Genomic DNA, 72,089 nt, shown 5'->3' with positions numbered 1-72,089 from the left:
TTTATTTCTCTAATGATTAGTGATGTTGAACATCCTTTCATTTGTTTGTTGGCAATCTGTGTATCTTCTTTGGAGAAATGTCTATGTAGGTCTTCTGCCCATTTTTGGATTGGGTTGCTTGTTTTTCTGATATTGAGCTGCATGAGCTGCATGTTAATTTGGAGATTAATCCTTTGTCACTTGCTTCATTAGCAAATATTTTCTCCCATTCTGAGGGAGAAAATATTTTCTCCCATTCTGTGCAAAAGCTTTAAAGTTTCATTAGGTACCATCTGTTAATTTTCGTTTTTATTTCCATTTTTCTAGGAGGTGGGTCAAAAAGGGTTTTGCTGTGATTTATGTCATGGAGTGTTCTGCCTGTGTTTTCCTCGAAGAGTTTTATAGTGTCTGGCCTTACATTTAGGTCTGTAATCCATTCTGAGTTTATTTTTGTTTATGGTATTAGGGAGTGTTCTAATTTCATTCTTTTACATGTAGCTGTCCTGTTTTCCCAACACCAGTTATTGAAGAGGCTGTCTTTTCTCCATTGTATATTCTTGCCTCCTTTATCAAAAATAAGGTGAACATATGTGCATGGGTGTATCTCTGGGCTTTCTATCCTGTTCCATTGATCTATATTTCTGTTTTTGTGCCAGTACGATACTGTATTGATTACTGTAGCTTTGTAGTATAGTCTGAAGTCAGGGAGCCTGATTCCTCCAGCTCTGTTTTTCTTTCTCAAGATTGCTTTGACTATTCAGGGTCTTTTGTGTTTCCATACAAATTGTGAAACTTTTTGTTCTAGTTCTGTGAAAAATGCCATGGGTAGTTTGATAGGGATTGCATTGAATCTGTAGGTTGCTTTGGGTAGTAGAGTCATTTTCACAATGTTGATTCTTCCAATCCAAGAACATGGTATATCTCTCCATCTGTTTGTATCAACTTTAATTTGTTTCATCAGTGTCTTATAGTTTTCTGCATACAGGTCTTTTGTCTACTTAGGTAGGTTTATTCCTACATATTTTTTTCTTTTTGTTGCAGTGGTAAATGGGAGTGTTTCCTTAATTTCTCTTTCAGATTTTTCATCATTAGTGTCTAGGAATGCAAGAGATTTCTGAGCACTAATTTTCTATTCTGCAACCTTACCAAATTCATCGATTAGTTCTAGTAGTTTTCTGGTAGCATCTTTAGGATTCTCTATGTATAGTATATGTCATCTGCAAACAGTGACAGTTTTACTTCTTTTCCACTTTGGATTCCTTTTTCTTCTCTGATTGCTGTGGCTAAAACTTCCAAAACTATGTTGAATAATAGTAGTGAGAGTGGGCAACCTTGTCTTGTTCCTGATCTTAGTGGAAATGGTTTCAGTTTTTCACCATTGAGAACTATGTTGGATCTGGGTTTGTCGTATATGGCCTTTATTATGTGGAGGTAAGTTCCCTCTATTCCTACTTTCTGAAGGTTTTTTGAAAATCATAAATCGGTGTTGAATGTTGTTGAAAACTTTTTCTGCATCTATTGAGATGATCATATGGTTTTTATCCTTTTATTTGTTAGTATGGTGTATCACATTGATTGATTTGTATATATTGAAGAATCCTTGCATTCCTGGGATAAATCCCACTTGATCATGTTGTATGATCCTTTTAATGTGCTGTTGGATTCTGTTTGCTAGTATTTTGCTGAGGATTTTTGCATCTATGTTCATCAGTGATATTGGCTTACAGTTTTCTTTTTTTGTGGCATCTTTGTCTGATTTTGTTATCAGGGTGATGGTGGCCTCATAGAATGAGTTTAGGAGTCTTCCTCCCTCTGCTCTATTTTGGAAGAGTTTGAGAAGGATAGGTGTTAGCTCTTCTCTAAATGTTTGCTAGAATTCGCCTGTGAAGCCATCTGGTCCTGGGCTTGTTTGTTGGAAGATTTTAAATCACAGTCTCAATTTCAGTGCTTGTGATTGGTCTGTTTATATTTTCTATTTCTTCCTGGTTCAGTCTCGGAAGGTTATGCTTTTCTAGGAATGTGTCCATTTTTTCCAGTTTGTCCATTTTACTGGCGTATAGTCGCTTGTAGTAATCTCTCATATCCTTTGTATTTCTGCGGTGTTAGTTGTTACTTCTCCTTTTTCATTTCTAATTCTATTGATTTGATTCTCTTCCCTCTTTTTTCTGATGAGCTAATGCTTTATGAATTTTATTTACCTTCTCAAAAACCCAGCTTTTAGTTTTATTCATCTTTTCTATTGTTTCGTTAATTTCTTTTTCATTTATTTCTGATCTGATCTTTATGATTTCTTTCCTTCTGCTAAGTTTGGGATTTTTGTTGTTGTTCTTCTTCTTTCTCTAATTGCTTTATGTGTAAGGTTAGGTTGTTTATTTGAGATGTTTCTTGTTTCTTGAGGTAGGATTGTATTGCTATAAACTTCCTCTTAGAACTGCTTTTGCTGCATCCCACAGGTTTTGGGTTGTCATGTTTTCATTGTCATTTGTTTCTAGGTATTTTTTTATTTCTACTTTTATTTTTTTATTTCCTCTTTGGTTTCTTCAGTGATGTCTTGTTTATTTATTAGTGTATTGTTTAGCCTCCATATATTTTGAATTTTTACAATTTCTTTCCTGTAACTGATATCTAGTGTTATACTCTTGTGGTCAGAAATGATTCTTGATACAATTTCAGTTTTCTTAAATTTCCCAAGGCTTGATTTGTGACCCAAGATATGATCTGTTCTGGAGAATGTTCCATGAGCACTTGAGAAGAAAGTGTATTCTGTTGTTTTTGGATAGAATGTCCTATAAATATCAATTAAGTCCCTCTTGTTTAATGTGTCATTTAAACCTTGTATTTCCTTATTTGTTTTCATTTTTGATGATCTGTCCATTGGTGAAAGTGGGGTGTTAAAGTCCCTGACTATGATCTTGTTACTGTCAATTTCCCCTTTTATGGCTGTTAGCATTTGCCTAACAATGTATTGAGGTCCTCCTATGTTGGGTGTATAAATATTTGCAATTGTTATATTTTCTTCTTGGATCGATCCCTTGATCATTATGTAGTGTCTTTCTATTTCTCTGTAATAGCCTGTATTTTAAAGTCTATTTTGTCTGATATGAGAATTGCTACTCCAGCTTTCTTTTGATTTCCATTTGCATGGAATATCTTTTTCCATCCCCTCACTTTCAGTCTGTATGTGTCCCTAGGTCTGAAGTGGGTCTCCTGTAGACAGCATATATACAGGTCGTGTTTTTGTATCCATTCAACCAGTTTATGTATTTTGGATGGAGTGTTTAATCCATTTACATTTATATTTAAGGTAATTATCAATATGTATGTTCCTATTAATATTTTCTTAATTGTTTGGGATTGGTTTTTGTAGGTCTTTTCCTTCTCTTGTGTTTCCTGCCTAGAGAAATTCCTTTAGCATTTGTTGTAAAGCTAGTTTGGTGGTGCTGAATTCTCTGAACTTTTGCTTCTCTGTAAAGGTTTCAATTTCTCTGTCAAATCTGAATGAGATCCTTGCTGGGTAGAGTAATCTTGGTTGTAGGTTTTTCCCTTTCATTACTTTAAATATGTCCTGCCACTCCCCTCTGGCTTGCAGAGTTTCTGCTGAAAGATCAGCTGTTAACCTTATGGGGATTCCCTTGTATGTTATTTGTTGTTTTACCCTTACTGCTTTTAATATTTTTCTTTGTATTTAATTTTTGATAGTTTGATTAATATGTATCTTGTCTTATTTCTCCTTGGATTTATCCTTATGGGAGTCTCTGTGCTTCCTGGGCTTGACTGACTATTTCCTTTCACATATTAGGCAAGTTTTCAACTATAATCTCTTCAAATATTTTCTCAGTCCCTTTCTTTTTCTCTTCCTCTTTTGAGACCCTTATAATTCAAATGTTTGTGTGTAAAATGTTGTCCCAGAGGTCTCTGAGATTGTCCTCAATTCTTTTCATTCTTTTTTCTTTATTCTGCTCTGCAGTAGTTATTTCCACTATTTAATCTTCCAAGTCACTTATCTGTTCTTCTGCCTCAGTTATTCTGCTATTGATTCCTTTTAGATAATTTTAATTTCATTTATTGTGTTGTTCTTCATTGTTTGTTTGCTCTTTAGTTCTTGTAAGTCCTTGTTAAATGTTTCTTGTATTTTCTCCATTCTATTCCCAAGATTTTGAATCATTGTTACTGTCAGTAGTCTGAATTCTTTTTTAGGTATACAGCCTATTTCCTCTTTGTTTGTTTCATTTAGTGGGTTTTTACCTTGCTCCTTCATCTGCTGGTGTTTCTCTGTCTTCTCATTTTGCTTAACTTACTGTGTTTGGGGTCTCCTTTTCACAGGCTGCAGGTTGGTAATTCCCATTGTTTTTGGTAAACCTTACCAGTGGGTAAGGTTGGTTCAGTGGGTTTTGTAGGCTTCCTGGTGGAGGGGACTGGTGCCTGTGTTCTGGTGGATGAGGCTGGATCTTGCCTTTTTCGTGGGCAGGACCACGTTCAGTAGTATGTTTTGGGGTGTTTGTGAACTTATTATCATTTTAGGCAGTCTCTCTGCTAATGGGTGGGTGTGTGTTCCTGTCTTGCTAGTTTTTTTGTCATGGGGTGTCCTGCACTGTAGCTTGTTGGTCATTGAGTGGAGCTGGGTCTTAGCGTTCAGATGGAGATCTGTGGGAGAGCTATCTCCTTTTGGTATTATTTGGGGCAAGGAGGTCTCTGGTGGACCACTGTCCTGAACTCAGCTCTCCCACCTCAGAGGCTCAGCACTGACACCCGGTCAGAGCACCAAGACCCTGTCATCCACATGGCTCCCTGGGCTATTCTGAGGTTCTGAGAGAAGAGGGAATTGCAAGGCAGATCAGAGGCTGGCATCTCAGCCATGGAAGGAGGCAGTGGTGTCCACCCCAGAGCCATCCATGGCTTCAGAAAGAGCCGTCTTTATTATTTTTTATTAACCATTATTATTCACTTGGGAAGGAACAGGTCATAAATTTGGCTCTTGGATTTTTAACTGCCAACAATATTCATATAAATAATATATAGAAATTTTCACAAAGGTTAAACATGTCACTAAAGTAACTATATTGGCTGCAATAAATCTGGGAAAATGTCATAGATAAATTTCTAAAACCTCATCCGAATCTAAATCTGTATAATTTTATGGGTTAATTTTGGAGTAGATTATTAATCTCAACATTTGCAGATGGCCAACCTTTGTAATAAATTACAAGATTATTTAGAGTTTATGGCTGTCTAACAAAATAAGGCAATAAAAAGGGAAGTGACTGTACAACAGTAATTAATTAATTAAACAATTAAAAAGTAACCTAGTTATTTACTTGCATTATTCTTGCTCTTCCTTCTCCCACTAATACTATTACTGACAGACTACTGATAAAGTTTTGTATTTCTTTGTAGCTCTGTATTTGCAATGTACTCCACTAAGGTTGTACCCTCAAAACACTGTCTTTCAAAATCATTTGAAAGATTTTTGTCCCCTCCATACTGTTTCTGTCGTCTTCCTGGAAGTAATCATCTTAATTCGTTTTAAATTTACTGTTCCAGTTTTATTTTCACCAATTAAAAACAAGTATCTATTATTTCCTGTGCATATATATGTATTACTCCCTCTTGTCTTTCTTACAAGGTTAACATGCTAGTTACACTCTTACATATCCTGCTTTTCACTTGTACTCACATCCTGGCAGACCACTCTATCAATTTAGAGATTTTTCTCATTCCACGTTCATTTGCATAGTATTCTCTTGTTCCAGTCCCCTTATGATGGACCTTTGAGTTGTGCCTGGCTTTTTACTAGAATAATGCGATAATGATTAATTTTGTACACATGTCATTTCGTATATGGCCAGTGTATCTCTGGAATGGATTTGTGGAATAGGAATTGCTGGGTCAAAGTGTAAATGCATACACAATTTTTGGAGAAAATGGTGGATTCTAAGGCTTGTAGAATTTTCATGTACCATTTAATTATCTTAGAATTCACTTTTTATGTTAGAAAGAAATCATTTCTGAAGAGATAATTAAGGACATTGCTCAATTTATTATGTGAAAACTCAGAACAGATCCCTGTCTACACTCACGTTTGGTAAAACAAAAGTGCCCCTGGATAAGTGGCCACATTAACTTCAATCAATAGGCTGTCAATAAAGGAAACATGCCAAGACCTCACTCCTCTTTCATCAAGGGAGACATTTGGAGCCAGAGAGATTCAACTGAGGTTGGTGCCACCTCTCCAGTTTGCTAAGACAAAGCCAGTCACTCCTGCAGTGTTGGCTTAACAGTGCAAGCACAGGTCAGGAAGAAGTTGGCGCCCTTGGTACTGCAATGCCAAGGTTACTGTCTCAGAAGTAACTGGGTCAGAGTCACTGGCAGTGGGAACAGGCTTTGCTCCCAACAGCATACTCTGATGTTTCTGGGAAAGCTGATGTTTGCCTTTTCAGGGTGGGCCTGCTTCTCATGAGGTGGTCAGTCATCACTCTCACTGTTGGGGAAGACTGAATGGGATCAGGCACCCACCAGCCCCCCATTTCTTCACTGTCAGAGATGTGCAAGACTCAGGGACAAGACTTCTTTTGCATCCATCTGGCCTAGTCTGAGGGGCTATAAACTGCAACACACACACACACACACACACACACACACACACAAACATCAATGAATGAAGCCCCACCTCCTGTAGAGATGGAAAGAACTTTCCAAACATGTGGATGAGAAACTGGAGGCATAAAAGAGGAGGAAATAAAGTGAAAAGGGAAGACTAGCAAGAGAAAGAGAAGCTGAGAGGGAGCCACAGAGTTCTGGGGGATGGGAGACTTTCTGAAAAGGCTTAAGTTAGTGAGGCTTTCTTATCTTATGTGAAATAAGGAGAAATTTAAATGAAGTCCTAGATTTGGGTCCTTCTCAGCAAACTAGCCTGGGAGTAACCCTCTGCAAGGCACAGCCACCCTGTAACCAACAGCCTTGGGCCAACTAGTGACCAGAAATGGTGCTTCTCCCCCAGGAATGCCTATGGTTTCTCTTCTTGCCCTTAATATGGGGAAGCATGAAAATATTTATGTTCAACTGCTGCAGTTTTCCTCAGCCAGAACTTCTTGTTATAATGTTCTTTTCCTCTTTTTCCATGGAACTGTGTTTTATATTGGTACCTCAAAATATTTTTTGAATTAAATAGAAAAAAAAAATGGAAGAAGGAAGGAAAGAGGCAGGGAAGGAAAAAAAGAAATGGAAAAAAAGAAAAACAGAAGATCTGATGTATTTCAGCGATGCCCAAAGATATAATCATTTCTGCTTTAGAAAAGTAGTTCATTCCTTATCAAAACTAGCATGCCATCTATTTCTAATTCTATTGTAAAACTACTGAAAGCAAGAAAACAATTAGATTAATTGTTATTAATTAAAACCTTAAAAACAAAACAATTAATTATAATATTTTATTGAAAGAAAAAATACAGCAGAACTCAAAAAGCTACACTTGTTATGCTTTATAAAGGTACATGTTTACACAGGTTTTATAAATGCACACATTCATGACATTATATCACAATATCAAAGGCACCTTTTACTGCCACAGTATTAAGTAATGAATAAAAAATATCAAATTAATCTTTAAAAAAATCTAAAATGATACAATATATTTTAGGATTATGTACATATTTGAAACATTTAGCTATTTTTAAACACATTATTTTCATACATGCATCAGAATTATCTCTAATTCTCAAAATATTATGGTACCAAAATTCTGTTTGTCAAATAACAAAACACAAGATGCTGTAATCGATAACCAAGCACCAGTTAAAGTCAGTATTTAAAGCTCCATCAGTTTGGCTTCTAACATGTGCAAAGTGAAGTGGGTATTTAAGATAAACATTACAAAAGATTGAGTCTCAATTTTTTGTGTCTTTAATTAGCTGATTATTTTAGAGAAAATGGGGAGAACTGGATGATTTAGATCAATGTTTTTCTAATGGTTCAATGGAATCCTAGGGCTCTCAGAATAAACTTCCAAGGCACAGAAGAGGGTTTGGGAAATAAGTAGGTCCATTATATGTATATTATATGTTAGAGCTTTGTGCAGGATTGAGATCATACAAAGAGTTCTATTGCTTTAAAATGTTTGAAAATACTAATTTGGAAAACTGCTTCAAAGCATATTTCATTTGGTTATGCTAACACAGTTTAAGAAATATCTTTGTCAAAACAGATTATCACACTTAGTCAGTTGCACAACTCAAGTGAGTTTATCTAAAAATGTTGCCTTGGTTACAGGGGATATAATTCTAAGTTTTTCTGTACATTTTTAAGTCTAGAAAGACTGAATGGAATAATTAAATGTTATTAATAAAATAATAAAAATTAATAAAATGTTATCATTAGCTCAATAGTATGACCAAAGAACATTATCAAATTATAGATCAACACATAAAAGTGGAGAGATAATCCTTTGATATATGGAATTGTTTTAATATATAAAAATAAATGATCACTTCTGAAAGTGAGACACACTATAATTCTGTCTGCTAATTTTAACTCTTATTGTATTTATGATGTAAACAAAATTAAAAATGTATTTTATTAATACCTACTTCAAAAAAAGAACACTTTAATAAGCACCTCAGATCTGGAATATCATTTAAAAAATATTATTATTTAGGAAAATGGATGTCAAGATATATTATCTCTATTATCATCCTAGAAAATCATGTCAATAGAGTCAAGCACTTTTTAATGCTCTCGGATTTAGAGAGTATCCAAGAATTTAAAACTGTTCAGCTTAAATTTTTACTGAACAAAAGAAACGGTTTTGCTGCAGGCCAAGTAGCCATCAAGAATTTGTTCTTATAACCACCAGAGGTCGCCGGTGCCTGCAGCATGGTTGGTGTAGGTGTAACCTAACCTTTACTTGAATTTACATCGCCATGCTAAAAAATGCCTTTAAAAAAAATTGAAAACTTCTAAGAAATATATTTACATTTTGTAACACCTAAGTTATGTTGGGCTATTAGATTAAAAAATTGAGTGTACTGCCTTATTTTGGTTAAGATTAATTTAATAGGACTTTATTAATATTTCTAAATCAAGAATTGAACGGATAACACTTTTAACTGTGAATAAAAAGAGAGTCCCTAAGCTCCTAACACTAACAATTCATTTAGCACCACATATTTAGCACCAGAATAGATATTGATAGTTCACGTTTAATAAAAACATTAATTTCAAAGAAACTTCAAAATTGTAGCAAGCATACGGTGGTTGTTATGCATTTTCAGCACCATTAATCAGTGAATTGTGTAACTTTCTAAGTTTTTGATTGACCTCTCATAAGTCAAAGTCAGACCATGACAAATTTTAAAAATCATTCTGCATGCATTTAAATATGTCTTCCCTCGCACATATAACAATACAAAAAATATATATAAAACAAAGATAATATTAGACATTGATAGAAATCTAATTTCACTCTACCTAAACACTTCTGCAGGAAAAGGCTTCCCTACATCCATGTCAAGATTTGTGTCCTATGCTACTGCAGAACATAGGGAATGCTGTTATACATGGTGGAGAACACAGACCCCAGGTTAAGCATGACTTTTCCTTCCTGGACACATTCAGATTATCTGTTTAACTTACGTTAAGCAGGATATGAACACAAAACACATAACTGGACTAAGTGTGTTTTAGATTTGCTTATGTAGATGTTATAAGTTGATCTAACACAAGCATGTATTAATGAGAAAAAGATATATTGTTTCAGTTCAAATATTCTGAGTAAATTGTATCGGTTGAACTTTCCCTAGTGTTTGGTCAACTCTTCGCTAAAGCTGCATGGAGCTTTCAAATGAATATTTCCATGAAGGTTTCAAATGAACACCACAGCACTGCCAATTGAATTTGGTAGGGAAGCCCTAATGGACCACAGAAGTGATGTTGCTTAGACTACTGAACAGACAAAAGCATGATAACAATGAAAACTGTTTCTGCCACATTTTAAAAGCATGCTTATCCATCATAACCAGCAACATTAAGGGTGTGCCTACACAACTCAAATACAATTCTGTAAAGAAATCCATCAGTTTAGCAACGAAAATTGTAATTTTTCCAGTCTTTTGATGACATGGAAGCCAAAAAAATCTATATCAAGACAGAAATTTTTTACTTTTCTACTGAATAAAGGATGACATGAAAAATCTATACCAAAGATAAAACCAATGCTGTAGAATATGCATGCCAATTACTATTTCTTTTGAATGAAACCTATTAAAATGAAAACCTCAGTAATGACTATTTAAAGCTGCTCTTATGAAATAGCTTATACCCACACCTGTTGTGCTCTGGGAATTACAGTGAGAAATAGCTATCCTAGCACCATTGTTGCATGCTGTGAAAAAATATGACACTCTGTGTTGATACTAGCAAACTTTCATTTGCTTTAGCCTGGAAAATAAAACATTTCACAGGGCCACTCCATATTACTAACTTTAAAAAGTACAGGTAGAATAACAAATATACCCGTTATATTTTCAGCTGAGTTGTTAAGTTATAAATAAACTTACAGTTCTAGTTGTGATTTGGAAAGGACTGTTGTGTACAGGTTATGAGTGTGTGAACCATAGTCATAATCTGATATGTTTGATGATTTATCTGGATTGTTGATGCACTCAAAGCTTTGTATTTAAGACATTTTTGTTTTAATGAAACATGGAAAGGGGGGGTTCCTCTAAATTCTTGCAATCCTGGACTTTTTAGTTAATTCTAAAAACCCATTCATGTAAACATTTATTACATTACAGCCACTATATAAGAAGCTGGTGTAAATACAAAGATAAGACAGAATTTCTGCCAAAGAGGAGCTCAAATAATTTTATCTCAAATAAACGTTTCACAACATTAATGATAATTTTAATATTCATACATTTCTGTTAATATGGTAATTTTACCTTCACGTGACAAAATATCATTATACTTTTTGAGACTTGAGAAAACAAGCTACACAAGTAAACCAGCAATAGAACTGGAACTGATAGTAACCTTTTTTGGTTGAATAGTACTTTTACTACTTCTGTAGAACTAGGTTAGCAAACTCAAGGAAGGAAATATTTTCTAGATAAATCAAATGAATATCCCACTAATGAGCTTTCTCTTCAACTGCCTATATATATGTTAGCTAAAAGTTGATTTGGGGCCCGATTCTTACAGTTATTTCTATTTTTCATTTTAGTCTCCAAAATTTTTAGTTTTAATAAAGTATATGTTCCCACAAAAGCAAAGTAGTAAGATATGACAACATTTGGTCAGATTCAGTTTGTAAAAGGAATCAGGCCAATTGTTTGTCATCATGTAAACCTGAACTTCAGATGGTGGATATTTCCCCCATTGGATTTAATTAACTACCTGTCACCTTTCAGTGCATCTACCCTAAGAAATTGCAAATGTGTAGGGAATTTTAAACAAGTAGTTTTCTTCTGTTATTTGTACTCTGGAACTAACCCTACTTATTCTGTGATTCTGTTGAAGCATTGCATAACCTGAACTATACACACACGCACACATGCACACAAATGCATGCACACTTGAAATGTAATGTGTTAAGTGTCTTAACCCATGTGTTGAACGCTCCTCTCTGAAAGTGATTCCCTGATTTGGAAATAAGCATTTTCAAAGTCACATGAGTGAAACTTTCATAGTGACTTTGATTTGATTTCCACCAAACTTAATGGAGAACTGAAAATTATTCTTCTACTTAGATATGGGAATAAAATTTAGTAATTAGTCCTTAGAAAATCGTCTGAAGAGGCCCCTTTAACAAAATCATAACTGTCTGTGGTGTGCGCATGGGAACTTGCACATGATGCTCAAGGACCATGGTGATTAGATTGATTCTCACCAAGTAGGGATGGGCAAAGCAATGGAGAGCTGGAGGTGTCCTTGACACCTACAATGTTTCTTTCTGACATCCCTCACCTCCTGCTGAAAGGCTTCAAGTTACACTAGACCTTCAGTATATGCCCTTCAGAAGCTCTCCACCTGTGTGTGTGTGTGTGTGTGTGTGTACGTGTGTGTGTGCAGTAACCCTATTTCTGCGACTTTTCATACCTGTGACTTTTCATACCTGAATCTCATTTCTCTTGGACCTTCTCAGTTTACTTAGGTCTTGCTTTCTGCCTTCCAACATCACAACTATTTACTTTCACCCAGTAATCCCTAGGCAGTTGTTAGTTTTTCCCTGCCTCATTTAGTTTCAGACGCTATAGCTACATTTTCATGCTAATCGGAAGCCTTACATATTACACAGTGTGGCCTATCACCTATTCCACCTACATGTGAACATGGTTGCACTCACTTCCTCAAAATTACATGAAAAATAAATCTGTTAAAAAAATAATAATTTTACAGCAATATAATTAGGTGGCATTATTTCCTGAATATTTTTGTGAGCTTCTTGAAGTCAGGAACCATATCATATTATCTTTGCAAGATCAGAACATAACTATCAGAGTGCCTTGCCCATCGTAACCACTCAACACAAGATTCAATAAAAGAGATTAAGCAAAAGGCATGATTTGAACCTTACATAAGTCAAGAGTATCTTTTGGTGAACCCAAGTAAGATAAACTATCTCCAAAATGAAATCTGTGGTTGCTTAATTAATTATTATATCCAGATATTACTGAGTGTTATTTTGCAAATCATCACTTTTGGGGCACTATAGAAGTGGGTGCTGAAGATGGCCCACCACCTCACATACATTTTAGAATAGGATTTTTAAAAATTTCCCTCAAGTTAACTACAAAATCATATTATTATCTATGTGTTATCTATGTGTGCGTGTATATACACACACATACATTAGAGGCCAAATATGTATTCTATTCCTTAAGAACATAATTCCTTTGGAAAACAAGTTTTGGAATTGGATGCATCAACTATGTCAATACTACATACACAATATTTTAATTTAGGCTTAGAGGTCAGAAAACAGAAATGGATGCTTTGTTTACCTCCAAGGATTAAACAAACATAATAGACAAACACTAATTTATACAATGAATAATAAAAGGAAAACAAGGTTATGATAAAATATGTATAATATGTGCAAAACTCAATATATATATATGCCTATGATTCCCAGAAACCATTATATTTCCTGGAGGAAAAGACAAGCTTATTTAAACCAGTATAGGTAGTTTGACGTTACTCCTGCAAAACAAAGATTGTCGGTACAAGACCCCCCATAACTGGGAGGGCAAGCTGAACATGGTACCCCTACTTTATATGGTGCTTCTCCAATCCAGTTGCCCCTCGAAAAAAAAGAAGAAGAGAGCATTAGTGCTACTTGCCCATTCTTTAAGATCTGATTGTCCTTAAGCATATGATTACGTGTTGACATGTGATGAGATTTTTAGAAGTCTGTCGTTTTAAAAAAGCACTAAAAGTTATCACCATTTCTTATTTCTACAGTAACTTGTTCTGTGTATCTTACTTTTAAAATGTTTTCTTTCTGAGTCAATTAATATTCTGTTAACTTACAGATAACATGGTGACATTATTAGTCATCCGACACCAGGCCTGATGCTCTGTCCACTCACCACAGCTGCCTCGTTCCCGCAGCAGCCTTCTAGAGCACATCGGCTGTGTCCACTTAAACTTACTTCTTAAAAAACTCATGCTAATATTATTATAAAGATAGTAAAGTATATACAGGTATAGATACATACATGTCCATTATATATCTAAAAATATATACATGTAATTCTGGGATGCTTAGAAACGGTGAAATGAGCAAGAAGTTTGTTACAAGCATAAAAAATAGGTTGTAAGTGTTCAAAGGATTTCTTTCTCAAGTTGAAAAAATAGTTTAGATTCTCAGTATTCATAAAATGAGATACGGAAAACTCAGTAAGAGAATAATGGCTCACAGAAGCAGCCATTATAAGTGATTCCAAAACATTTTCCCATATGTAAACTCATAGTTATAATTTTTAGTAATACTATTAGTTTTTTTATAATGCTGGACCTATTTAACTGAATTATTATGTGTTATCAATATTTTTCTTCATCTGTAATTATGGCCATGATTATAGTGATACACCAAATTCACCATTTAGGATAGTTAAAAACAGCCACAATGCCTTATGTTATTAAGCTCTTTTAGCTGTGAGGAAGGAGGCAATGAATGTATTCTCAGTAGCATGGTGATTAGTAACTACAGTACTAAGAGACAGCAATACAGCCAGTGATGTGAAGGAAATTGAATGGTCAGGAGAAAATTTGGTTGTAGATAGTAAAAAGTCAGGGTTGAAGATAAGAAAACAGTGTAAAGGCTAAAATACAAAACAAGTGAGTCTCATCTTTAAGACCTAAATAAGACCAAGCAGGTGACTCATACAGTGCATCTACCAGACATGAAAATATCCTTATGCAGTCAGTTGAAAAGTCAAGTTTTTATCTATAAAATATCTGTAAAGGAAAATTTGTCTGTAAAATGAAAAGTATGCTGATTATTCATATTACAAAATGAGATGAGATTACAAGGCTGCCCACCTCTATCTAGCTTATTCTACACTCTGCCTTCCAGAGAAGCTTCCTCAAGCATAATTTTGGTAATGTTACATGTTTGCTTATGAACATTCAAGGAGGTCCATCCCTCAAGAGTGCAGCTCACTCCTTTATCCTAATCTTTCCCATTCTACATTCATAATCTTATTTCCCTCTATATCTTTACCCAAACCTATAAAAATATATGAACCCAGCCTGTGGTATTTTAATTTCATATTTTTCAATTTATTCTACATAGCTTTTAGAAATTACACAGCACATATTTTTGGTAATGTTAACTTAGAAATACAATTTTATTATATAAAAATTATTATATATTATATTACAAACTTTTCCACGAATGGAGGATAATTGTAGTCAGTAGTAGATCAGTCAGTTGATAAACTTATATTATTTTTCCTTCTAATTTTTATTCTATTTCATCTAATTCAATTCATTCTCATTTATCTCTCTCTTTCTCTCTCTGTCTCTGTCTCCCCCCCAACCCCTTTCCTTCTCTGTTTTATTTTGCCCCTGAAAAACAGTTATACTTGAGATAACTTCATACTGGGATTGGAAGAAACATAGTCAACTATCAGTCAGGATTTTAAAACTTTCTTCATTGCCTAGGTTTCAAAAGAATGGTTCTCTATCACAGCAAATATAGCATACTAACACAATATCTTAAACTCTTAGACTTATAAAACAATCAGACATCTCATCAATAATATTACAAAATTCCAATCATTGGCCAAAAACAGAATAGTTAAATGAATGTTATAAAAAAAAAACCTCTTTCACTATTTGAGTACTACTTGGCCTATTTATGTCAGAAAGAAGGCTTAAAGTCTTAATAGGAAAATATACAGTATAAAACTGAAAATATCAAACAAATGCAGTTTTAATGCTTATCATAATGCAGCCACATTTTACTTTCCAAATCTTACTATTCTAATAACTCTGGAGAGGGGACCATCGGGAAAATTGCTATTTTTCTAACTTTGCAAAAACACTGCCATTGGCATACTACCATATAAATGAGTAATGCAGTTATTTGTGAAACATTTTCTCATTCCCTCCCCATACTGGCAAAGCTGGAGAAAATCTTTGTTTGGGACTCACTTTGGAAGACACCAGGAGTGTCATAAATCCTTTGTACATTTTAGTATTTATTCCAAATGAGAACAGACTCATGTATAAATACTGGAACATTTTATCCGAAGAGTCATTGTTATCAAAAAGGCATTTTATCAGATGTTAACAAATGCTTACTTATCCTCATATTATAAAGAATGTTCATAAATATGAGGCTATTTTATAATCTTTGATCAATTTTCACAATACCTTTTTATGCATGCCGTAAGAAGAAATTACTGAATATTTTTTGTACTGAAATTTAAATCATGGCAAAGCTTTCATTAAAAAGAAGTCATAGCATTTAAATTTTCCCTTCTGATTCTGAATGCCTCCTTAACCATCTATGGAAAAAGTAAACTGTGATTTTAATTTTACTCTTAAAAGAAAGAACAAGGGCTTGTTTTGCTTTCCTAGTGAAAAAGCTAAGCCAACATTCTAGTACTGATTGATGAGAATACTGTGGTGTTGATAAATTCCCTAGAAGATCCTTTCCTGATGCCTTTTATATAGCTATCAAAAGCCTAGAAGCAGATGTTTATTTTATAATTACCATGCCTAAAGAAAGATGGTAAGGAGAATTTAGTGGCTCTCCAAATAACAAATAGTCTTGCCTGCAATTTTAATCTAGAATCCTTGTGAAAAGAAACCTTTCAGCTTGTAAGTTTTCAGATATACAAGAAGATGGAAGATTTGAGGATTAGTGCTTGTTAGTTAAGTCTTACTCATATTTTTTACCTGTTAAAAATATCTATCAGACTGAAGATATTTAACATCATTAAAGATTCCAAGAAGTAGAATCCAACTGGATACTTACTTTGGGGCATAGTTGCATACCAGATAAACTGCACGGCGCCATACAGCTCCCCAAACATTCATGTTTTGACAAGTATGAATTGCACATCCTATTCGATTGGAAGTGGCCCAAACCATCTGAGAAAGTAAATCGATATACTGTTATTGAAGTTGGAGCTAGGAAAATTCATGTTCACCAAAACAGTAAGAGCACTTTTTAAAAGTATGAATCAAAAATGAACAAAACAATTAAAATAACCTGTGTATAATGTGTGCACATGGGGCCAAAACATCTCATAGGACATCTGGGATTGCAATCCTGGGGATACGGAAAAGCATAATCTTTCACTTCATCATACCATGGCTTGACCAACTGGAGAATAGAGCGATATCTAGATATGAAGAAACACAATGACAACTTAGAGTACAGTAGTGACAATGTATAGTGGACTCACGTTAAATTATGTTAATTGGTCCTTTTGCAGATTATTCATGGTAAATCAAGAACATACCCACCCCTCACAATTACCATCATCACCTAGTAGAATCCTCTATTCCTCCAAGTAGAGCCAAGCATGAAAATGCCCAGGACTGGAGCAAGTGATCCTGTATTTGTCTAAGTATGTGTCTGGTTGTTTCAAAAAGAGAAATGCAAATCTTTCAGGAATTATCATCTTTATCTTGTTTTAACAATGTCAAAAACTTCTTCCATCAGAATCTTATATACAGTTAAGAATTAGATATATAAAAGAAGCTGTGATACTAGACTCAGTGTGGATTTTTTTCCCCTTAAACTTGAATTATTTTAATTTAATGATTGTACACCTGATTTTCCTCCCCTATGTGGAAGAAAATGAGTCTTTGGAATATTGGATGATGACATTCCACAGTGGTAGAAAAATTATCCTATTACTGGGAACAGCTTTATCCATTGTTGCATATACTTGCATATACATATGTGTGCCTATTTATATATACATATATGTGTAAATATATTGAATTTGTACAACACACACAGATACAGGTATATGCAAACATGGGAAGGTTGCATACACAATAATGGCTTCTGCCACCATCAAGGGATTTTTCTGAGGTAGAGGAGATAGGATACAGGATACAGCCTGATCCTTTCAAAGATTTTGTGAGATAAGGGTAGATTCACCTGTTCCAAGGGTGAAGGGGAAAACTGGGTTTTCTAGGCCCTTTTAAAAAATTAAATAATCCTTGAAGACATCTAAAACAGTCATAGGCCAAGCATCAGTGCCTGACACATAGTGAGCCCTCTTGCAGATATTACTTGAAATTGGCGTCACTAACCCTTGGAGTCCATAAGCAATAAAGTTGCGTGGATAAATAGTATCAGTGAAACTACTTCCTACCTTCCAGTTCGTACAGATAGATTTTGACCCAAAAATCTCAATAAGTAAGAAGGCCCATGGTCCCAAATGCAAGTAGCTGCCCAAGCCTCTGCAGATTTTGCAAGATTTTCATCCCAGACCTGTGAAAGTGAAAAAAACCTTCAGATTTACTGGGTTTGCTAGTAACAAACAAAAAGAGAAAAGAAATGGCACTACTATTTCCAAAGTTCTTTCACTTCTGCTTCCTGACTAGAAGAAAGCAAATTTAGACCATTGTTATTCAAAGTTCTACAGTGCAATATTGTTATTCCTCAAAAATCTTTATTGTTTTTACAGGGCCATCTAGACCCAAAGTCCAGACAAAAATTTTGGTAAAGGATAGGTTAACAAAAATATCGTATCCAGATGTAACTTGGAGATACCTCATACTGACCACTGAAGTTTGAATCCACCAAAGTCAATTGATTTCCCTGGAGTTTATTCACAGCAAAAAGGAGCCATGCTATTGATATATCTTAAAAATTAATGAGATCAAATTTATTCAAATCAATGTACCAAAATTAACAATGTCTCATAGTCCAACTTTTTTATTGAGATATAATTGATATATAACATTATTAGTTTCAGGTGTACAACTTAATGATTTTTATGTACATATATATTGTGAAATGATCACCACAATAAGTCTAGTTAACATCCATAACCACAAACAGTTACAAATTTATTTTCTTGTGAAGAGAACTTTTAAGATGTATTCTCTTAGCAGCACTCAAATATACAATACAGTATTATTAACTGTAGTCACCATGCTGTATATTGCATCCTCAGGATTTATTTTATAACTGAAAGTTTGTACCTTTTAACCACCTTCACATATTTCACACACCCCACCCCCCAGCCTCTGGTAGCCACCTATCTGCTCTCTAGATCTATGAGTTCAGTATTGTTTTTTTTGTTGTTGTTTTTAGATTCCACATATATATGAGATCATAAGTTATTTGTCTCTTTCTGACTTATTTCACTTACCATAATGCCCTTAAGTTCCATCCATGTTGTCACAAATGGCAAGATTTCCTTGTTTATTATGGCTGAATAATATGCCATTTATCTACTTATTTGTTGACGGACAATTAGGCTGCTTCCATATCTTTATTTTTTTTGTGGTACGCGGGCCTCTCACTGTTGTGGCCTCTCCCATTGCGGAGCACAGGCTCTGGATGTGCAGGCTCAGAGGCCATGGCCCACGGGCCCAGTCGCTCCGCGGCATGTGGGATCCTCCCGGACCGGGGCACGAACCCGTATCCCCTGCATCGGCAGGCAGATTCTCAACCACTGCGCCACCAGGGAAGCCCCCATATCTTGGCTATTGTAAATAGTGCTGCTATGAACATTGGGGTGAAGGTATCTTTTTGAGTTAGTATTTTAGTTTCCAGACTAATACCTAGAAGTGGAATTGCTATATCATATGGTAGTTCTATTTTAATTTTTTGAGGACACTCTATATTGTTTTCCATAGTGGCTGTACCAATTTACATTCCCACCAACAGTGCCCAAGGTTCCCTTTTCTCCACATCCTCACCAAGATTTGTTATTTCTTGACTTTTTGACAATAGTCATTCTAACAGGTGTGAGATGATGTCTCACTGTGGTTTTGATTTGCATTTATTCCAACTTTTAAGTGTCAAACTATATTAAATTATAATATGATATAAATGATATTTTATATTATATGAATATTTGATAGTAATAATATTAGAACTTTTAATTGTTATGAGCTGGAAACATAGATTTACTTAATGTAACAATGTATTTAAGTGAAAGGAAATTAACTTAGTGACTTTGAAATAAAATCGGAAAAAAAAATTGATGAACCCTTCAGAGACACTTTTACCCTAGAAGGCCATGGCACCCACCCTGAAAAAAGATTTGTTAGTCACTTAGAAGTTGTCTTAAATTAGAAAAACAAAGTCATCTTACATAAATCTATCTAGAATTACATTAAAATAAATTCACTCACAAAATTACATGAAATCAGAATTATCAAGAAAGGATCTGGAGTAATTCTATGGTGACAGTGGCCATATGTCCACTGTCTGTAAAAAGAAAGATCATTCAAAAAGCTATAGTAAAATATACTTTCCTTAATTATCCAGAATATAATCTGCCCACTTTGTGGATTAAATAAATGTGGCAAAACATTACATAATACCCTTTTAATAAGTAAGTAATCAGTGTCAAATACAGTATATAAATGGAAAATACTCATTCTATAATATTTTAAAAGTTAGTGTCTCTTTATATACTTGTTTTCTCCTTTGAATTGATATCATGCTGTTTTACAGTTATAAAAAATATTTTGTATTATTCTTTCACACTTAGCTCTGTAAAATAATCATTTGATATGTTTTATGAATTATTACTTCAAACCTCTCCTTTTTTTTTTTTTTTTTTTTCTTTTTTCGGTATGCGGGCCTCTCATTGTTGTGGCCTCTCCCGTTGCGGAGCACAGGCTCCGGACGCGCAGGCCCAGCGGCCATGGCTCACGGGCCCAGCCGCTCCGTGGCACATGGGATCCTCCCAGACCGGGGCACGAACCCGTATCCCCTGCATCGGCAGGCGGACTCTCAACCACTGCGCCACCAGGGAGGCCCAAACCTCTCCTTTTGTTTGTAAAAATTCTGTGCAGAAATATCAGTGACACAAAATAAATGAAAATCATAGTATTCTAGAACTGAAATTAACTTTTAAAAGCATTTTGTTTGGCTAATAATGGATTCATCTAGTATTTATTCTCCTGATATTTTTAATGAAATATGGATTTACAAAATATGGATTTCAGTTCACCAAAATGCAAAATATTACCATTAGATCACAAAAGAATTTTAGATGGAATAGCATCAAAAAATTATGTCTCTGAGCTAATTGTAGTCACTTTGGGGGAAAAATACGTCTAAATATTATTAACATATTGAAGTGGTATGCACTCAGAACAGTAACTGCTAAAAACAAGGCTTTTCTGTGTTTTTATATAATCTTTCTAAAAACAGTCTTTCTTATAGTCTTGTTCTGAAATATCAGCACTTCATGGCACAAATAATACTGAAAAAGAAAATAAAGTATCTTGTATTCTAACCCTAAGCCTACTGCTAAGATCATCTGCGACTGAGGACATGTCAATTATTCTGTCTCCCAGTTAACTCATCTCTAGGGTCCCTTTCCTCTTCAGCACTTCATGATTTCGTATACCTGAGTAACTCCAGCATCAGAATCAGGAAGATCTGTTATATTGACCTATGACTTGTTCAGTTCTAGCCTTTTCCATACCACAGAGGAAACCTAGATTCTTCACAAAATAATTTAAAATATTTAAGACAGTTAACAAACTTAAAGTAATTTAGCATATATAATTCTATATGCTTACTCATATACTTAAAACGTATTGTGTATGTCAAAGAGATAAACCAAAGAGTTCATGCCTGAAAAATATCTTACATGAGCACCATTTTTAAATTATTATAAAGGATTTTGATAGGAAGACCATGTATTTAGCATTACCGATGCCTACATTTTTAGGTGTTTCTATGTACAGATATCATAATTAAAATTTTTGAGATGATAGTTGTGAGGGAGGAGAGATGGCCACTTTTTTTTCATCTCTCCATGTTTGCTTTTAGGAAACTGATTGGAGGGATTTCTGCTTGTCACTGAAGGAAGATGCTGGAGACCCTGGCAGTACTGGCCATGTCCCACACAGAGAGTGGGATCATTTTGCCTTCCCATGGGAGACATACCAACTGTCTCTCTGATGCCCACTGCAGAGGAAGTCAGAAAGTCCTGTGCTCTTTCTTGCCCGTTTGTCCCCAGGCAGGACTCACACCCATCCTGTAAAGCGGGGAAGATCCTGCTCTGAAATTTGGGAATTGCATATCTACTGTTATTTGCTGTCTCTGTCTTTCTCCATTGGTGATGTATCCCTTTAATCCACAGTAGAATTTAAATCTATTAATACGATGAAAGGTCCTTCAGGGTTGAAAACAGCAAATAAGGATAGCTTCTTTCTTATCCATAAGCTCTCAATTACGATGAATGTTGCCAGTTTAACCATGTGAAAGAATTCTAACAACTTATACAAATTTAGGGAATGAAGTTGTAATCACCTAAGCATTTGACTAATATATACATTTCTGGATGCTTAATGGGTAATCTATCTGCTGAATTTTGCTGAACATCTGTGATATTTATTTGAAATAAGTTTACTATCATACCCTACAAATACAGCAAAAGAAAAAAGGTCACAGGTGTGTACTTACTTAACATTCTATGGAACGACTAGCAAATATGAAACATATTATGATCACTTGTTAGAAAAGCTAAACACCTTATATTTATTCAGCTTTTATGCAGCTAGCCTCAACTTCTGTATTTCTAGTTCTTGTCCCTCTAAATGGATAAAATACTTTCACAGATAACTGAGTTATGAACACTTAAAATCTTATCATGCCTTCTAAAAATTAGGCAAAAATTAAGAAAATGATGCATGGAGACAAAACAACATTTACCGGAGCTAATAGAAGTTAGATATTATAATTAGATAACTCACAAAGTGAAGATGGCTTAAAACGGTGTCAGAGCACACATACGCCTATATATGTGCCCTATTGCTCCACGTGATTTTCTTCCATTCTTTGCTGTTACGAGCCATTTAGTTGGTCAGCTTGTAAACGGATTGATTTACCTCTGGACTAAAATGGTTACCATGAACTACTCTGCTTATAAACAAATTTAGCACCTTGTCTGTGGAAACCACATAGTCTGATTAAGCCATGAGAAACATCCAGAATTCAAACTGATGTCATTTCAATAGCTAGAAGAGTGTGGCTCCGAGAGATAGGAGGGATATGAAAAGAATGCAGATCCTCCTCAAGTCCAGAGGTCTTCAGAGGTTAAGCCAAAGAAATACAAAATTGAGTCAAAGAATGTCTCAGCATGGGAGAAAATCACTGACTTCCTTAAGTTGAAGAATTAGAGAGTGATATGATCCAGCCCAAAGATGAGGTTGTTTTATCAGCCATTTCCTTAAGTTCTGTTACCCACAACTCAGTGGGCACCAGGACATCTGAAACTCCCTTCTTAAACCCCAGTCACTATCTCTGGACAATAAGAAATGTAGACCAACTGAAAGGCAACCCTGAAAATTACTTGAGAATATATACCCAACATTGTTTGATATGACATACTGTTTTTTTTCAAGTGGGTAACATCTTTTAATTCCAAACGTAAGAATTAAATGTAGAAGTGTTTGAAAGAATTAAATATAAGGTGTTAAAAAGGATAAATAGGGCTTCCCTGGTGGCGCAGTGGTTGAGAGTCCGCCTGCCGATGCAGGGGACACAGGTTCGTGCCCCGGTCCGGGAAGATCCCACATGCTGCGGAGCGGCTGGGCCTATGAGCCATGGCCGCTGAGCCTGTGCGTCCGGAGCCTGTGCTCCGCAGCGGGAGAGGCCACAGCAGTGAGAGGCCCGCGTACCACAATAAAAAAAAAAAAAAAAAAAAAAAAGGATAAATATTTCTAGGTAACGAATCTGTACATATTTGATATTATTAATATTTATAGTGGTTCAGAGAATATGGCAACAGGTTATTAAAGCAATAGGTTAGCCTTGTAATTTCAACATAAAATATATCAATAATTATTTATATTTGTGGTTTTAAGTTAAGATTTTTAAGAAAATCTTGTTACAATTTTTAAACGGTATTGCAAAATTTAGAACTTAAGAATCACTGTAGGGCTTCCCTGGTGGTGCAGTGGTTGAGAGTCTGCCTGCCAATGCAGGGGACACGGGTTCGGACCCTGGTCTGGGAAGATCCCACATGCCGCGGAGCAACTGGGCCCGTGAGCCACAACTGCTGAGCCTGCGCATCTGGAGCCTGTGCTCTGCAACAAGAGAGGCCGCGACCTTGAGAGGCCCGCGCACCACAATGAGGAGTGGCCCCCGCTCGCCACAACTAGAGAAAGCCCTCGCACAGAAACGAAGACCCAACACAGCCAAAAATAAATAAAAAAGTAAACAAACAAAAAAAAAACACATCTTTAAAAAAAAAAGAATCACTGTATTGCTTAGGCTTTTAAGACATTTAAATATATGGAAATTATTTTCAGTAAGCCAATTGAAGTACTAAAGGTCAAATATGTTAAATCTATAAATGCAGCTTAAAATTTAAATTAATTAGATTTGTAAGTAGTAACAAACATTAAACAAATGTGATTGTCAAAACTTGCTAGATTTCTGAATAGAACAAAAATATATGTAAATGAAACTAAATTAGAGGAGAACAAGGAATATTAAATTTGAAAATGACCTCTTAAAAAATCTTTTCTGCACATGGAAACCATCTTCAAAGACATAAAATACTAAAAAATAAAACTATCACACTGCGTTTTTGAAGACACATTTCTAAATTGGTTATTGTCATGGATACTATGATAGCAATGGCATTGGAAACAGTATGGCATATCATATAGACACTTATTTTCTTGGACTGACATGTGGTCATTTCTCATATATTTAGATAAAAAGTAAAGGCAGTTTAGATAGACAAGTTTTTGGCTTTTAAAAATAACTCAGCTGGGGCTCTTTGTTCTTTTTCTGGGTTAGATTGGGAAAGCAGTGCTGACTTATAGAAGTGAGAAAGAGCCATTAAAAAGATATTAAGTGATGACAAAATTATTTTCCCTGAGGGCTGCCAGAAGCTTTTAAAAAACACTTCATGGGCATGATTGTGGTTTTGTTTTGAAATTGGGGTTTATTCCCTTTCGGTGGAAATGCTTGTGAAGTGCCAATAAAGGAAACTGAGAGCTGAATATATGACCCAGTGTTAAACCAGACAGGAGGGAAGAATGGGCCTTGGCAAGACTGGAGGCGGGGGGTGGGTGGGGGGGCGGTGCAGCACAGGAAGAGAAAAGGATTTCCCATGGGAAATTGGGGGCACTAATTAGATTAATTAAATGATATTAAACCGATTATACCTTAAAAGAGAACTAGTTAAGGTACTTGATTTAAAAAAAATTCCCGCAAGCCTCAAAAATGACCATAAATATGGGACCACATTATATCACAAAGTATCAACGTGGGGTCCTAAGCATTTTTTAAATGTTTAAACGAAAATAGTGAAGACTTTCCTCAGGTAAGATGAGTGCTACCTTTCATGTAGGTGGAAAAGGTAAATTTCTATACAAAAAAAGATGTAAAAGTATACTTTTTTAGAGGTATTCTGAACTGGATCATTGCCAGCAGCATAAAGTTCTTAAAAACAAACACAAAAGGACTTCTCTTGACCCCTTTTCATCTTCGTCTTCCAATGCACCATTCCTCTTCTTCCTTTTACAATGAAATTTCTCAAGTGTTGTCTTAACAGAGAATTTTCAGTTTTTCTTCTTCTACTCTTGAGCCCACCCCAGGCAGCTTCCCCCCGCTACCTCCACTCTACCCAAATTGCTCACATCAATATCATAAATGGTCATTTCCTGGTCACCATGTTATTTGTTCTATCAGCAGCTTTTAGAATGCCTGACCACTTGCTCCTCCTGGACCCACTTCCATCCCCTGTTTTCATGACCCCACCCTTGCCTTGTCTTTCCCTGGCTGCTGCCTTGTTTTCCTCCATATGTTTGCTGATTCTTCCTCATCTCCCTAACCTGTGCATGCTGGAGGATTCCCAGGGCTGAAGCCATGTCTCTGTCTGTCTCTCTGTCTGTCTGTCTGTCTCTCTCTCTCCCTCTCTCTCTCTTCTGTTTCATCAATTCACTGCCTAGGTAATCACATCCAGTCTCACACATTGAAATACTATTTATAAGCTGATGGTACTCTTCCAAATTATATCTATAGACCTCTCCACTGAATTCCAGACTGATTTATCCACCTATCCGCTTTAAACCTCTACTTAACAAGTCCAAAATTGAGTTCCAGTATTCACAACCCTACCGCCACTCCCTACCCTCTAACCAGCTACTCCTACAGTCTTCCTCCCATCAGTGGATGGCACTACCCTTTTTCTTCTGGTTCCGGGGTCACCAAATCTATCCCATTGCCTATTTATGTGTTATCTGTAGCTGTTTCTGTGTTACAGTGGCAGCACGGACCACAAGGTCTGCAAAGCTAAATATATTTACCATTTGGTCCTTTACAGAAAAAGTTTACCAATTGCTTTTGTAGTTGCTCAAGCCAAAGAGTCCATAGACATCTTTACTCTTTCTTTGCTTAGTAATCTTTATATGCTCTGTCAGCAAATCTTGTCGATCCTGCCATCAAAATCCTGTCTATCCAGAATATACCCACTGATCATCACCATTATTACCACCACCTTGAGTGAAGCCACCATCATTTGTTATCTGGATTATTGAAAAAGACTCCTAGCTGAGGGAGTGTTTCATACATATAAAGCCTTAATATATAAATTAAGGAAGGCATGGATAAAAAAAATTCAGAATTTGAGGTAAGATTATTTAAACAGGATTGGTGATTAGGAAATAAAGGAAAAAAATTTTCGGTGCTTTAATCTATGCATGGCTCAATCTATACCTCAGTCAAGTGCTTTGAAAATACCAAAGTGCTATTTAAATATAATCAAACACAACTGATTGGGTTGGGGGTTGGTCTAGTAATGAAAATGAGTATTGGGTGTCAGATGACAAAATGCAACTGCTGCTTGACATCTGGACAGTTATATGAAAGAGAGAGAGAGAGAGACTTGGAAATGAGTGAAGTTTTCCCCACCCAGAGAGACTCTTCCTTTTTAACCAATTGCTGAAAAGTAGGAAGTGGGCACAATGTCTCTAAACCTTGAAACTTTTCAGGATAATCTAGAAATCCTGATGTATATGTGAAATGTATCCACTTCTACATGTTGCCAAATAGCTTTTTAAATGTAAAATTCTCTACAGTTCAACACTTGCAGAGCAAATTAAACATGACTACTAATTGGAATGGTTAATGGGCCTACAGTTTATGAACTCTGATGGGAGGTATCATTGTCACCATTACACTTACGTAGATGTGTGATCTTAATACACAAGGATGGTGGCAAGAAAGAGTGACCCTGGAACTGTCTTGGCCCTAAATCTCCTTACACCAAACTTACCAGATGGGGACTGCTGTTTTGTTATCAACAATGGAAAATGCAAGAAATGCAAATTTCCAGATCAACCAATAGAATCCTAGATAATTCGTTAATCTACACAGCTAGGAACTGACTGCTTATTGAGAGGGCTGCGCAGTATTGGGTACTGGGAATTCAACAGTCAGCAAGACTGACATGGACTCTGCTTTACAGTTTAGGAAAGAGACAGGCAATTAATGCACTACCAAATAGTGAATAATTGTTAATAAATTATGGCAAATGTATATAAATTAACTCGTATGTAATACATTATCCATTATCCATATATAATGTATGTAACATGTTTTATAAAGCCACTTCCAAAAACATGTGCTACTTAAAAGTTGCTTCTTTAGAAGTGTCCTTAGTCAATCATGTAAATTCCCAATTAAGTGTTGTTCCACACTGCAGACATCTGTAGCTCACCCACAGTAACCACAGGATGTCTTCTGAAAACGAGTGCTGAGTGAATATGCAAGTGAAATTTTGGATAATATAGAAATTATCACTGGAATAATTCTTTTGGTTTAACATATTAATTCTTTCGGTATGTAGTCTTTTGACAAATAAATGGATATTTGAGCCAAAAAATATCTTCCTCAGCTCAGTTTTGTGTCCTGAATCATGATACAAAATATTCTTAAAGCACGTTATAGAGTTCTCACCTGGAAAATCATTCCAGAATCTCCAAGGGAACTGGACTCAGTGAAGCAAAATTTCAGAGTGGGAGACCTTGAATGTGTGCTTACAAAGTGGTTCTGTGCTCTTCTTCTGGTAAGAAATAATTGTCTAAAGCTTATTTGGTGGAGTGTCATTCTGACTGCCGAGGACTTGGGGCCTCCCCTCTCCTCTCCCACCCCTACTCACCCCCCCCCCCGCCATATTCACACCACAGAAGAGGTTTAGGAAGAAGGGGGCATTTCTGGAAGTTAGTTTTCATTTATAAGCACTTACATCAGTATCCTTCCTCTCAGTTCTGGTATACTGTTGATCCAAGATTTGACAAAAATTAAAAATAGCATTTCATCAGGAAAATGCCTGGGCTGTCACAGACACTGGCTGCTAAGTTCTGTGTGGATGTTTGTTCTGTGCATTTGTGGACGACAGAATTACAGGTGAGAGAGGTAAAGCAACTGTCCTGTATGTTGCTGTGCAAATAAGACAACATCATTCATTCTGAGAGTGACAATTCCAGGAGAAGCGAACATGTAGTCCGTGGTGACATGGATATGAGTAGAGAGAACAGATGAGATTCATGGTCCTTATTCAGAAATCAAGGGAACTCTAAATGGCTTGATTAACTGAGATACAAGAAGTAACATACATAACTCTCTGAGAATTCAAAATTTGGGGCGAAAAAAGAAAAAAATGTAAAAGTAAGACAATCCTTTTCCATAACATTGCATCTGTATTTAAAATACACATTTGATCTACAAGCCACTTAGTTCATGAGAATTTGATATGACTCAACAGGATCACACGCTACCTAATCTGCCAACCCACTCTAAGATGTGTCCACAGAAGTAGAACAAATGGAGAATCATTTGTCATCGCTACTCTGTGCTGGCTGGGTCATGTCAATCCCAGGCACCTCACTGTCAGAACAGCACACACATGTTGGAACCCAAACAAGGACAAGAGCCTGGTGAAAGGCATTCCTTGCTCAGAGCCATACTGCTTGCAGATCCCAAGATGATCGAACTGGCACCATTCCTGTGTGTATGTGTAATGTGAGAGGTAGCATGGGAGGCGGGGAGGGACTTGATTTTCCATTCCCTTAATGGCACAACTTCTTACCTTTTCCAAGATTTTCAGAAAGCAAATATCTTCATGCCACCTTCCTTACGCTGGCCATACTCTGGTTGCAAGAGGTGGTGTGTACAGGTATTTCACACAGAAGGGCTGGAGGCTTAGAAACAGCTGGGTGACTGGGGGACAAACGTTTAAGGCATAGATGCTCACAGGCTTCAAAGACTTGAGACACTATCATAATACAGAGCTTTCCTATGTGGTTGCCAAGGTTAGAAGGAGTACAGGAAGCAAGATTTGATTCCATATGAAGAAACACTTTCAAATATTCAGCAATGTCCTCAGATAAAAATGCATGTGGAGCGGGCTCAAGAGCAGATGAACTCATGGAGGGGAGTGTGTATTGTACAGTCTCAAAGCATGGGCTTTGTTGTCATACAGAACTGCTTTCTCATCATTTTGATTTACTTGCTCTGGGACCTGGGGGAAGCAACTTACGCTCTCCAAACTTCAAATTTCCTGTCTCTAAATGAGGAAAATTGTCCCCATCTCACGAGACTGTTGTGAAGGTTAGGCAAGATAGTGATTGAAGAGAATTTAGCACAGCTCTAGCACGGCAGGGTGTACAGATTGGTAAACGCTATTATTATTGGAAGATCAGGCACTGGAAGAGTGGTGGTGTCTGTGAACTAGAAAGATGCCTAAAATGAGAGGTAATGAGAGGTGCACTTTTGATCACTTATCTGGCAGCCTGAAGTTTGAGACACATCAAGCTTTAATCTCAACTTAGCAGGCAATCAGATAAAGTGAAAACAGATAAACTCTGAAGCAACAAACTAATCAGAAACAGAACTGTGTGTAGATAACAAGGACCTGGCTTCTGGGCAACATAACATCAGACAGTGGAAGATAAAAATTAGAGAACATTTCAGAAGTTTTAAAACCTATTAATTCCCCTCCTTAAATCCCTCTTTAACATATGTTTTATCTTTAAATTTTAAGACCATTTGTTGATGGATTCTAGCAACTGTTCTCCTTTCCCGGGAAATTAATACCCACCAGCTATCATTTAATACTGTAGTTATATGCCAGGAAGACATGTTCATGTGTGGTTAATTTTTTTCACCAACTCAGTGTTACAATCAGCTAAAAACTGACTTCTTGATTGTTAAACTGTCTTGTGAGACACATACAAACCTCATACCTTGCTGTTGCCCACTTAGAAGAATCCAAATGCCTTTCCGCCTACCTACTGCTTGCTGAAAATATGATCTCACTGGAATGCAGAGACAGATTTGGTAGAATGTTCATATTTAATGAAATTATGAAATGTGAATTCGATGCACTTTGTAGGGTAAAAAAGTATTGTGCCCTTAAGCAACATTCCTGGACTGTTTCAGTTTGGAGTATGTGATATGAAATTTTAAGAGTCATGAAGTTTAGTCTAAACACACAACTTTGGGGGCATTCTTCCATATTTGTGTCAAAAAAATGCTTGGTACCTGATTTTAGACTCTATGGGTAACATAGACTGGAAACATTCAAATCAACCCTCCAAACCTCTGTCCATGATGTATTTTATGCCAAACATTTCTCTTGACCATTTTAAGCTGTTAGTCTTTATCTTCCCTGCCTTCTTCCCAAGCCATTCTTCAGAAATTCTCATAGACAATTAAACATCTTAAGTTCATAACCATTTAATGACCATTGACTGACTATGAAATGGTTTTCAGATATACTAAATGCAGGACACCAGACCAGCCAGACTAGTCAACTTCGATTTTTCTGAAGTCCTTTGATTAGTTTCCAGAAAAACCTTATCCTGAGTGTGTCAGAAGACTAGATGGACCTGGTGCTATCTAAGCCCCTGAAATAGACTTGGAGTCCTGTTGATTTAAGTCTCAGCACTGACTCTTAAAAAATATATATTTTTAAAAGATACATGAAACTTTCTTGCAAAAATTCTTGAGTAGATTCCCAGACATAAAATCATGCATCCATGCTGTCTCCATGACACTACCCTACACCCATTATGTAAAGTGGTCCGTTCTGATTACCAAAGCATATTCCCAACCAAAATTCTTTGTATTGAAAGAATGTTCCCTCCCACACACTAGCTACTTTTTTCAACCTCTGTAGATATGTACCCTGGATGATAAACCTTCAGCTACTTAATGACTACCAGAAACCTGCACTTTATTTTGTGTTCTCCAACTCAGGGAAACCCAATTGTCCTAGTCAAAAATGGAGGCATCCTCCTTGGCTGCTCCATCATATAAATCCTCATGCCACTTCTTCATATAAATCACTTACTCATACTGATTTGATCCCCAGATTCATTTTGTCACATCCCTATGACCTTAAATGTCATTGAGGCTTCAATGATCTCTCGCCCAGGTTATTATAACAGTCTCTTGACTGCGCCATTACTTCTGCCTGTCTCCAATCCCTTTCTCAACCTGTAGCCAGAATGACCTCTCTGAAGGCAAATTAATTACACAACTTAAAACCTTCAACCACTTCCCTTAATCTTAGAATAAAACTCAAACAAGTTTCTGCTTGCCTTCCCAGCCTCATCAAACATCACTTTTTCTTTTATCCTCTACATCCAAGCCACACTGAATTTCATCTCTGCCTTCAAGGTACCATGCACCTTCCCAGAACACCCTTCCCCACCTACCACATATTCCCTCTTTCCAACTCCTGCCTGTATAACTTTTATTTATTTTTCATATTTAATATTTGAAATCATTTCCTTCTGGAAGACTTCCCTGCATCTCTACCCCCAGTCCAAGTCTGGGCCAGATTTGCCCCATGTGATCCCAAAGCACCTGTATTTATTCTACTTCAGCACACAGCTCACTGCTTTGCCCACTTACTCGTCCATTCACAGTACTTCCTATCAAGAAATGTCTTTTTGCTCCCTGCTGAATCCCTCAGCACAATGCCAGGCACATGAATAAATACTGTGGAATGAGTGATTAAATACTGAGTGACCCCTGCCCACCTCAGCACCATAGCCATGTGCTCTTTACATGGAATGCTCAGCAAAGGTTAAAAGACTTCATTCAGTTGTACCACAGATTGTTACTGAGTGTTCTCTGTGGGATACATATGATGCTAGGTTCTATAAATAGTCAGCAGGAATATAATAAAATTTTCTATAGCATTGCGTATGGTCAAATATTATTTGCCACCAAAAAAGCAGTGCTGAATACTAGGAAATACGGTCGATATATATGTAGCCTATGTGTGATTCAAAGCTCTGCCTTCTACCAACTGATGGTGAGGTTCTGAATCACATCATGTTAACGTTTTTACATTTGCACATCTTAGAGCCTGTACTCAAAACAATCACAAACAAAATGTCCTTACTTTCAGCTGGCTCCATAAGTGGAGAGCTGAACATTCATATATAAGCAATACTAAGTAAGTAATACTACGCAACATGCACCTTGGAAGAAAATTCATACAGAATGTGCCCAGTCTCCATTTGAAGCCAAGACACTTAAAAGGTTCTACATGTAGGAGAACAGGAATGTGGAGTTCCAAATGTGCTGGAGAAATGCCTTCCTGTCAGCAATCTTTCTCAGTTCCCTGCTGGCTGGCAATGTTCTCAGGAGGCTTTCTAGTGGTCATAAAAGCATTCATTGAAAAAATTTAGGTTAGACACATCAAATTTCTCATGTTTATAAGAAGAAAATTGAGTTATCCTTTCCAAATGAGAGGAAATGTACCATCTGGTACAGTATATGGTTTCATTTAAAAAAAAAACGATAAGGATAGACATCACAAGTGTTTTGTCAACTATGAATAAAAAAAAAAGTCTTTTACATTATCTACATTCTCTTACACACAAAGCCCAAATAAACAAAATCCAAATTTTTCCTTATTCTCAAGACATAAATTACTGTAGGCAAATACTTTACTGGCTATTTCTGAGGACGGATTAATCTATTCTCCATTCATTCATTTTAGTCATGCTTTCTGTAACTTTACTACCTGCTGTGACTTGGTAACTAGTATTTTTCTCTTTTCCAGAAAAGTATAGGAGACTTATTCCCTTAGCTCTGCAAATAATATTTGCAGGTACCAAACAAATGAAATAGGCCATATTATCAATATAGCTCTTTTGGCTTCTTGAAATTACATTACACATTTTTTTTCAGTTTTAAGTTGTTCAGTTCATATCTATGATTATCTTCACGCTGTCCCCTACCTGTCTTTCCACCATTCTCTACCATCTATGAAGATGGCTACCATGTGTTCTCATGAACTACTTCCATTAACTGTTCATACCTGTCACTGTGGTAGGTGTAGGTGTCCAGCTCCTCCTCACCTTTGACTAAAAGAATGGCCCTATTGGGCTTCCCTGGTGTCACAGTGGTTGAGAGTCCGCCTGCCGATGCAAGGGATACGGGTTCGTGCCCCGGTCTGGGAAGATCCCACATGCCACGGAGCGGCTGGACCCGTGAGCCATGGTCGCTGGGCCTGCGCCTCTGGAGCCTGTGCTCCGCAATGGGAGAGGCCACAACAGTGAGAGGCCCACGTACCGCAGGAAAAAAAAAAAAAAAAAAAGAATGGCCCTGCTGATTCAGTGGTTGCCACCTCTTGGGTCACCTTCACAGCCAATCTAAACTCCATCAATTCATAGTGCCATCTTTCTCATATGCACCTCTGACCCTGCTCTAAAACCTCCATGGCCTCCCTAATTGCTCTTGTATTAAGTGATTCTCAGTCTTTTCTCAAAATCCTTGAAAACATGGCTAATGTGTTATGCTTTTTCTCTCCTGGCGATTTTGTTCATTCATTGCTTTACCTATTATAACATCCAATCCTACCCTTTCCTGAGCACCTATCTCATATACCCTTCCTCTAAGCAGCCTTTCATGATTTTGCCAACTAGAGATTACCTCTTCTTTCTTTGATTTCTCCATGGTATTTTGGTCTGTACTCTTTTATCACATCAGTCTTACACAGCAGTGTCTTATACTGAATTATGTGCCTAAGGTTTTCTTTTTTCCTGCTTGTTTTTCCTGTTTTGTTTACAGTTTAAATACAAAGATTTCTGTTATCTTTGGATCTCATCCTCTCACAGAAGGACTTCACATTTTTTTAATTAATTTATTCAATTGCCTTAAATTCAAGAAATATCTTACAAATTTTACTCCATGTCTGAGTCTTGTAATTTCATTCTTTTAGGGAATGATTCTTATTCTAAGAAACTAGTGTGGTCTGTGGTTTAGAGTCATGGTTTAAGTTGCCCTTAGGAAGAATGAAAAACAGCTGGTGTCCAAAGAGCTATGGAAATTTGTCAAAAAACTAATCATAGAACAGAAGCCAAGAGTTTGACTTGCATATCTTAAGCTCTATCTATATTATTATTTTTTGAAAGGATACAGTGTTTGGAAAATCATGACCAATATACCCAAAGAAGATATTATACACTAAAATATGAATGTCAACACTCTAGTGTTCAAATTGTGTCCACTTAATTTACTCAAGCATACACTAACATAACCAAGTACTTAAAGAGGATAAAATCATTTAATTTTAAGGGGCTTTCTTTTTTTTAGTATTTTGAAAAACTTCTTTTGTATTTTAGGTGCACAGGATAAAATGTTATTATAAATGATGAGTGAACTTTAAATATAAATAATAATATCAAATTTGATTCAAGTTATAAACATGTAACAATTCGTAGGGATTTCAAATTCACCAAATAATGGTTGATTACTGTCTATACACAAGAAATTTCCCAAGAAAATATTTATACAAAGGTGAATAAACATAGACTGAGCACCCTGAAAGTGTAAAATTAGGAAGATTGCAAGAAATATACAAATAACTGTAAATTGAGTCTGAATGTAATAAGAGCAGTGTGATAAACATAATAAATAGGCTACAGTGGTTCAAAAGAAGGAGAAATCAAATATGGCTGTGAATGTAAGAAATGTCAATGAAGGACACAACATTCTTACATAAAACTTGAAGGGTAGGATTATAAATATTGGAATAAGTTAAGGAGGAGACATTAGAAGGTGAGGAAATGGCGTGGGAAAAGGCTCAGAGAGTAAAGTTGTGAATGAAGGGGATTGCAAATCAGGCTGGCGCAATTAGAAACAGCCCTGATACCAAGGGGGAAAGGGGTGAGGTGGGAGGAATTGGGAGACTGGGATTGATACATATATATTATTGATATGTATAAAATAGACAACTGATGGGAATGTACCATATAGCACAGGGAACTCTACTTAATGCACTGTGGTGACCTAAATGGGAGGGAAGTCAAAAAGGGAGGGGATATCTGTATGTGCATGGCTGTTTCATTTTGTTGTGCGGTGGAGGCTAACACAACATTGTAAAGCAACCATACTCCAAAAAAATTAATTAAAAAAAAATAGAGAGAACCCTGAGCTGAAGACCATCTTCTATGAGGCTCCCATGGTGATATCACCCACTGATGGGGACAGTTTGAACACAGGGCTGGTAGCCATACTGAGGTGAGTGTCCTAAGCTTTTGAGGTCCCTATCTGAGGTTAGGAATTGAACTCACTTTCGAATTGTTCACATTCCAAAGCAATGTTAAACAAATTAAAATAAAAGTGACAGTGTTCAACTGAGATCTGTATTTTTCACCTGGCCTGGAGGTTAAAGTTACTGACATTCCTGCTTGACCTGTTAGATTTTATTTCTCTCAAAGTTTCTCTGAGTCTGCATGAGGGATCCAATGAATTATTTCAGTTGGTCAATTTACTCACAGAGACTTAGGATTTCACTAAATTGAGCACATTTTTCTAACTGAAGTAATCTGTTCTTCTCCCCCCACCTCAGGGAGTTTGCCCACTCTCTTCCCTCCGTCTGGAATGGTCTTCCCTCATCTATCAGTGCAGCTTACTCCCTCACCTTCCTCCAGGACATCTCAGGGAGCCCTTCTCTGACCACACTATTAAATTTCCCAGCCTCAACCTGCTTTATTTTTCTTCATAACCTTATCTCCTTCTAACATATTATGTAATTTATTTCTCTTGTTTATTGCCTGATTGCCACCCAAGAGGCCAAGCATTGTCTATTTTATTCATGAATTTATCCTGGGTGCTTAGAATAGTACCTAACATATAGTAAATGCTCAATAAATATTAAGTGAATAGATACATGTGTGATGAAGTATATGCAGTATTTACATGATAATTTGAGAAAATGTTACTTTATACAGCTTAATATTCTGACTACTGTTTCTCATTAACTTTGCTAAGTGAAGAAGGATTTATAAAGCATTTACTATGTAACAAGCACTGTATTATTATGTAGTAGCTCCCATATTTGAAAAGCAAATAATAAGAAAGGAATGACAAATAGAATATGAAAACTATATGATTTCAGCTGGCATTGCAAATAAGGAAACAGAGATATCCTGACACCTCCAGCAGTTTCCCCCAGTGAAGTATTTGCTCGATATAGCGAATGAAAGGATGCTCCCCAATACAAGCATAGGCTTTGAAATTACATAGACCTTAATTCTAATTCCAATGATACCGTTCATTATCCAAACCACCTTCACCTAGTCATTAACTTCTCTGTGTCTAAGTGATTTCATTGGTAAAATGAGGATCGAAATCTTAACCTCACAGGGAGACTGTGAGCTCTCAAATGAGATCATCTATGGAAACAATTAGCCAAGTCCTTGGCACATAGAAACAATTTAATAAATGCATGTGGAATGAATTAATTCTTGATCAGTGAGAAAAAATACAACTAGAAAAATGTGGCTTTTTAAGATATGTTTCTACTGCATTGTACCCCACATATTATTCATGATGATCCCTCTTCCCTCAATATTATTGAAATAATAAATTGCATTATATGTTGATTGGTTATCATATAAATTATTGTTCCCATTTCACAGAGAAGGAAGTTGAGTCTTATGCATATTAAGTATCTTGCACAAGGCCACAAAGTACACAGCAGAGTTAGGATTTCACCCCATGTGAAGTCCTCTCCAAAGCTGGTTCATTTGTCTTGATCCTCACCTTAGTCTGCATAGCTATATGATTGCCGCCAGGAAGTATTCCCTAAACCTGCAGTCTGGGTAGCATACCTTTTTGAGCTCACATAGAATCTTATGCATATTTCTCTCATAATGCATGACGTTTGAAAACATGTTTGTTCCTCTCCTTTCTATACCTGGACATCACCTTCTAGAAACACCTGTTCAATGTGAGTAATTGTTCCTATTTTTAGATCTTGAACAGGTTTTCACTGGGCACTTTCACAGTAAGCTCACAGAAACCCATAAAAATTAACGTTTATTGAACACTATTTTTCTGTAGGCTCTGGTCTAATTGTTCTAGTCCTCAACTCCATACGTTCCTCATAACAACCCCATGTGGCAGATACTACCTTTATCCTTATCTTAGAGATGATGAAAATAAAGCACAATTAGGTAATGAATTCACTCAGCTTATATTCCAGGACTGGGGTTTGAACCCAAACATTTAGATTCCAGACTCCATATTCTTAATCATGAGACTATATTGCCCCTCATACACCAGGACTGATGACATCTTCTTTTCCACTTTCATTTAAAAATCCTAGAAAAATGCATTTTCATAGAGTCTAAATTGTACTTCTATGAACCATGACTCTCTTACATTTGGCAAGTCTTTATTTTTCTTGTGACACTGATATCTACAATTAGTCAAACTTTAAAAGCTTATTTAAATAAAATAGATAAATTTAGAATCTGACAGAAATCCCCAAATTTTAGGTCAGCACTTACAGAGAGTTGTTAGTGGTACTGCCATACCCACCCCAACTTAGAAATACCATACTGGTGGTCTTCATTGCCTTAAACAGGCTCCAAGCTGTGCTCTTGGACGGTGCTGGAAGTTAAACCATAACCTTGTATAAATTCAGAACCAAAAACAAAGAAACTTTAAAAAGACATCTATCCTTTCAATACCAACTTTTAAAAAAAACTTTCCAAGTAAAATGATTTAAACACAGAGAGCCCATTTTTTATTTTTAAGAGAGAGCAAAGAATGTGTTCATGGCAAGTTGGAACAGTGTGCAAATGTGCTGACTTCACTGTTATCTGAACGACAAAGCATTAAATCACAAGAAGGAAAAAGTCAGCATGTTCTCTGAGAATACAAATAGATTAGTGTCAGGAAGAGCTTTGTCCAAGAAAGGGAAGAGACACCTACCCAGAGAATAATTCATGCACATGAAACCTATAATTCAAAAAAATTATTTTCAAAAAAATATTTTAGCTGATAAATATGACTACTAGATAAACAAAGCACAGAAAAAGTTCCATGTGAATTTTTTTTTTAAGTGGACCTTCCAAATGTGATCAGTCATCACACCCCACTCTTTACCTCTTTCTTATATAAGACCTGATTCATTAATGGTTATGGAACTCACACAAAAAAATTAAATCCCTTTCCTCCCTTTTAATTATATGATGGAACAGTACTTAAGTTTACCAGGCACTTAAGAACATTCCCTAAGTTAAAAGGTGTAAAAAAACCCATATCCCTTAACATATGAATTATTTAGATTCTCCTAATGTACAATTTAAGTAAAGCGTCCTCACTCAGAATTCAAAGAAAACAAGGTTCTCTTACCATATATTCCATGTTTGCTGCTGGTGGGAACACTTTGCCCCGAACTTGGTTATGATAATCAAGAATGGCGATCATGTCATTCTGCGAAATGTAGCGCTTCCGCCTGGCTTTGGGGATGTCCGCAGAATCTAGTTGTGCTTTTAGAGCTGCTTCAATATCAGTGAAATTATTGGTTGGCGGGGATGAGTCAGTGGAATTGAGTAAGACGACGGCACTTGCTTCACAGAGAAGGGAGAACAGGAGTGCACTGCTGATGGCAGAGATTGCTATCATTTTGAGAGGTGGAGAAGGAGAGGCCACAGAGTTTGCCTTAAAGCAGAAAGGTAGAGTTAGGGTCTATGAAAGGAAAAAAAAAATAGGGCCAGAGGGTATGAATTTACAAATTCATTGCTTGATTTGACTTTCTTCAAAAAATCCAAGCAAATGCTGAACTCAAGCCTAGAAGACAACCTGTAGTGGTCTCTATACATTTTACTTGGTGTTATGAGGCAGTCCCCTAAGAGGAACTTCCTATAGCTAGAGACAAATAAACAGCATGGCTACTAACACTAAAATGAATGTGAGCCATTTACCCCAAACTCCTGAGCCACAGAATGCATTACTGCATATTTATTTTCAGAGGGAAATCTTTAGGAATTGAAATTCATCTTGAGAGTGAAAAGGAAAAATGCATCACAGGTAATAACAGAGAATGTGCTGATAATGTCCCCCAGACATATATGGACACCAAGTAATAGAACAGATACAAAAAAAAAGTTATAATAATCCAATCTCATTTCTAAAAAAATTAAAATGTGAGCTACTTTAAAAGCAATGCATGCAAAATAAACTTGTTGAGCTAAATAGCTTACCTCTGCACAATGCCAAAATGAATATAGTATTCTTCCAAAAATTTAAAGTTCTTTGCTAGGTTGTAGCATGAACTCTTGTAAGAGGAGTGTTTCTTACTAAAAACTCTCAGAGCAAAACTCTGCAAGGTTTGAGTGCTGCTGGCTACAGGAGCAGCTAACAGCTTTTATATGTCACAGTCTGCAACGTCCAGAAAGGGCAGTCTTTCTTAGGGTCTCTCTTAGCCAAAATCAAAGGGGAGGGGTTTTGGATAGAAAAAAACAGTGATTGGGTGGCAACCTTTTTATGTGGGTGGTGAGGAAATTGAGTCACACCCACAGCTTACAAAGTACAAACCATAAAAGACAAACCCTTTTTTCTCTGAGCTTCCACCTTTTCTGTGACTGGTTAATTTTCCTCATTTAATGCTTTCTAGTTCCTGGTTCCCATACAAAAAAAAGAGAAAAAAAAAGGGACTGTGAGTTTTTGAAAACACAGAAGGTTGAGTAACAAGCAGTACATTTTTTTTTAAGACAGTAAATGGCATGGGAGCTGAAAAGAGCAAGCTGATATTAACTCAAAAGATCAGCTCACATAGTTAATCTGGGTGGCCACAAATATGATTCAAAAGAGATGCCAAGCAAATCAGTAGTAGTCAAACTATAGCATATGATATTGGGATAATAGATGCTCAAGTGGTTGCACTTTCTGTCTCCATGTGGCTTTATTCCTCTAATTTATATATTTAGTCTCTCTCTATCTCTTTCTCTTGTTTCACTGTCTCTCCTTCTTTTCCTTTCTCTACAGAGTAAGGCAGCAAATTACCTGCCTTTTACCTGCCTTGTATAGAATGCAAATAGAGAAGCTTATGACAAATGACAGCAGCCAAGATAACATCTGTTTCAGGTTTAGAAGCATAGAGTTGAAATTTTAAGCAAAGAGTAGCCCAGCCTCTCAGGAAGCATATTGGAGGGCACAGCTCCGAGGCCATGAAGAATGTCACAGCAGCAGCTGCAGCTGTCAACCATCAGAAGTGCCTTCCTAGAAAGATGGCATTGGAGCAAAACCTGTGTTTGGCAAGACAAGAGCCAAGAATGTGAACATTAGGGCAATTTGTAACAAAAGGACCCTCACAGATACCCTGTGTCATGAGAAGTTTAACAAAATGTGGAATATTTCCAGTCTGTGGCAACAGGAATCTTATAAACTACACATTATTCAGTTAAACGTGCTTAACATACACCGAGTAGTCTAGTTTGCCATTGTGTGTTGCCTCCTGCATGTTTCATCAGGAGGAGTATTACGTGGATTTATATTTGTCGGAAAGGATGATCGTGTGGTAAGAAGCACACCAGGCTGGGAGCCAAGTTTCCTGGGCTATATTCCCAGTCGTGTCTCTAGCCGTATGTGTGGCCTGACGCACATAGTTTAGCTCTTCACTGCTGCATCTAAAAATGGGAGGGAAAAGGTGTGTATTCTATGTGTATTCTATTCTTCATCAAATTCCTTATGAGAGCAGGATGGTGTTTGAAACTGAAAGTGCCACTGAATTTCAAAGTTCAGTGTGGAGATGTGGTCTTTGATGTTGATAACATGGGCCAAAGTTCAGGTTTTGCTATATTTTGATGAGCCTTGAGTTCCTAACTAAATTCAAGTAATTTGAGAGAAGCTCAAGGTGCAATACTGAAAGCTGTAAATAGGAATTAATGAACACTGTTAAATTGAAAAGGCAAGAACATCTAATAGGAGCACAGAAGGTGAGCATGAATATTATGAAACATCAGAGCAGCTTCAGGGAATGCACGTGGCTGCTCACCACTGCCTATATTTAACAACTGGAGCTGTCCAGCTAGGGTCTCATCCCTTCAGAAAGGACTCATGGCGCATTGAATGAATCTCAAGGATTCTGTGTCAGAGATTCCTGAATCGAATAGAAGGTTAGATGACATATTCTCTGTGGGCCGTCCAACTCAAAGATCCAAGACCTTTTGAGAAATAGTGCCAGCACTGATTAGCCTATACTTTTCAACATATCTCTTATAGCTGTCTGGCATACAGGAGACTAAAGGACTTTTAATGCCTAAGCAGCAGACATGAATCGTTCTTTCTCCAGGGTGGCTGAGTTTTTGCTTAGAATCTCGTAAAAATCAACCATGGCTTTCACGGTTACCTCTTTGTCATGTATACAAAGAGATATTGTTCATCTATTGAAGTTTGACTTGAGGTACTTCCACAGGGATGAAAATATGTCCCTCGAGAACTTGTCTGAACCATAAATGGATTTACTCTAAGAGAAAGTGGAGGGATGGAGGAGGAAAAAGAGAAAGAAGGAATTTCTGAGATGGACTTAAGCATGCCCAATTACATGAGGACAGAGCTGATAGTTACTTAATCCTGAGACCCTGAGGCATGTCAATGATTTCAGATGTCTTTCAACAAACATGAATTATAGTGTGGAATTTCAGACTATTAAGAAAACCCCCAAGGGTATGGGATCATAAAAGAAAAAACCTGTGGGAGGAGAGTTAAGAATTCTGCTTCCAAGCAGACATTATTGCCAGAGGAAGTATTTTAAATGCTTTGGAAGTCATTTTAATTTTAAAATACTTGCAAAATTAAGACACATACATCCAAGTTGTCAGTAAAAGAGCTACTAATGAACAACTAACAATGAGGTGGTTCTCTATGAGATCTCTTCTTGAAAAAGAATATTGATTTGTATAGAAACATTTAGGGGAATGCTTGCCAACACAGACAGAAAGGAAATGCAGTTATATTACTGAGAAGAAATACATAAAACAATTGACAGCAACTATTGTATACCTTGAAACCTGTGAGAAAATGGTTGCAATTTTAAAATTGAAATCAGATATATTATGTATCCCAGAATGGCACAACTGCTTAAGCAAAGGTACTGTGAGTGTGTATGTGTGGATACAGATACACATATGGTTTTAGTCTAAAACATTTCTAATCAATGGAGAACAAAGAAAGAGTTACACGCAAATGAGTGAAATGCTTCAGTTCACTTTTTAGGAAGGTAACAAAAGGCAATGTTGATAATGAATGACAGGAGAGGCACTAGAGTAATACTAGGAAAATATTGTGGAATTAACTTTAAGCAGTCATAATAATGGTTAAAAAGGGGGAGGAATTGGCAAGACATTTCAGGCATAAAAATCCACAGGTTTGGCCAAGCTGTGGATGTACGAAGCAAGGTGAGAAACAATAAGCAAAGGATAATTTGGGTTTCTGTCCTGGAAATGACAGAAGAAAGTTGTAATTTCTATTTATATGGCACAACACAAAACACTGTCACATACACTTGGCCACCTGAACCAAGATGGTGGAGTAGAAGGATGTGCTCTCACTCCCTCTTGTGAGAACACCAGAATCACAACTAGCTGCTGGACAATCATTGACAGGAAGACACTGGAACTCACCAAGAAAGATGCCCAACATCCAAAGACAAAGGAGAAGCCACAATGAGATGGTAGGAGGGTCACAATCACACTAAAATCAAATCCCATAACTGCTGGGTGGGTGACTCACAAACTAGAGAACACTTATACCACAGAAGTACACCCACTGGATTGAAGGTTCTGAGCCCCATATCAGGCTTCCCAACCTGGGGGTCCGGCAATGGGAGGAGGAATATCTAGAGAATCAGACTTTGAAGGCTAGTGAGACTGGATTGCAGGACTTCGATAGGATTGGGGGAAACAGAGACTCCACTCTTGGAGGGCACACACAAAGTAGTGTGTGCATCGGGACCCAGAGAACGGAGCAGTGACCCCATGGGAGACTAAACCAGACCTACCTGCTAATGTTGGAGAGTTTACTGCAGAGGCTGGGGGTGGCTGTGTCTCACCATGAGGACAAGGACACTAGCAGCAGAAGTTCTGGGAAGTACTCCTTGGCGTGAGCCCTCCCAGAGTCTGCCATTAGCCCCACCAAAGAGCTCAGTAAAAACCACATTCACAGAAAGATAGACAAGATGAAAAGGCAGAGGGCTATGTACCAGATGAAGGAACAAGATAAAACCCCAGAAAAACAACTAAATGAAGTGGAGATAGGCAACCTTCCAGAAAAAGAATTCAGAATTATGATAGTGAAGATGATCCAGGACCTCGGGAAAAGAATGGAGGCAAAGATCGAGAAGATGCAAGAAATGTTTAACAAAGGCCTAGAAGAATTAAAGAACAAACAAACATAGATGAACAATACAATAACTGAAATGTAAACTACACTAGAAGGAATCAATAGCAGAAGAACTGAGGCAGAAGAACGGATAAGTGACCTGGAAGACAGAGTGGTTGAATTCACTGCTGTGGAACAGAATAAAGAAAAAAGAATGAAAAGAAATGAAGACAGCCTAAGAGACCTCTGGGACAACATTAAATGCAACAACATTCGTGTTATAGGGGTCCCAGAAAGAGAAGAGAGAGAGAGAAAGGACCCAAGAAAATATTTGAAGAGACTATAGTTGAAAACTTCCCTATCATGGGAAAGGAAATAACCACTGAAGTCCAGGAAGGACAGAGAGTCCCATACAGGATAAACCCAAGGAGAAACATGCTGAGACACATAGTAATCAAATTGGCAAAAATTAAAGACAAAGAAAAGGTATTGAAAGCAACAAGGGAAAAATGACAAATAACATACAAGGGAACTCCCACAAGGTTAACAGCTGGTTTCTCAGCAGGAACTCTACAAGCCAGAAGGGAGTGGCATGATATACTTAAAGGGATGGAAAGGAAGAATCTACAACCAAGATTACTCTACCTGGCAAAGGTCTCCTTCAGATTCAATGGAAAAATCAAAAGCTTTACAGACAAGCAAAAGCTAAAAGAATTCAGCACCACCAAACCAGCTCTACACAAATGCTAAAGGAACTTCTCTAAGTGGGAAACACAAGAGAAGAAAAGGACCTACAAAAACAAACCCAAAAGAATTAAGAAAATGGTCATAGGAACATGCATGTCGATAATCACCTTAAACGTGAATGGATTAAGTGATCCAACCGAAAGACACAGGCTTGCTGAATGGATACAAAAATGAGACCCATATATATGTTGTCTACAAGAGACCCACTTCAGACTGAAGGATACATGCAGACTGAAAGTGAGGGGATGGAAAAAGATATTCCATGCAAACTGAAATCAAAAGTGAGCCGAGGTAGCAATACTCATATCAGATAAAATACACTTTAAAATAAAGAATGTTACAAGAGACAAGGAAGGACACTACATAATGATCAAGGGATCAATCCAAGAAGAAGATATAACAATTATAAATATGTATGCACCCAACATAGGAGCACCTCAATATGTAAGGCACGTGCTAATAGCTATAAAAAGGAAATCGACAGTAACACAATAATAGTGGGGGACATTAACACCTCACTTAAACCAATGGACAGATCATCCAAAATGAAAATAAATAAGGAAACATAAGCTTTAAATGACACAATAGACCAGATAGATTTAATTGATATTTTTACAACATTCCATCCAAAAACAGCAGATTACACTTTCTTCTCAAGTGTGCACAGAACATTCTCCAGGATAGATCACATTTTGGGTCACAAATGGGTCACAAATCAAGCCTCAGTAAATTTAAGAAAATTGAAATGATATCAAGCATCTTTTCTGACCACAATGCTATGAGATTAGAAATGAATTACAGGGAAAAAAATGTAAAAATCACAAACACATGGAAGCTAAAATATACGTTACTAAATACCCAAGAGATCACTGATAAAATCAAAGAGGAAATAAAAAAATACCTAGAGACAAATGACAATGAAAACACGATGATCCAAAACCTATGGGATGCAGCAAAAGCAGTTCTAAGAGGAAAGTTTATAGCTATACAAGCCTACCTCTAGAAACGAGAAAAAAATAAACCATCTAACCTTACACCTAAAGGAACTACAGAAAGAAGAACAAAAAAACCCAACGTTAGCAGAAGGAGAGAAATCATCAAGATCAGAGCAGAAATAAATGAAATAGAAACAGAGAAAACACTAGCAAAGATCAATAACAATAAAAGCTGGTTTTTGACAAGATCAACAAAACGGATAAAACATTAGCCAGACTCATCAAGAAAAAAAGGGAGAAGACTCAAATCAATAGAATTAGAAATGAAAGAGGAGAAGTAACAACTGACACTGCAGAAATACAAAGGATCATGAGATATTACTACAGGCAACTCTATGCCGATAAAATGGACAACCTGGAAGAAATGGACGAATTCTTAGGTATAACCTTCTGAGACTGAACCAGGAGGAAATAGAAAATATGAACAGACCAATCACAAGTAATGAACTTGAAAGTGTGATTAAAAAATCTTCCAACAAACCAAAGTACAGGACCAGGTGGCTTCATAGGTGAATTCTATCAAACATTTAGAGAAGAGCTAACACCCTATCTTCTCAAATTCTTCCAAAAAACTGCAGAGGAAGGAGAACTCCCAAACTCGTTCTATGAGTCCACCATCACCCTGATACCAAAACCAGACAAAGATTCTACAAAAAGAGAAAATTACAGACCAATATCACTGATGAATATAGATTCAGAAATCCTCAACAAAATACTAGCAAACAGAATCCAACAATACATTAAAATGATCATACACCATGATTAAGCGGGACTTATCCCCAGGATGGAAGGATTCTTCAATATACCCAAATCAATCAATGTGATACACCATATTAACAAATTGAAGAAGAAAAACCATATGATCATCTCAATAGATGCAGAAAAAGCTTTTGACAAAATTCAACACCCATTTATGATAAAATCTCTCCAGAAAGTGGGCATAGAGGGAACCTACCTCAACATAATAAAGGCCATATATGACAAACCCACAGCAAACATCATTCTCTATGGTGAAAAACTGAAAGCATTTCCTCTAAGATCAGGAACAAGACAAGGATATCCACTCTCACCAGTATTATTCAACATAGTTCTGGAAGTCCTAGCCATGGCAATCAGAGAAGAAAAAGAAATAAAAGGAATATAAATTAGAAAAGAAGAAGTAAAACTGTCACTGTTTGCAGATGACATGATACTTTACATAGAGAATCCTAAAGATGCCACCAGAAAACTACTAGAGCTAATCAATGAATTTGGTAAAGTAGCAGGATACAAAATTAATGCACAGAAATCTCTTGCATTCCTATACACTAATGATGAAAAATCTGAAAGAGAAATTAAGGAAACACTCCCATTAGCAATGCAACAAAAAAGAATAAAATACGTAGGAATAAACCTACTTAAGGAGACAAAATACCTGTATGCAAAAAACTACAAGACACTGCTGAAAGAAATTAAAGATGTTATAAACAGATGGAAAGATATAGCATGTTCTTGGATTGGAAAAATCAACATTGTGAAGATGACTATACTACCCAAAGCAATCTACAGATTCAATGCAATCCCTATCAAATTACCGATGGCATTTTTTACAGAACTAGGACAAATCATCTTAAAATTTGTATGGAGACAAAAAAGACCCCGAATAGCCAAAGCTGTCTTGAGGGAAAAAAATGGAGCTGGAGGAATCAGACTCCCTGACTTCAGTCTATACTACAAAGCTACAGTAATCTAAACAATATGGTACTGGCACAAAAAGAGAAACATAGATCAATGGAACAAGATAGAAAGCCCAGAGATAAACCCACATGCCTATGGTCAACTAATCTATGACAAAGGAGCCAAGGATATACAATGGAGAAAAGACAGCCTCTTCAATAAGTGGTGCTGGGAAAACTGGACAGCTACATGTAAAAGCATGTAATTAGAACACTCCCTAACACCATACACAAAAATAAACTCAAAATGTTTAGAGACCTAAATGTAAGACTGGACACTATAAAACTCTTAGAGGAAAACACTGGAAGAACACACTTTGACATAAATCACAGCAAGATCTTTTTTGATCCACCTCCTAGAGTAATGGAAATAAAACCAAGTGTAAACAAATGGGACCTAATGAAACTTCAAAGCTTTTGCACAGCAAAGGAAACCATAAACAAGACCAAAAGACAACCCTCAGAATGGGAGAAAATATTTGCAAATGAATCAGTGGAGAAAGGATTAATCTCCAATATATATAAACAGCTCATGAAGCTCAATATTAAAAAAACAAACAACCCAATCCAAAAATGGGCAGAAGACTTAAATAGACATTTCTGCAAAGAAGACATACAGATGGCCAAGAAGCACATGAAAAGCTGCTCAACATTACTAATTATTAGAGAAATGCAAATCAAAACTACAATGAGGTATCAACTCACACCAGTTAGAATGGGCATCATCAAAAAATCTACAAACAAGAAATGCTGGAGAGGATGTGGAGAAAAGGGAACCCTCTTGCGCTGTTGGTGAGAATGTAAATTGATACAGCCACTGTGGAGAACAGTATGGACGTTCCTTTAAAAACTAAAAATAGAATTACCATACGATCCAGCAATCCCACTACTGGGCATATAACCAGAGAAAACCATAATTCAAAAATACACATGCATCCCAATGTTCATTGCAGCACTATTTACAATAGCCAGGTCATGGAAGCAACCTAAATGCCCATCGACAGATGAATGGATAAAGAAGAAGTGGTACATATATACAATGGAATATTACTCAGCCATAGAATGTAACGAATTTGGGTCATTTGTTGAGTTATGGATGGATCTAGAGACTGTCATACAGAGTGAAGTAAGTCAGAAAGAGAAAAAGAAATATCGTATATTAACGCATATATGTGGAACCTAGAAAAATGGTACAGATGAACCGGTTTGCAGGGCAGAAATTGAGACACAGATGTAGAGAACAAACATATGGACACCAAGCGGGGAAAGCCGTGGGTGTGTGTGTGTGCTGAACTGGGAGATTGGGGTTGACGTGTGTATACTGATGTGTATAAAATTGATGACTAATAAAACCTGCTGTATAAAAAAATAAATTTAAAAATTAAAAAAAAAAAAATAACACTGTCACATATCTCAACAACCTTTTGATAAATTAATATGTATTAAATAACCAATAGGGTTTATACAGTGATCTTAGAAAGACTCTGACCACTACTAAATCCATTGCCTGTAGAATCAAGTTCAAGTGCCTTGACCTGCCTGACCAGGGTCTTGAGAATATAAATCAATTTACCTTTTAAGCTTTATTTGCTTCAATCAATGGTTTCTATTTCTGTACCCTGGCCACAATTTATGCCCCCACTACACTTAACCACTCTTTTTTTCTGTTGGCTTCAGTAAGTTAAGCCTATGTGTGTTTATTCATTGGGTAGGATGGCAGCCTTTTTGCCTTTAATAATATAATTAGTACAGATAATTATGTATGTTATTATAAAAAGAGCTTAAGAAACAGATAACACTGCATTAGTTGTGAATTGACCTCTGTTTAAAAAATTATTCTCTTAATTACAAGTCTCACATAGCATTGTAGAGTGCCCAACATCTACAGATGTTTAAATGAGCTTTGCAAACATTTTCCCCCCTATTTAGCCACTAATAACTACTAATCAAACTAGAACATATATAGGGGGTAGTTTGATGAAAGGTGCTAGAATGGTAAAATGTTTCGGTGTCTAGTGTGTATTTCAATTTGTAATGTTGTAGAGGATTGTGAATTTATTGAATTCAGAAAATATGCAGAATAAACATACAAAATATTTTCAAATTTTAGCCCTCTAATACTATATATAAATATATAATATGTGTAGGTTATATATTATATACTTATATAAATTTTATATATAATAAATATATATATTTATGATATGTAATACCAAAATACAACATTTGGGGAAATATTTGAGAAATTATGTAAGATACATATGAACTACCATCTTTACATAATTATGATTTCTTTTATTATATTACCTAGTATTATGAAACCAGATTCAGGGTATCTGTACCTTAACTCACCATTATCTCTTCCTTTTCTCTTTCTTACAAAAGTGATTAGGAACTAAATATCACATTATGATATTTGTGTGATTACTCCAACTTCTGTGTATTTATTTTTCCTCAAATAAAAACAAAGCCAAAAACACTTTTAGGTATTCTTCAATAAAAAAGCATAAAAATTTACACTTTTGTGTGACCAAACTTGAGCTTTCTCACTGAAAAGCATGAGAAAGCTTATTGAAAACTGTTGAAAATCATGGTTCCAAAGCAGCCTTCTAAGTCCCTGACACAGTTTGTTTCTAAAATAAACAAATAATGCAAAGTAATAAAGAATGATAGTTTGATGAAATTTTTAATGTAAAAGTAGAATAAAATTATTTTATATTCATACGAGCTTTGAAAATCTTATCATTCATGTACTTTTTTTTTGAAAAGCTATTGAAGAATTTGCTGCAACAAAACAAAATAAGTCAAGAAGAAGATAGATGTGGAATTCAAGAAATAGGTCCACAACATGAGAATAAAAGATTCCCTCAATGATGGAAATTCCTATGATAATGGTGGAGGGAATTCTCAAGCAAAACTTGTGGTACCCTAGGAGCCAGCCAGTCTAGATTGGAAGAGAAGCACAAAGAACACCAATACAGAGTATTTCTGAAGGGGAAAAGAATGCGATTGATATATTTCATAATACTTTTTAACATGTTGAGCATATACTCGTGAAATATTGTAGGAGAAAGGAAATATAATCACAGAATACTATGTGATTCTGCCATGAATAATTATATATGCATAATATAAACAATGAATAGTGCTGTAGCCCAAAGAGATGAAATTACTCTGTCAGAAGGATGAAGAAAGAAGTGTAAATTTGTATGTTAACAGGGAAGGAGGTGGGGGGCTTGAAAGAGAGCTTCTTTGAAACACTCACCTTCTGTTATAGTAAATGTATGACATCAACTACTGCAAAGCAAATTATTCTGAAACTTTGAGATTAAAACAACAGTAAACATTTATTATCTCACACAGTTTCTGTGGGTCAGGAGTTTGAGAGTAGCTTAGTTGGTGTTCTGGCTCAAGGTTTCTCATAACGTTCCAGTCAAAATCTTGGGACTAAATGTAGTCAAATGTGGCTGGGAGACTTAAATAGGGCTGGAGGATTAACTTCCAAGATGACTCATTCACTTGCCTGGCAGGTTGGTGCTGTTGGCATGAGGCAAATACATATGGACCTTACCACATGGACCTCTCCAAAGAGCTGCTTGAGTGTCCTCACAGCATTGAAGCTGGCTTCCTCCATGGTCAGTGATCCAAGAGTGAGCAAGGTAGAAGATCCAGTGTGTTTTATGACCTACCTATGTAACTCACACACCAGCATTTCCACTATATCCTGCTGGTTACATGAGCCACTCAGACCTATTCAAGAAGGGAGGAGACTGTACAAGACCATGAAATAGTAGGTGAGAATAACTGAGGGTCGTCTTGAAGGCTAGCTACCACAGGAAATTTTTGGAAAATAGCTAATTTTTAAAAAAAAATCAAGACATGTGTATTAGTTGAAAATATGGAGTAAACTATCAAGGAAAACTATTAAAAGAGGTGAAAGTGGGAAGCAATCTGAATGTCCATCAACAGAGTAATGAGTAAAGAAGATGTGGTTCATATATACAATGGAATATTACTCAGCCATAGAAAAGAATGAAATAATGCCATTTTTAGCAACATGGATGGACCTAGAGATTATCATACTAAGTGAAGTAAGTCAGACAGAGAAAGACAAATACCATATGATATCATTTATATGTAGAATCTAAAAAGATGATACAAATGAACTTATTTACAAAACAGAAACTGACTCACAGACTTCAAAAACAAACTTATGGTAACCAAAGGGGAAAGTTGGGGAGGAGGGATAAATTAGGGGGTTGGTTTTAACATATACACACTACGATATATAAAATAGATAACCAATAAGGATCTACTGTATAGCACAGGGAACTCTACTCAATATTCTGTAATAACCTATGCGGGAAAAGAATCTGAAAAAGAATGGATATATGTATAGGTAAAAGTGAACCATTTTGCCGTACACCTGAAACTAACACAACATTGTAAATCAACTATACCTCAATATAAAATAAAAATTAAATTAAAAAAAATAATTAAAAAGGTGAAAGTGGCTGTTTCTGGGGAGCAGAAATGTAGTGGAAGTGAGGGACATGAGACTAATGTATTTTTTTATTTTAACTTTATAGAATTATTAGACTTTTTTTTTTTAGAAGTTGGGGGTAGGAGTTTATTAATTTATTTATTTATGTTTGTTGTGTTGGGTCTTCGTTTCTGTGTGAGGGCTTTCTCTAGTTGTGGCAAGCGGGGGCCACTCTTCATCGTGGTGTGCGGGCCTCTCTTGTTACGGAGCACAGGCTCCAGATGCTCAGGCTCAGTAGTTGTGGCTCACGGGCCTAGTTGCTCCATGGCATGTGGAATCTTCCCAGACCAGGGCTCGAACCCATGTCCCCTGCATTAGCAGGCAGATTCTCAACCACTGCGCCACCAGGGAAGCCCTAGACTTTTTTTTTTTTTTTTTTTTTTTTTTTTGCTGTACGCGGGCCTCTCACTGCTGTGGCCTCTCCCGTTGCGGAGCACAGGCTCCGGACACACAGGCTCCGCGGCCATGGCTCACGGGCCCAGCCACTCCGCGGCATGTGGGATCTTCCGGGATCGGGGCACGAACCCGTGTCCCCTGCATCGGCAGGCGGACTCTCAACCACTGCGCCACCAGGGAAGCCCCCCTTTTTTTTTTTTAAAGAAGATGTTGGGGGTAGGAGTTTATTAATTTCTTTATTATTATTATTATTTTTTTTTTGCTGTGTTGGGTCTTCGTTTCTGTGTGAGGGCTTTCTCTAGTTGTGGCAAGCGGGGGCCACTCTTCATCGCGGTGCGCAGGCCTCTCACTATCACGGCCTCTCTTGTTGCGGAGCAAGGCTCCAGACATGCAGGCTCAGTAGTTGTGGCTCACAGGCCTAGTTGCTCCGCGGCATGTGGGATACTCCCAGACCAGGGCTCAAACCCGTGTCCCCTGCATTAGCAGGCAGATTCTCAACCACTGTGCCACCAGGGAAGCCCCGAGACTTTTTAAAGTATATACATTTATAACCTAGTTAAAGTAAAAATTAATCAACTAATACAAATTAATTTGGTAAAAAGTGCAGATTAACGTATGTCTACTGAGCAAATAAACAGATGACAAAACTGGAGATGAAGATCAAAGTGAAACCACAGCTGAGTTTGCCTGGGCTCTCTCTCATTGGATTTGATTATGTTACAGGAGCTTCTAACTAACTGGAGCATTTTATCTTAATAATTCAATAGTGTCACTCCTAGAATAACTCTCCTATAAGTCTCTGTCTACCTTCCTTGTCTGAGTTTGAGGCTATGCTTTCATCTTTTTGTGTTTCAGTGGAGAAAATGAGGCTCTGAAGGAACATATATGTAGCAGTTGCTGTTGTTTCATGGTCCTGGATAAAGAGGAGGTAGCCATAACTCTCATCTTTGGAACTTTAAAACGTTGTTGCTTTAAAACGAAGTGTATGAACACTGTAGTCATGGTTTCTTTTTTTTTTTTTTTTTTTTTTTTGCGGTACGTGGGCCTCTCACTGTTGCGACCTCTCCCATTGCGGAGCACAAGCTCCGAACGCCCAGGCCCAGAGGCCGTGGCTCACGGGCCCAGCCACTCCGTGGCATATAGGATCTTCCCGGACCGGGGCATGAACCCGCGTCCCCTGCATCGGCAGGCAGACTCTCAACCACTGCGCCACCAGGGAAGCCCATCATGGTTTCTTTAGCATCAGTATTAAAGGAAGGCACACCTTCTGTTTTCTAATTAATCCTTAAAATGAGTACATACTTTTCTCTACTTCCTCTAGATATCCTTCAGAAATCTCAGGACTCTTAAGACCAAAGTGTCTGGTGAATCAAGAAGAATCTCATAGCTTAGCTACACTTCATCAATTTAGACTTTGCCAGCCCTGAAGGAGGACAAACATGAAGGGACTCTTCAAACGGTAATGAGTTTGTGTTGATGTAAGAAAAATAGCCAGTTGGAGAGCTGTATTGTTTTCCACTAAGACACTTTAATGCATCTGAAAGATTGTATAACTGAATTTATAACTATCTGGCTTCAGAAGGGATAAAAATCACATTCATGATTAGCAGATAAGAGATAAAGTTATAGTGGTAAATTCTGGTATGAAATATTGGTTATATCTGGCAAAACACACAAAGAGCCAAACATGTTAGAGGGAGTTGGTTGGAATTGGAGTATGAGTATTGGTTTCTTAATGAAGGGAAAAGGGACTTGGATATTAGGATCATCCAGAAATTGTATGGTTACCTTATGGAGATGAAAACCCCTAAACTTCTATGCTATATATACATATTTTTTCTCCCTAATGTTTAGGATAAAGTTGATTCTAGAAAAGAAGAACAGCACAGTGACCCAATGGTAGGGTATTTCTTTCCATGTGCCAAGAGTGTATCAAAATAAAGGCCAAAAGGTCTGTGCTGTGGCCAAGTAGACAGAGAGATTTTAATGCACTTATTCATGGCATTATTTCAGACTTTGCCTATGGTTGGCATTCAAAAGATGTTTGTTAAATTTCATAAATAAACAAATGCTATATCAGTATGGCCCTTTTCTAATCCAGGACCTTAGCACACAGCCAGAAAAAACTTGCACGCTCCAAAAGCCATCTGCATTCTGGCCAGAGTCATCAATTCTGTTTGGTCCTTTCACAGTGAAGAAGGTCTGGATAAACTTTGTGGGAAAGTCTCGTTAGCTGCCCAGTAAAAATTTAGAAATGAACGTAGGAGATGGTGGTATTAGGATGCCTTGAGTCATTGGGTAGATTATACATCACAAAGTCCATCATTGGTCATTCACAATGACCATGATTAAAGGTGGGCCATCAGGTGGCCCTTGTGAAGGGGGATGGAAAGAACATTAAAATCTCTTGAATGTGTACCATTCCACACATTATATAGCAACCTCAGACCATCTGGTAATCAACAGTTATCAAAAATTCTGCTGAGTAAAATTATGCATAATGGGTTAATATTCTGAAAATAATAAACTGAAATAATTATTATGCTTCCCATTAATCATGTTCCCACAAAGCCTGACTGCCACTATGGCCCCAAGGAAGGGAATGGGTCACTGACACCTCAAGGATAAGGATGCTATCACAGAGCACAAGTCCCTTCTAGACAGAAGAGGAAGAAAAAGAAAGCCTTTCTTGTTCCAGAAAAAAGAAGAGAAACAGGAAGATAGGTGCAATAACTGTAACTCAACATTCTCGGTGACAGTCCTGGAAAATGAAGCATGGGTGACAAAGGATACATACTTCATGTATACAAAGCAGAGAGCCAAAAGTAGAAAGGCTTGAACTTACATCTAATTGGGGCTTTTAGGAGGAGAACCATTGCAGGGTGCCCAATACCAACATGCCATTCCCACTTCTGAATGGCGTGGTGGCATTGGCAACATGGCATATTTGAGCAGAGAAAAGAGCAGATGTAGTATATGTCAAATCTCTTCCTGATCACAGGTATCACAGAAAGCAATCTTCAGCATGCTCCAGTGGTGGAGAGGGTTGGGGGACAGAGGGCTGTAATGAAGAGTGAAGTAACGTTAACTGAGGCTGCAGATGGAGCCGGAGAGCCCAAAGCAAGAGTGGGGAAGAGCAACCTGATTGAAATTCAGAAACCCTGCAATGCCATTGAGAGCTGAAGTGAGGGCAAGTCTACAAGGGAGGGCCACTGGATTCTCACTGTCCTAAGTGAGAGATTCAAGTTTCAGCACTACAATTTTGAGAGCAGATGTTAACATAATGCCCAACTACCAGACAGTACAGAGAGTTTTGACACTAAAGCAAATTAGCATCCAGGGGAGATAAAGACAGACACAGAATTTAAAATCTCTATCCTCTTGAAATTATCCAAGATTTACTCTACTCTCTAGTGTCATCTTGAGTAGGAGGATGAAGGAGAAATCCTGAACTACTGAGTATTTACTGAAGACATTGAGTTGCTCCTTTTGGCAAATTTAAGGATATGTTTACCTCCAAATCCAACTAGCAGAGTGAGGGCTTGGGGGAAGATTTAGGAAAAGAAAGGAGCTAAAATGTTTTGGGAGCAATCCTGAATTGTGATGTGTAACTTTCTAATACACTATAGATGTTTAAGTAGGATTGTTTGGAGGACCTATCTAGATTGCTTAGGTGTTATCTCTGTATTAAGCTAAATGTCAACAGAGTGCCACACTTTTGGGGCACATTTCTTTTAGTGCTTTCACTGACTTGTGCATCGGTACTGTGCCTCAGATGTAGAAGTGCTAATGGAAAGGGAAATGGCGCTATCTCAGTAATTCCAGGGATATTGCTAAGGGTGTTGCCAACCACATCAGTGTTTCCAACAGAAGTCTCAGCATGAAAAGTTTATTTCCTATAGCTAATAGGAAAAGCTTCATTTCTCTAGCAGAATTTGTATGTTTTTCCTTTATGACCATTTCGAACCTTATAATTGGTTGTGTTTCCTTTTCTGCTTTGGTTAACAGAACCCAGATAGTCAATTTTAGCGTCCAACATAGACTGTAGGTTTACATATCTACATATTCATCTGATTTTATGTTCCTGATCTATTTGAGTTTTTGCTGGCCGTGATTTTAAATTATTATTTTCCCTTTAATATTGTTCTGAATCATTTTAAAACATCACTCAATATTCTTGAATGACAACATATAATGATAAAAATAATAGTTTTGATATATTGAGACTTCCTATGATAGGAACTTTTCTAAGATTAGATTTAATTCTCACTACAAATCATAACCTGTGAGAAAGTTTCCACACATCTCTATTTTACTGCAAAGAAAATAGGTTTAATTAGATTGGGCAACTTACTCAAGTACAAAGCTAGAAAATGCTAGGCTGGGATACAAACCTATATTTTCTGAGGACAAAGCATGATCTCTTAGTCGTTGTAGTACACCATCATTTTGGAACAAAGTGAGGTTTATATAAAAAATTATCAATTATTAAACAATTATTAGAAACTTTCTCAAATTTCAATCCTCTGTTGAGCACTAAAGATAGCAACAGAAATACTCATAGAAAATCAATTACCCTATGCTCTTAAAGGGCTTATATGTTAGTTGTAGAAATAAGACATATGTATTGAATTATTTAAATTTATAGAAGATAATTTATAAATAAATATATTCATATACTAAGTAGTAGAAGAAAGCCATCTGGAAATTTTTAAATGGAGGAAAATCTGCAAGTATTAATTGTGGATTTCTTATCAAAAGATGAAAATTAGGGGGGCTTCCCTGGTGGCGCAGTGGTTGAGAGTCCGCCCACCGATGCAGGGGACACGGGTTCGTGCCCCGGTCTGGGAAGATCCTACATGCCGCAGAGCGACTGGGCCCGTGAGCCATGGCCGCTGAGCCTGTGCGTCCGGAGCCTGTGCTCCACACGGGAGAGGCCACAACAGTGAGAGGCCCGTGTACTGCAAAAAAAAAAAAAAAAAAAAAAAAAAGAAAGAAAAAGAAAAGAGGGCCTCCCTGGTGGCGCAGTGGTTGAGAGTCCGCCTGCCGATGCAGGGGATACGGGTTCGTGCCCCGGTCTGGGAGGATCCCATATGCCGCGGAGCGGCTGGGCCCGTGAGCCATGGCCGCTGAGCCTGCGCGTCCGGAGCCTGTGCTCCGCAACGGGAGAGGCCACAACAGTGAGAGGCCCGCATACCGCAAAAAGAAAAAAAAAAAAAAAAAAGAAAAAGAAAAGAAAATTAGGCTGAATATAAAGGTGGCTAAGAATAAACTGATGTAGGTAAAGACAGAGCTTCCACATTAAAAAAAAATAGAAAAAATTAGGTACAGAAACAAAAATAAAAGATAGCACATTTGTGGGACAGAGGAATTAGATGTAGTCAAGGAATAGGGTTTAATAAGTAGATCAATAATAAAATTTAAATGTCTCAAAAGTTCTAAGCCTAAAAGCTTGGGAAAAGTACCTTTGCCCAAGAATTTGGGAAGAAAATCCCATCTGGGGAGTAAAATGAAAAGCTTACTATGCAAGTGTTGAGTTTGAAATGATATTCAATTGGAACTATCAAGCTGTGGAGTTGGAGACATAGTACTGGGAATTGGGTAATTGTCAGGATTTATGACACTGGGACAGACGGGAGTAGGACATAGAATATACTGCAGGTCAGGTTCTGTCCAGAAACCAATCAACACTAGAGAATTAGTTAATATGTGAATAAGTAACTTAGTATATCTTCTTACTTCAGACAAGGAAGCAGGTATAAATTTGAGAAGTCTACATAAATGAAAAGAAGAAGTGGAAACACATTTAGGGGTAAAAAGCAAAACCAAAATATACAGTCTCTGGTGTGAGGCCTTATTATATGTTGTTAGCTATAGGTGGGTGGTTAGATAAGAGTGTGTGCATGCGGAACTAAACAAAGACTGAGTCCCGTGAGACTTAGTAGACTATGATCATAAAAAAGAGCACTAGACCTTCAAAAATATTCTTATAATACTAGAAATAAATATAATCTTCAAAATCTAGATGCAAGTGAAATCCTTGAAAGTATACTAACTATTTAAGGTAGTGATGGTAAACAGAAAAATATATAAAAATAGGTAAATATAAGCTATACAATCTAATATAATAGAAAATAAAGGTCTTGACTAATCTGAAGATGCTATTGTGTAGGGCTGGATTTCCATGCACAAATAGTGACTGATTATAATATATTTCGAAGAAATTTCAGGACTACTTATCACTTAATCTCCCCACTCTCTACTGTGGTGTAACCTCCTGACCTTTCTCTGATAAGAATACCCAAACTAGAGTTGCTAACAAAACAAGCAACAAATGCAAGGTGAATGTGTCCATAGGCCAATGGTGACATGCATTTATGATAGCTAAAGCAACTTTTTATCTCTTTTCCAATCAGCACACTCATATCATAAGTTGATTTTGCTATGTAACCCTTGAAAGGCATAGATGGTCTGCCCCAAGCACATCCCAAACCCCACCTCATCCTAACTCCAGCTTGAAATTCACCTTATCTTCCTAATTCTCTCAGAACAGAGGCTCTCCAACTTTAGCATTATTAGAATTATCCAGAGGTCACGTGAAACCACAGATTGCTGAGCCAGAGTCTCTGACTTAGTAGGACTGGAGTAGACTCAAAAATTTGCTTTTCTAATATATTCTCAGATCATAGTGATCCTGCTGGTTGGGGAAGCATGAGAACCACTGACTTAGAAGAAGATCGTAGGTATTTGTATAGTTAGAGTTGCTAGTTAATTTCATATTGATTTCCCTCACAAGGTAGTGAGGTAAGGAGAAGACTGTCTCTGGTGCATCTCTGAACTCCCACTGGGCTGGCACACTACCCAGTACAATAACAAACATGGACTGAACAGATGGATTCACCTCTCCTTTTGAACCTTGATTACTCCATCTTAGGCATTCATGAAATGGATGGTCAAATAAATGCTTAACTACTTGACTTCAGTTTTCCCTAATGCTTATATAACTAACCCATTATTTACCAGAACTTTATAAACATCCTTATTTTTTATTATTAATTTCATAAATACCCTTGTCTTATTATTCCCCTATTTACAATTGCAAAAGTCTCTTACTTCAGAAATGTAAATCCTTCTTTCTCCATCATACTGTCTATTCCTATTTACTGTTAGTATTAGGCTAGTCAAGCCAGTTGCCTCCACATGAGATGATGCCTATGCTCATTGCAGCTTTGCTCAGAATGTGTCCCCAGTGGCATAAACTCACTCCCTCCTTACCTCTGCAAATCCTATCTACAGGCTTTCTAGAGTACTTCAACAAATTGTCTCAAATCCTTTTGGAGACAAGATGAAGAAGTGCAAACCAACACTTACCTCACCTATAACTGATGCCATTTTTATTCTGTATTAGATTATATCTTTTATTATTCCTTATGTGTCTAATGTACATTAGTCTTCTAGCTACCACACAATCATAAATTCCTTGTGGACAAGGACTATATCATCTGTAACCCCACAGTACCTAGAAAAATAATTTGTATTTAATATGGATTCAACAAATACTTTTTGGCTGTTGAATTGTTTAGACAAATAAAAGTCAAGAAGAAGATATCTTACCTTAATGAAAAGTACAGATCATAATATGAGTGGGAAAGAACTATATAAAAGGTTTGAACTGTGATTAATATAAACCCTTAAAAATTTAAATAAAAGGTACCTTTTTTTTTAAAGTGACTGCCCTTTAATATTTGAAATTGTCTTGCACAAACCACTATGTGCAATCTCTAACAGTAACTAAAGCAAAAAGAACAATTTCCCAACATTGTGGTGGGAAAATCATCCCATAATACCCACTTTTCTGTAATTTTCTATTGTTTATTAAACAGTTTTTTTTTTGGATGTGTACATACTCCCACTACAGTTTAACGTCAGCCGGGTAATCTCTTAACTCCTCCAAGTTTGTGTTCTTGGCCCAGGGCCACATCTTCAAGCCAACTTTTCAAAGATCTGAAAAGTAACAAGTGGTACCCAAAGCTGAAAAGTCCTATAATGCAGAAAATTATATTTTACTTTCCCAGAAAATGGTGGGAATTGATTGGTGAGCTATGCAGTAACGCTTCTTCCTTCTTATCTCTTTCTAGCTCTAAAAAATCTCAAGCTTGTACAAGTACAAGGCTCACGTTTACCACAAGTTTTCCATATATAGTGAGAAGAAAAATGAGACAATATAGCAGGGCAGCTGAGAGCATGTACTCTGAAAATACACAGCCACACTCCAACATACATCTTTCTCCACGACTCCCCACCTCTAGGATTGTCAGCCAGTTACCTAATCTTTCCTAAGACTACACTTTTTTCTCCTTAAAGGAGGGATAATAATCTACCTCACAGGGTTGTTGTGAGAATTAAGAAAAGAAACCTATGCAAAGCATTTAACAGACAATTTTATACACATACATATACATATATTACATAGGACGTTTAGGACATTTCTGCTTCTGCCCAAGAACCCTGAGAAGAGGGTAAAAACTGTGGGAGTTGGGGCCAGGGGTGTGTGTGGAGAAAGCAAGGGAGAAAAGGAAAGAGAATACCCAAATTGTTGAGAAAAGGAAAAAGGAATCATTTCTTAGAATTTTTGAATTTTCTTCAAATGGTATGGAGTTGAGAAGACAATCATAAAGAGAGTAATAGAACTAGAATTTGAATTTAATGTGTGCAGATATAAAGTATGATTTTAATGCAATGAAAGAGAGAGGAAAGAAGGTTAAAAGGAAACAACTATAACTAAGGGACGCAGTCTCCCACAGCTGTTCAGAAGTGCCATTCTCAGCCTCAGGGTGAGGTGTTTAGACCAGCTGCCATAGAAGCACGTGCCAAATTTTGAAGAAGGTTGAGATGGGAAAGGTGAAGATGGAACTAATAGGGATAAAGTAAGCAGTAATGTGTAGGACACATGGGTAGTAACAGGCAATGATGCAATTCATTATAACGTGTGGGAAAAGCCTGGATGACTGAACACACCAGTGAAGTCTTGATGTCACACTGTCTTAGTACATTGAGTAACATCTAGAACAGGACTCAAATGTCTTTTAGATTTTCCCCTTCTTCCATTTTCCCACCATAGTGATTGCCTCTGTGCTTACAAAATATCTGTGCATCATCTGAGCTACATGAGTCCATTGAATGATGCACTTGTTCAGAAAGAGATACATGTGACTGTCCAAATGTTTAGGCCAACTTTAGAGGGTGCCAAGCAAGATCCACTTCAACAGATCATAATTTATACTGGCAGCTGGACAAATAAAAGCAGAGTGACGCATGAACCAGCTTAAGAAAATTGCCAATCCTCCACCAACTGCTTGTTATATTACTCTTAAATGTTTCTAAATAAGTCAGTTAGAATAACATCATGTGGGCCATGGTAAGTCAGAAGAAAATAAATGTCACTTTCAGCAAGTTGAATTCTATCTCTAAATGCCTTCTCTTTGGTCCTTTTATTTAACCATCATCTGGCAAAAGGTAAAAAACAAAATTGTCATGGTTTTGTAGTGGTCAGCACTTTCAGTGATTCACATTTCAACGTGGCCTTGTGACAACTATGGGTCTTTTCCAGGTGGTTTTTGGCATTACCTACATGGCTGGTCACACAATGTATTTTGCCTTGGAGACTGGAAGAATAATAACAATGACCCCATCTTTCAGAGAGCCACAACCTCACTCTGGCAGAGGTTCTGAGCCAAAAGCTCTGAAATCATGAGCTCTAGGACAGTAAGGAGTTCCAGAGTCTTGGGTCACCCAGCTTCTCCTTCCTCAATATTCAAAAACATGATAATCCCTGGAAGTATCGCAAATCACTTCTTCTGGCTGAGGTTGGATATCATGTCAGAAGTGCCCTCTAATAACATTTTAGCCAGATGGAGTTGGGTTTATGGTTATGCACATCTGGAAATGCAACCAGAGGAAATCTGTCAGCAATGAAAGCTTTATAGGGCAGCTGACTTCTTTTTGCTTGTATATGCTATTGGGGGGAGGAAACTACCAGGGTTTATCTTTTTTTTGTTTTTTTAACATCTTTATTGGAGTATAATTGCTTTACAATGGTGTCTTAGTTTCTGCTTTATAACAAAGTGCATTAGTTATACATATACATATGTTCTCATATCTCTAACATCTTGCCTCTCCCTCCCTCCCACCCTCCCTATCCCACCGATCTAGGTGGTCACAAACCACCTAGCTGATCTCCCTGTGCTGTGCGGCTGCTTCCCACTAGCTATCTGTTTTACGTTTGGTAGTGTATATATGTCCATGCCACTCTCTCACTTTGTCACAGCTTACCCTTTCCCCTCCCCATATCCTCAAGTCCATGCTCTAGTAGGTCTGTGTCTTTATTCCCGTCGTACCCCTAGGTAATTCATGACCTTTTTTTTTTTTTTTCTTAGATTCCATATATATGTGTTAGCTTTCGGTATTTGTTTTTCTCTTTCTGACTTACTTCACTCTATATGACATACTCTAGGTCCATTCACCTCACACCAAATAGCTCAATTTCGCTTCTTTTTCTGGTTGAGTAATACTACACTGTATATATGTGCCACATCTTCTTTATCCATTCATCTGTTGATGGACACTTAGGTTGCTTCCATGTCCTGGCTATTGTAAATAGAGCTGCAATGAACATTTTGGTACATGACTCTTTTTGAATTATGGTTTTCTCAGGGTATATGCTCAGTAGTGGGATTGCTGGGTCATATGGTAGTTCTATTTTTAGCTTTTTAAGGAACCTCCATACTGTTCTCCATAGTTGCTGTATCAATTTACATTCTCACCAACAGTGCAAGAGGGCTCCCTTTTCTCCACACCCTCTCCAGCATTTACTGTTTCTAGATTTTTTGATGATGGCCATTCTGACCAGTGTGAGATGATATCTCATTGTAGTTTTGATTTGCATTTCTCTAATGATTAATGATGTTGAGCATTCTTTCATGTGTTTGTTGGCAATCTGTATATCTTCTTTGGAGAAATGTCTAGTTAGGTCTTTGCCCATCGTTAGATTGGGTTGTTTGTATTTTGTTATTGAGATGCATGAGCTGCTTGTAAATTTTGGAGTTAATCCTTTGTCACTTACTTCATTTGTAAATATTTTCTCCCATTCTGAGGGTTGTCTTTTGGTCCAGTTTACAGTTTCTGTTGCTGTGCAAAAGCTTTTAAGTTTCATTAGGTCCCATTTGTTTATCTTTGTTTTTATTTCCATTTCTCTAGGAGGTGGGTCAAAAAGGATCTTGCTGTGATTTATGTAATAGAGCGTTCTGCCTATGTTCTCCTCTAAGCTTTTGATAGCGTCTGCCTTTACATTTAGGTCTTTAATCCTTTTGAGTTTATTTTTGTGTATGGTGTTAGAGAGTGATCTAATCTCATACTTTTACATGTAGCTGTCCAGTTTTCCCAGCACCACTTATTGAAGAGGCTGTCTTTTCTCCACTGTATATTCTTGCCTCCTTTATCAAAGATAAGGTGACCATATGTGTGTGGGTTTATCTCTGGGCTTTCTATCCTGTTCCATTGATCTATCTTTCTGTTTTTGTGCCAGTACGATACTGTCTTGATTACTGTAACTTTGTAGTATAGTCTGAAGTCAGGGAGCCTGATTCCTCCAGCTCCATTTTTCGTTCTCAAGATTGCTTTGGCTATTCGGGGTCTTTTGTGTTACCATACAAATTGTGAAATTTTTTGTTCTACTTCTGTGAAAAATGCCAGTGGTAGTTTGATAGGGATTGCATTGAATCTGTAGATTGCTTTGGGTAGTAGAGTCATTTTCACAATATTGATTCTTCTAATCCAAGAACATGGTATATCTCTCCATCTATTTGTATCATCTTTAATTTATTTCATCAGTGTCTTATAATTCTCTGCATAGAGGTCTTTTGTCTCTTGCGGTAGGTTTATTCCTAGATATTTTATTCTTTTTGTTGCAATGGTAAATGGGAGTGTTTTCTTAATTTCACTTTCAGATTTTTCATCATTAGTGTATAAGAATACAAGAGATTTCTGTGCATTAATTTTGTATCCTGCTACTTTACCAAATTCATTCATTAGCTCTAGTAGTTTTCTGGTAGCATCTTTAGGATTCTCTATGTATAGTATCATGTCATCTGAAAACAGTGACAGCTTCACTTCTTCTTTTCCAATTTGGATTCCTTTTATTTCTTTTTCTTCTCTGATTGCTGTGCCTAAAACTTCCAAAACTATGTTGAATAAGAGTGGTGAGAGTGGGCAAACTTGTCTTTTTCCTGATCTTAGTAGAAATGGTTTCAGTTTTTCACCATTGAGGATGATGTTGGATGTGGGTTTGTCATATATGGCCTTTATTATATTGAGGAAAGTTCCCTCTATTCCTACTTTCTGGAGGGTTTTTATCATAAATGGGTGTTGAATTTTGTTGAAAGCTTTCTCTGCATCTAATGAAATGATCATACGGTTTTTCTCCTTCAATTTGTTAATATGGTGTATCTCATTGATTGATTTGCATATATTGAAGAATACTTGCATTCTTGGAATAAACCCCACTTGATCATGTTGTATGATCCTTTTACTCTGCTGTTGGATTCTGTTTGCTCGTATTTTGTTGAGGATTTTTCATCTATGTTCATCAGTGATATTGGCCTGTAGTATTCTTTCTTTGTAACATCTTTGTCTGGTTTTGGTATCAGGGTGATGGTGGCTTAGTAGAATGAGTTTGGGAGTGTTCCTCCCTCTGCTATATTTTGGAAGAGTTTGAGAAGGATAGGTGTTAGCCCTTCTCTAAGTGTTTGATAGAATTCGCCTGTGAAGCCATCTGGTCCTGGGCTTTTGTTTGTTGGAAGATTTTTAATCTCAGTTTCAATTTCAATGCTTGTGTTTGGTCTGTTCATATTTTCTACTTCTTCCTGGTTCAGTCTCAGAAGGTTGTGCATTTCTAAGATTTTGTCCATTTCTTCCAGGTTGTCCATTTTATTGACATAGAGTTGCTTGTAGTAATCTCTCATGGTCCTTTGTATGCAGTGTCAGTTGTTACTTCTCCTTTTTCATTTCTAATTCTATTGATTTGAGTCTTCTCCCTTTTTTTTCTGGATAAGTCTGGCTAATGGTTTATTAATTTTGTTGATCTTCTCAAAGTACCAGCTTTTAGTTTTATTGATCTTTGCTATTGTTTGCTTCATTTCTTTTTCATTTATTTCTGATCTGATCTTTATGATTTCTTTCCTTCTGCTAACTGTGGTTTTTTTGTTCTTGTTTCTCTAATTGCTTTAGGTGCAAGGTTAGGTTGTTTATTTGAGATGTTTCCTGTTTCTTAAGGTAGGATTGTATTGCTATAAACTTCCCTCTTAGAACTGCTTTTGCTGCATCCCATAGGTTTTTGCCTTGCTGCTTTTAATATGATTTCTTTGTGTTTAATTTTTGACAGTTTGATTAATATGTGTCTTGGTGTATTTCTCCTTGGATTTATTCTGTATGGGACTCTCTGTGCCTCCTGGACTTGATTAACTATTTCCTTTCCCATATTAGGGAAGTTTTCAACTATAATCTCTTCAAATATTTTCTCAGTCCCTTTCTTTTTCTCTTCTTCTTCTGGAACCCCTATAATTCGAATGTTGGTGCATTTAATGTCATCCCAGAGGTCTCTGAGACTGTCCTCAGTTCTTTTCATTCTTTTTTCTTTATTCTGCTCTGCCATAGTTATTTCCACTATTTTATCTTCCAGGTCACTTACCCGTTCTTCTGTGTCAGTTATTCTGCTATTGATCCCTTGTAGAGTATTTTTAATTTCATTTATTGTGTTGTTCATCGTTGCTTATTTCCTCTTTAATTCTTCTAGGCCCTTGTTAAATGTTTCTTGCACTTTCTCTATTCTATTTCCAAGATTTTGGATCATCTTTACTATCATTATTCTGAACTCTTTTTCAGATAGACTGCCTATTTCCTCTTCACTTGTTAGGTCTGATGGGTTTTTACCTTGCTTCTTCACCTGCTGTGTGTTTTTCTGTCTTCTCATTTTGCTTATCTTACTGTGTTTGTGGTCTCGTTTTTGCAGGCTGCAGTTTCGTAGTTCCCTTTGTTTTTGGTGTCTGTCCCCAGTGGCTAAAGTTGGTTCAGTTGGTTGTGTAAGGCTTCCTGGTGGAGGGGACTAGTGCCTGTGTTCTGGTGGATGAGGCTGGATCTTGTCTTTCTGGTGGGCATGTCCACGTCTGGTGGTGTGTTTTGGGGTGTCTGTGGCCTTACTATGATTTTAGGCAGCCTCTCTGCTAATGGGTATGGCTGTGTTCCTGCCTTGCTAGTTGTTTGGCATAGGGTTTCCAGCACTGTAGCTTGCTGGTCATTGAGTGAAGCTGGGTCTTGGTGTTGAGATGGAGATCTCTGGGAGACTTTTGCCATTTGATATTACGTGTAGCTGGGAGGTCTCTTGTGGACCAGTGTCCTGAAGTTGGCTCTCCCACTTCAGAGGCACAGCACTGACTCCTGGCTGGATCACCAAGAGCCTTCCATCCACACGGCTCAGAATAAAAGGGTGAAAAAGTAGAAATAAAGAAAGAAAGAGGATAAAATAAAATAAAATAAAGTAAGTTAAAATAAAATAAAGTCATTAAAATAAAAATAAGAAATAATTATTAAGAAAAAAATTTTTAAGTAAAGAAAAAAAAAAAAGGACAGACAGAACCCTAGGACAAATAGTGAAAGCAAAGCTTTACAGACAAAATCTCACACAGAAGCATGCACATACACACTCACAAAAAGAGGAAAAGGGGAAAAAATAATATATCTTGCTCTCAAAGTCCACCTCCTCAATTTGGGACGATTCGTTGTCTGTTCAGGTATTCCACAGATGCAGGTATATCAAGTTGATTGTGGAGATTTAATCTGCTTCTCCTGAGGCTGCTGGAGAGATTTCCCTTTCTCTTCTTTGTTTGCACAGCTCCTGGGGTTCACCTTTGGATTTGGCCCTGCCTCTGTGTGCAGGTCACCTGAGGGCGTCTGTTCCCGCCCAGACAGGACGGGGTTAAAGGAGCAGCTGATTCGGGGGCTCTGGCTCACTCAGGCCGGGAGGAGGGAGTGTTACGGAGTGCGGGGCATGCCTGGGTGGCAGAGGCCGGCGTGACGTTGCACCAGCCTGAGGTGTGCCGTGCGTTCTCCCGGGGAAGTTGTCCCTGGATCACGGGACCCTGGCAGTGGCAGGCTGCACAGGCTCCCAGGAGGGCAGGTGTGGATAGTGACTTGTGCTCACACACAGGTTTCTTGGTAGTGGCAGCAGCAGCCTTAGCGTCTCTTGCCCATCTCTTGGTTCCACGCTGTTAGCTGCGGCTCGTGCCCATCTCTGGAGCTCCTTTCAGCGGCGGTCTTAATCCCCTCTACTCGCGCACCAGGAAACAAAGAGGCAAAAAAAAGTCTCTTGCCTCTTTGGCAGCTCCAGACCTTTTTCCCGGACCCCCTCCCGGCTAGCCGTGGCGCACTAACCCCTTCAGGCTGTGTTCACGCCGCCAACCCCGGTCCTCTCCCTGGGATCTGACCTCCGAAGCCCGAGCCTCAGCTCCAGGCCCCCATCTGCCCCGGCGGGTGAGCAGACAACCCTCCTGGGCTGATGAGTGCCAGTCGGCACCGATCCTCTGTGTGGGAATCTCTCTGCTTTGTCCTCCGTACCCCTGTTGCTGTGCTCTCCTCCGCGGCTCCGAAGCTTCCCCCTCCGCCACCAGCAGTCTCTGCCTACAAAGGGGCTTCTAGTGAGTGGAAACCTTTCCTCCTTCATGGCTCCCTCCCACTGGTGCAGGGCCCGTCCCTATTCTTTGTCTCTGTTTTTTCTTTTTTCTTTTGCCCTACCCAGGTACGTGGGGGAGTTTCTTGCCTTTTGGGAGATCTGAGGACTTCTGCCAGCGTTCAGTGGGTGTTCTGTAGGAGTTGTTCCACATGTAGATGTATTTCTGATGCATCTGTGGGGAGGAAGCTGATCTCCGTGTCTTACTCTTCTGCCATCTTCCTCAACTCCCTCAGGGTTCATCTTTGAGATAAGGAAATAACAAAACTGAAAAGGAAGAAAGGAGAACTGAAGTGTCATTTTTTTTCTTTTGATATACTAAGATGGTGTATGATAATCATGTTCTCTTTTCAATGTGGGAAGACAGTGGTCTCTAACCATTCCTGAATACCACCAATTCAAAAGTTTTACTAAATAATGTTTAGTGTCAATTTTCAGGGTGTAAAACTTTCCTATTCTATAGTCTACATTTTTGCTAAAAATACATATGTAAGCAAGAGCTAATATAGACCTACAGAATTAGTTTACAGCTATGACATGGGCCCACCACTGCCTTATCTACATTAAAGCAAACACTATCAATAGTGCAATAGACTATGAATAGTTTGTTCTTCACAGATACCTTTAGATCAAGTCAAACTTATTAGTGTGACTGCTTTTCAATAGATAAGCTATTCTTTACTATATTTCTAGGCAAAATGCTTAATGTATATTGAGAATATGATACCTTTGAAAAGTGTCATTTAAGCAGCAATTGGAAACCTTCAGCAAACATGCATTGACAGTCTTCTCTGAATTAGAAATAAGTGCTGGCCACTGTAGATACCCTTGTGAATAGACCCAGTCTATTCTTTCAAGCCACTTGTACTCTGGTAAAGCAAAAGATACGTTACCACTGTAGTCATGGGTCAAGCAAAGGTCAGTTTATGAAATAGTAAAAGTACTAACACAGTGTTACCAAAAATATGAATGAGAATTTCTGACTACAACAGTAGGGATAGTTTGTAGGAAAGAAGTATTTGGTATGAATCTTGAGAGAAAAGTAGAATTTCCTCAAATAGGGGGTGTAAATCAATGGCAAAAGCAAAGGCGAAAGGCTTTAAAGAATCTGAAGTGTTCCGGGCATAGAAAATAGAATTGTGTGATTAGATTGTAAGGTGTATAGAGAAGAAGAAGGTGGGGAGTTGAGACTGAAAAGTTATACTAGGTCCAAATTACAGAGGGACTTTCTGTTATGCTAAGACATTTGAACTTTATTCTCTACTAAATGAGGAACCACTGGTGGTTTTGAGTGAGTGAATGGCATGATGGCGATTGTGTTAAAAGAAGATAACTCATGACAACATGAACAATGGATTGAGAGAGAAAGACAGGCAAGAAAGCATTTTAAAGGATTATTGTTATAGTCCAGGTGACAGATCATGAACGACTGAACCAAGAAAGTGAGAGTGTGCTGTTCAGTGGGACAAATTCCAAAAAATTTGCATAACGATAGAGTTGATTTAACAAGAAGTTATCTGAATGAATGAAACGAAAACAAGGGAAGAGTTCAGGGAACAGCTGAGTGAGAAGATGGTACTTCTTAGTTAAAGTGCAGAAGCCAGTTGGGGTAGGGAAATCAGAATTTGGCTTTGGTCCCATTGGATAACGTTTGAAAAGGAACAGTCGTACTTAGAAATAATAACTTCCTTTATAAACTTAGCATCAGTAAATTAATGGACAAAAACCAGATTGCAGTGAATACAAGGAATGAAGAGTAGAAGTTGTCAAGTCATCAGATGTAGGCTTCTTTTGAGAGATGTACAACTAATTGGTCTGGTAATGCATTCTTGGATCTGCTTGTCAAATATATTTCTGATATTCTTTTATCTTAAAATTATTTTGAGTGGGACTGTTAGGGAGTAAGTCCAATAAAGTATTATTAAAAAGTATGAGGTTAGACAAAAAGAAGGTAACAAACAAAATTAGTCCAGACAGTAATGAGCTTAGGAAGATAGTGCTATCAAAACCATGGCTGCTTAGCTAATGCTACTGAGTTTGCTTGCATAAAATTAAAAATGGAAAAATAGTGTACTTTCAGAGAAAAGGAAAAGAAACCTACTTTGCATTCACCTTAAACATTTATATGTGAGAGCTGGAAATTACCCTAGAGATTACTCCATCTCATTTTACTTGGGAAACCTGTGGCAAAACAAACATCTCTTCCCAATTCAGTTTAAATTTCTCTCCATAATATAAAAGAACTGCATGTAATGCAGGCTCAATAAATGTTAGTAAATGGGAAAATATCTATGACACAGAAGCCTCTGGTTTGTTCCATTTTTATCTATAGATGGGATATAAATGATAAGAAGGCAATCAGACTTGTGCTGTATCTTAAGGGGAGAGGAGAAAACCCAAGACACAACCTCCAGTTACACACTGCAAAGAAACAGCAGCTTCAGACAAAACAGTGTGACCTGAGGAAATGGGAAGTCAAGATGCTGAGAGAAGACAAGAAATTTGGGTGACCAGAATTTGTTTGGTGTCATATGATGCTGAAGTTTAGTCTAGGAATATTTTAGGAAGGATGTTAATTTACATACAGTTTAGATTAATGAATTAGGGAATATTTAGTAATAGGTTAAGGGGACATTTCATACAGAAAACTTAGAATGTTTATGATCCAGGTGGATGGAAAAGAAATTATGAAAGGTGGGAAATAAATTGCTAATCTTGGTTCTAGTTTAGAGCATGGAATGGGATGTTATCAGATGAAAAGAAATGATTGCTATAGTGTCAGCATATAGAAAGTTGCTAAAAATATTATTGGGTTAAAATTGGATATGATAGTTGCTCATAACTTTCAGCAGAATCATGCTTTTTAATATAAAATCGTGTTGAAGGGGCAAATCTGCTGAGTGTAGAAGGCTGCAAAGGAAATCATTACAAGACAAAGGAAATGGCCTTTAGGAGGAGGCAAAAATAGAAAAGTAGATCACTCCTAAAGGATTCCCAATAAATACTTTGAATAAATCAATTAATAAATAAATTATTGAAAACTAGTGATTAAAATGTATTTGATTTAAAAGCCAAGGCATAATTGGCTTCCTCAACATCACTGTCATGTTCTGACCTTTTGTCAACTCACCCTCATTCACTGGGAAATTGGTACCTGATTTGTTGTCTTTCTTTCCATTCAAATTTCTGATGTATATCCTAGGAGAGTTTATCATCTTCATAGAAAATTTGTCCCAGTATCTTTGCTTTGTAAAGTATCTTTTCTAAGTCTAGTATCTTTACTCCTTGACCTTAGCAGCTTTCACTTTTATTCCACATTCCACCAGCTCCCATTCCCAAAGTCACATTTTGGGTCTTGTCATCAACAGGAACTGTTGCATGACAGAAATCATAATCTCAAATATCCCATTTTGTGGCAACTGTTCATGTAGTAAAAACCTCAAAATGTATGAAACAAAAGTGTTGCTGGGAAAACAAAGCTAAAACAATCCTGGATTGCACTGTGAATAACATGATGTCCACACTAAGAAATACTGCAGTCTCACCTATTCAATAACTTAAAATTATTATCATTATGATTGCTATTATTATTTCTTTTTATTATGGTAGTTATGAAGCTAGATTTTTAAAATTGAAGTATAGTTTACTTACAATATTATGTTAGTTTCAGGTGTACAACATTCTATATTTTTATAGATTATACTTCATAAAAAGTCTTTATGAAATATTGACTATATTCCCTGTGCTATAGATTACATCTTTGTAACTTATTTATTTTATACCTAGTAGTTTGTACCTCTTAATCCCCTTCACTTACTTTGTCCCTCCTCCCCTCCCCCCTCCCACTCTTCCCTCAGGTAACCACTAGTTTGTTCTCTATATACGTGAGTCAGTTTCTATTTTGTTATAATTGTTTACTTGCTTTATTTTTTAGGTTCCACATATAAGTGAAAACATAGTATTTGTAGTTCTCTGTCTGATTTATTTCACTAAGCACTCTACCCTCCAGGCTCATCCATGTTGTCCAAATGGCAAAATTTCGTTCTTTTCTATGGCTGAGTAATATTCATTATACATATATATATATGATATACATATCATATATATCATATCATATATACATACATATCATATATATATCATTGTACATATACATATATATACATATATACATATATATATATATGTATATGTATATATATATATATCTCATCACATCTTCTCTATCCATTCATCTGTTGATGGACACTTAGGTTGTTCCCATATCTTGGCTATTGTAAATAATGCTGCTATGAACATTGGGGTGCCTGTATCTTTTCAAGTTAGTGTTTTAGTTTTCTTTGGATAAACACCCAGGACTGGCATTTCTGGATAATATGGTAGTTCTATTTTTGATTTTTTGAGGAACCTCCATACTGTTCTCCATAGTGACTGCACCAATTTAGACTCCCACCAGCAGTGCATGAGGGCTCCCTTTTTGCCACATCCTCGACAACACTTGTTATATCTTGTCTTTTTGAAGATAGCCATTCTGACAGGTGTGAGGTAATATCTCATTGTGGTTTTGATTTGCATTTCCCTGATTTGCATTTTCCCTGACTAGTAATGTTAAGCA

The 72,089-nt window shown here is 37.1% G+C and overlaps 1 protein-coding gene across 1 annotated transcript; it reads right to left on the bottom strand.

Moving 5' to 3' along the window:
* Nucleotides 1-13,138: 13,138 nt before the first annotated feature.
* On the bottom strand, nt 13,139-38,605 carry PI15 (peptidase inhibitor 15). Its single transcript, XM_060116451.1, has 5 exons — nt 38,333-38,605; nt 17,820-17,938; nt 16,700-16,832; nt 16,463-16,578; nt 13,139-13,274 (listed from the first exon to the last, which is right to left on the bottom strand). The coding sequence occupies exons 1-5, from the start codon at nt 38,603-38,605 to the stop codon at nt 13,139-13,141; spliced, it is 777 nt and encodes a 258-aa protein (XP_059972434.1).
* Between the last annotated feature and the right edge of the window lie 33,484 nt (nt 38,606-72,089).

The sequence above is a fragment of the Mesoplodon densirostris genome, chromosome 13, assembly GCF_025265405.1.
Source record: "Mesoplodon densirostris isolate mMesDen1 chromosome 13, mMesDen1 primary haplotype, whole genome shotgun sequence".
Lineage (NCBI taxonomy): Eukaryota > Metazoa > Chordata > Mammalia > Artiodactyla > Ziphiidae > Mesoplodon > Mesoplodon densirostris.
The sequence above is the reverse complement of the archived record's forward strand: the minus strand, read 5'-3'. Positions and strand labels throughout refer to the sequence as shown.

Coding starts and splice junctions, on each gene's coding strand:
- PI15 (XM_060116451.1), bottom strand. CDS start 38,605: ATGATAGCAATCTCTGCCATCAGCAGTGCACTCCTGTTCTCCCTTCTC. Junction 17,939..38,332: donor CAGCAAACATGGAATATATG/GTAAGAGAACCT, acceptor TCACTTTCACAG/GTCTGGGATGAAAATCTTGC. Junction 16,579..16,699: donor TGTGCACACATTATACACAG/GTTATTTTAATT, acceptor TTACTTTCTCAG/ATGGTTTGGGCCACTTCCAA.